This window comes from Phragmites australis, chromosome 2, assembly GCF_958298935.1.
Source record: "Phragmites australis chromosome 2, lpPhrAust1.1, whole genome shotgun sequence".
Classification (NCBI taxonomy): Eukaryota; Viridiplantae; Streptophyta; class Magnoliopsida; order Poales; family Poaceae; genus Phragmites; species Phragmites australis.
In genome coordinates, this window is record NC_084922.1 from 3278914 (window position 1) to 3347013 (window position 68100).

At 44.7% G+C, this 68100-nt stretch overlaps 7 protein-coding genes and 2 pseudogenes across 15 annotated transcripts; 6 read left to right on the forward strand and 3 right to left on the reverse strand.

The window, feature by feature from the left end:
* Nucleotides 1-123: 123 nt before the first annotated feature.
* LOC133894499 (sugar transporter ERD6-like 5) lies at nt 124-4091 on the forward strand. 4 transcript variants are annotated; one of them, XM_062334865.1, is made up of 18 exons: nt 124-395; nt 619-681; nt 779-868; nt 1025-1084; nt 1205-1270; nt 1344-1409; nt 1495-1570; nt 1736-1800; nt 2180-2272; nt 2365-2445; nt 2514-2610; nt 2726-2772; nt 2842-2904; nt 2975-3034; nt 3127-3180; nt 3285-3344; nt 3460-3574; nt 3709-4091. In XM_062334865.1, exons 1-18 carry the CDS (start codon nt 225-227, stop codon nt 3843-3845), a joined length of 1464 nt encoding a protein of 487 aa, XP_062190849.1. In that variant the 5' UTR covers nt 124-224; the 3' UTR covers nt 3846-4091. The 4 variants fall into 4 exon arrangements, with proteins under 4 accessions (XP_062190849.1, XP_062190851.1, XP_062190850.1 ...); XM_062334866.1 differs by having other exon boundaries at nt 125-395; nt 2526-2610; nt 3709-3880; XM_062334868.1 differs by having other exon boundaries at nt 329-395; nt 619-692; nt 3709-3880.
* A 104-nt stretch (nt 4092-4195) lies between these two features.
* On the forward strand, nt 4196-5740 carry LOC133894546 (amidase 1-like). Of its 2 annotated transcripts, none has more exons than XM_062334870.1 (5): nt 4196-4337; nt 4434-4582; nt 4703-4831; nt 5201-5355; nt 5466-5740. In XM_062334870.1, exons 1-4 carry the CDS (start codon nt 4261-4263, stop codon nt 5215-5217), a joined length of 372 nt encoding a protein of 123 aa, XP_062190854.1. In that variant the 5' UTR covers nt 4196-4260; the 3' UTR covers nt 5218-5355; nt 5466-5740. The 2 variants fall into 2 exon arrangements, with proteins under 2 accessions (XP_062190854.1, XP_062190853.1); XM_062334869.1 differs by having other exon boundaries at nt 5201-5351; nt 5466-5739.
* Nucleotides 5741-10030: 4290 nt separating this feature from the next.
* Nucleotides 10031-13205, forward strand: LOC133894572 (RAP domain-containing protein, chloroplastic). Its single transcript, XM_062334871.1, has 3 exons — nt 10031-11920; nt 12037-12119; nt 12734-13205. The coding sequence occupies exons 1-3, from the start codon at nt 10153-10155 to the stop codon at nt 12803-12805; spliced, it is 1923 nt and encodes a 640-aa protein (XP_062190855.1). The 5' UTR covers nt 10031-10152; the 3' UTR covers nt 12806-13205.
* Nucleotides 13206-13736: 531 nt separating this feature from the next.
* LOC133894588 (probable uridine nucleosidase 2) lies at nt 13737-18129 on the reverse strand. Its single transcript, XM_062334873.1, has 9 exons — nt 17959-18129; nt 17745-17860; nt 17598-17657; nt 17206-17391; nt 16998-17102; nt 16632-16728; nt 14633-14740; nt 14382-14517; nt 13737-14172 (listed from the first exon to the last, which is right to left on the reverse strand). The coding sequence occupies exons 1-9, from the start codon at nt 18023-18025 to the stop codon at nt 14061-14063; spliced, it is 987 nt and encodes a 328-aa protein (XP_062190857.1). The 5' UTR covers nt 18026-18129; the 3' UTR covers nt 13737-14060.
* Nucleotides 18130-35941: 17812 nt separating this feature from the next.
* Nucleotides 35942-37411, forward strand: LOC133894604 (2-alkenal reductase (NADP(+)-dependent)-like). Its single transcript, XM_062334874.1, has one exon. The coding sequence runs from the start codon at nt 36012-36014 to the stop codon at nt 37101-37103; it is 1092 nt and encodes a 363-aa protein (XP_062190858.1). The 5' UTR covers nt 35942-36011; the 3' UTR covers nt 37104-37411.
* A 6396-nt stretch (nt 37412-43807) lies between these two features.
* On the forward strand, nt 43808-55028 carry LOC133894620 (GTPase-activating protein GYP1-like). 5 transcript variants are annotated; one of them, XM_062334875.1, is made up of 12 exons: nt 43808-44092; nt 44185-44511; nt 45321-45419; nt 45624-45727; nt 46458-47269; nt 47363-47485; nt 47570-47658; nt 47750-47950; nt 53509-53916; nt 54012-54095; nt 54205-54398; nt 54488-55028. In XM_062334875.1, the coding sequence occupies exons 2-11, from the start codon at nt 44359-44361 to the stop codon at nt 54262-54264; spliced, it is 2133 nt and encodes a 710-aa protein (XP_062190859.1). In that variant the 5' UTR covers nt 43808-44092; nt 44185-44358; the 3' UTR covers nt 54265-54398; nt 54488-55028. The 5 variants fall into 5 exon arrangements, with proteins under 5 accessions (XP_062190859.1, XP_062190861.1, XP_062190860.1 ...); XM_062334877.1 differs by having other exon boundaries at nt 44185-44505; XM_062334876.1 differs by having other exon boundaries at nt 43808-44088.
* Nucleotides 55029-59857: 4829 nt separating this feature from the next.
* LOC133894693 (uncharacterized) lies at nt 59858-64301 on the forward strand. Its single transcript, XM_062334880.1, has 12 exons — nt 59858-60016; nt 60362-60517; nt 60634-60708; nt 60833-60943; nt 61032-61071; nt 61161-61224; nt 62543-62645; nt 62741-62836; nt 62929-62958; nt 63221-63320; nt 63859-63943; nt 64042-64301. The coding sequence occupies exons 2-12, from the start codon at nt 60461-60463 to the stop codon at nt 64163-64165; spliced, it is 885 nt and encodes a 294-aa protein (XP_062190864.1). The 5' UTR covers nt 59858-60016; nt 60362-60460; the 3' UTR covers nt 64166-64301.
* On the reverse strand, nt 64267-65354 carry LOC133894676 (cytochrome P450 CYP72A616-like; annotated as a pseudogene).
* A 9-nt stretch (nt 65355-65363) lies between these two features.
* Nucleotides 65364-66246, reverse strand: LOC133910303 (cytochrome P450 CYP72A616-like; annotated as a pseudogene).
* Nucleotides 66247-68100: the final 1854 nt, after the last annotated feature.

A 68100-nucleotide genomic window follows, 5' to 3' on the forward strand; every position in this document is an offset into this window, starting at 1 on the left:
TGGTTCTCTTTAGGAAAAAATTATTACCTATTCTCTTCATCCATCCGAGTCTTTTAATTTATAATTTTTTTAAAAAAAATTGTTAGAGATAAAGAAAAATAAAGTCAATGGGATTAGCGAGGAGATTCAGCAAGGAAGAAACTAGCGAATATGGTTAGAGATAACTCCGAAGTCGGACAAGCCAGCGACAGACGGACTGAGAGGGAGAAACCATCGCCGGCCCTATGGAGCGAGAGGATCAAGAAGCCCAGAAGCCTCTCCTGGTAACGGTGGCCGGGAGCAGCGGTGATGGCCGTCAGGGAGCTGCGTCTGCCTTCTCCTCTTCCTCTTCGATTGCCGTGGTGGTCGCCAGCACCGCCGTCGCCGTCGCCGGGTCCTTCGAGTTCGGCATCTCGGTAATCGAGGCCTGCGCCCCTGCCTGTGTAGAGTACGCAACTAAGCTAGTCGATAATCGAGATCCATGATCAGTAATCTCAAGATGAAAGACAAAAATCCACTGATATGTGTGCTACTGCTACCTACTGAGTTATGCTAGTAGTACTAGTATTGTGGTTGTCGTATGACATAGTGGTAATCAAGGACCGGGAGAAATTAATTTCGATTTCCTGCGCGCTGCAGGTGGGCTACTCTTCGCCATCTCAGCCGGGCATCATGCGTGATCTTCACCTCTCCTTAGCTGAGGTTACCCTCATGTAAAAGATTGTTCATCTTGTTGACACAACTGGACATAACAGGGTGCTGCTCATCTGCAACTGAATCTTATCATGCTTACCTGCAGTACTCTGTCTTTGGCTCAATACTAACCATTGGAGCAATGCTAGGAGCAATTGTCAGTGGTACCGTAGCAGACCGAGTTGGTCGAAGATGCGTAAGTACTAACCCCAATTCCCATATGCTGCACCGGCGCGTTTCATATGTACCAAAGCCAAACAGCCAGCAGAGAAATCATTCATATGATCTCCAGTTCTCCATTGGTTCTGACCGACAAACTTGTGCTTAATTTCTTATATATTGCGGTGTGCAGGCAATGGGGACGTCAGATGTTCTTTGCATTCTTGGATATCTCTTGATAACCTTTTCCCAGGTTTTTCCCCACAGCTATGCATTTCTAATTTAGTGGGCACTTTGATGCCCACTACAACTTTTGAGTAGCGCTTTCTTCTGAGTTCATCTTATAGCGTGATTTTCGTGTATTGCCCTGTAGAATTGTTGGTGGCTTGACATTGGAAGGCTCTCAATTGGATGTGGAATTGGCCTTCTTTCATATGTGGTGATTACAATAAGCTACACCATCTTGTTACCTTTTCGAATGAATTCAGTTTGATTTTGTAGTATCTGAACAGGTTCCAGTCTATATATCAGAGATAACGCCAAAGAACCTTAGAGGAGGATTCGCAACTGTAAACCAGGTTTGTACTGTACTCAATCAAGGGAGAGTTCATCACTGATTGCTCAGAGCTTTATCTTAAGAAAACAGATCCACCATTTATGCAGTTTATGATATGTTGTGGAGCATCGCTTTCGTATGTTCTGGGGACCTTTATCACCTGGCGTACCTTGGCAATCATCGGTAAAATAGTTTGTTTGAGTGTACCTTTCTACTAGTCCTATAAAAATTAGAATAGGTATGCTTGTATGAGGAGCCAATATTGAACCAATTTTGACTGTCCTTTGTTTTTTGGCTGACCATATCTGCTTCAAAATTGATGCGTAAATGTTAGCTTTTCCCTTGTAGGAGTGGTACCATGCTTACTGCAGTTGGTTGGCCTTCTTGTGATTCCTGAATCCCCCAGATGGCTGGTAAGTAGCTTTACTTGAACTACTAATATTTTATTAATCCATTTCCATTCCCAATTCAAGTTGAAAACACTCTCTTATTAGAAGAGACAGGTTTTGTGGCATTGACAAACTTAAGATGGTCATTTCTTAACATTGATCATGGAGATACACTCATTTTAACACCACTTGAGGATCTTATGCAAGGAAACAGATGTCAAACTTTCAATTAACAGCATATAAATTTTCAGCTTCTGGACTAGATTCAGAAGCAGTTATGATAAGATTTGCAGATAGGCCAACCAAAAACAGTGTAAAATTGTCACCTCTTATGATCATAGTTGTTCCAAGATCCGTATTCATTAGCTAAAGTCTACTAGTTATGGAAAATCATTTATTTCAGGCTAGGACCGGACATCAAGGTGCATTTGAGTTAGCATTACAGAGGCTAAGGGGTAAAGGAACTGATATCTTTGAAGAGGCAGCAGAAATCAAAGTATGGAACGCTTGAGAATGAAAAAGAAAACCTCTCCAACTTGGTCATGCACTACTCTAAACTCCTGTTAATTATATAATCTATTTATTCAGGATTTCACAGAAAAGCTTCAGGGCCTACCAAAGTCGAAGATGTTGGACTTGTTTCAGAAGGATTATATTCATGCTGTTACAGTGAGTATCGTAAATATGTTTTTCTACGTATAAAGAACATGCTTCTGTTGTTTTCTAAAAAAAATCAGTTCCATGGTCAGGTTGGAGTTGGGCTAATGGTCCTTCAACAGTTTGGGGGAGTAAATGCCATTTGCTTCTACGCTAGTGAAATATTTGTTTCGGCGGGTAATGAATAACAACTTATTGACTTAACTCAGCTACGCTAGCTATGGTCATCAGAAGAAAAAAAAAACCACAATCACCTAGGAGTACTATACTAACTATTCATGACCCGAATCAGGTTTCTCATCAGGAAACACAGGAATGCTCGCTATGGTTGCTGTCCAGGTATCTTCATCAAGCCCCTAGCCAGCTCTGTGCTTTTAACTCAATTTAGGTAGAGCTTTGCATCTGCAGGTTCCGATGACAGGATTAGGGGTGCTTCTGATGGACAAGGCCGGAAGGAGGCCACTTTTAATGGTAAAGAAAAGGTATACTTAGACTTAATAGGATTGATGGGTACAGTAATATTTATGCTGCAATATTCCAGGTCTCTGCAGCTGGAACATGCTTGGGTTGCCTACTAGTTGGTCTCTCATTCTTATCTAAGGTTTGGATTTTCTTATAGCGATTGTGTCCTTGTAATAAGGTCGGCAAATTGCCATTTTTTCTCAACTAGTTGTGTTACTCTTCTTGGAACAGGAACAACACTGGGAAAAGGACCTGAACGTAGTGTTGGCTTTGGCAGGCATTCTGGTACATACTGCTTATTGACTAGTTTTTGTGTTACTTGCAGAGTGTCTCTCTCACAGACACACACAGAACTGTTGTTCTAAAGGTTTTTGTTGTTTCCAAACCAGATTTTCACTGGATCTTTCTCACTGGGTATGGGGGGAATACCTTGGGTTATAATGTCAGAGGTATCTTTCCTGCCCTTAACTAAGGATACATGAGATTACTGACTTCAGAACCAGCAAACTGAAAGTACGCCTGCAATAGCGATGAATTTGACTACGTTCATGACTGGACATGCAGATCTTCCCCATAAACATGAAAGGATCAGCAGGAAGCCTTGTGACCTTGGTAAGCTGGCTCGGCTCATGGATCGTCTCGTACACCTTCAACTTTCTCCTGATGTGGAACTCTTACGGTAAATTAAGGCAGCAATTTGAAGAAAATTTCGTCAAATAGCCTCGCTGAATTGTAGCGTCAGTGTACGTATTGATGCCAACAATTCCTTTCCCCAGCAATTTTGCTGATCTGTATAATTTGGACGGAATGCAGGCACATTCTTCATCTTTGCAAGCATATGTGGGCTCACAATTGTATTTGTGGAGCGATTAGTGCCAGAAACTAAAGGGAGGACCCTAGAAGAGATTCAAGCCTCCATGAACTTGTCCTTGACGCCCTTTCACAAATAATTTGCTTGTCTAATTCCAATAGCCGGTTCCCTGGATACTAAGTATGTTAGGCTTCAGTGGCTGTCTGGGAGACCATTGATCGTACACATGGAGGTTTGTATATGACATTTTCCCAAAAATGTACTCCATTTGTTCTCAAATAGATGTTTAAAATTAGAAACTTTGACCATAAATATGCACAAAAGTATATAAGATATATATTGGTAGATTTTTCATAAAAATACTTTCAAATGATTATGTTTTCAATTACTTTCAATAAGAAATGCTTAGAAAAAACAGTAGTAAAGGCATATATATTCCGAGACCCTATCATTCTGCTTGCTTGGTTCTGAGAGGGGCCGAGACCGAGAGATTGAGGGACAGGCATGGAGATGGGAATGGAAGGTGGTTAGGTGGAGGAGATTACGGCGCCTTCATGGAGAAATTCGAGCTGCTGCCTCAATACCAGCAGCAGTTCCCTCTGCACGGCCTCACCTTCGCTGTCAAGGACATGTGAGCAAGTATCCCCATCTTCGATCAATCTCCGTTTCGTGGTTCATCGAATCCTCAAGCGCTTCAAGAGGCATGCATATCGCTCTCTTGTTCCAGCTTCGACATCAGCGGCCGTGTCACCGGGTTCGGCAACCCGGACTGGGCGACGACGCATGCCCCCGCCGCGGCCACCTCCCCGGTCGTCTTGGCCACACTGGCCGCCGGCGCCACCCGCATCGGCAAGACCGTCATGGATGAGATGGCCTACAGCTGATGCCACGTTCCCTCCTGAAACCGGAATCCTTTTCTTGCGGCCACAGTACTGGGACTGGAATCTTGACTGGAATTCTGTCAGGCTGAGGCCATTGAAATTCAGCTCGATTTTCACAGCATAAATGGGGAGAACGCGCATTACGGCACGCCGACTAATCCGTGCGCCCCCGATAGAGTTCCCGGAGGATCCTCTAGTGGATCGGCCGTCGCGGTTGCCGCAAATCTTGTCAACTTCGCTCTGGGTATGCCCCTGCCCTCCCCATTTGCTCTCTTACTTAGGGTTTAGTTAGAGAGCGAGGTAAGATAGAATGATTTTATTTATCAATTTAAGGATATGATGGTTTTATTTATATTTAGATACTGGTTTAGTAGGTGAGTTGGAACGAGTATATTTTAGTATCTCGGGTTTATCGTTTTCGAAATAGGATAACTATGTTCCATCGTTTTTTTAATAACTACATCTGAATCTTTAAAGAATATTCTCTGATTTTAAACTATTTCATCTTATTGCTCTTCATTCAAACAGTTAAAAACAAAATAAATCCGCTTCATCTCATCCTGTCCTACGAACCAAATACTATATTAGTTTCTCAGTTCTTGGTTATTTGCAGACTCAGCAGGAAATTAATGTGCCTACCTTCCCCCTTGGGGGAAGTGTTAGGGTACCTGCTGCCTATTGTGGCATATTTGGGCTCCGGCCTTCCCATGGACTGGTTTCGACTAGAAATGCCATTACAATGGCGCAAATGCTTGATACTGTTGGTAGGTAAATGCTACTCAACTTGCCCTGAGAGATCGTATCTTTCATGTCCTCTTGATGCTTATGCTTTCCTCTTTCTCAAATTTTGGTTATCTACATTATGTTGGTCAAATTAGACATATAGGAGGAGGTAGGCCATGTCGTTGCCATAGCGCAAGACGAAGAGAGAGGTGTTGGAGTTGGAGCAGTTGATGACAAAGCCCATGGACTTGATGAAGGTGGTGAAGCACATGTACCACGCACACGGTGCTAGTTTAAGCTCGTACGGAGATCGGGATAGCAGGCACATGGCATCCGGGCATGAAGGATCTGTAAATCCGGCTGGCTGTGTACAATATACATGTTTGATAAGTTGTTCGTGGAGGAAAGCATTGGAAACATCAAGTTGAAAGCACTGGATAATTCGTCTTTTGCTCATGCCATCATTGCAGTATGTTGAAATTTTCTTGTTCATGACTGATAATGTCGTTGTCGATGAAGGTAATTAGCTCCCCTCTGGATCTTGGAATTCTAGCACTCGTAGCCGTAGACGATCGTGACGAAGATTCTGAACTTCTTGATGAAGAACCTCTATCAAATATTTTTCCCACGTTGTTGTCTTCTTACTGGTTGTGGGTGCTAGTGGAGGTTGTTGCAAGCAAACTCCGGCATACTTTTTTTTCATATTTACTATAAATATTGAATAAATTAGAATGAACATTAGTATAATAAGTAGAATAATTATGGCTAAGAGCATCATTAGAATTGTGAGAACTCTATAAAACCCTGTGATTTTAGCTCTAGGATCTAAAATAAAGGATAATGCATACAATAAAGGAATTTCTTTTTAATATTATAAATATTTAGATTTCATAGAAACTACACAATCTCTTAGAAGATTGTCATATTCATACATGTTTAAATGAGTAGAATTTTCAACAGTATTATGCACTACTAAACAACATGTCGAATAATAAACTCTCGATAAACTTCCAGTTGAATCATAAAAAAATTCAAAAAACTCTAGTATCCTTTTAGCAACATACCAATGTGCTTCCGTGAGTAAAGTTTGACCATATGCTAATGATAGTGTATATGACTACACCAAATAGTTTCTTATATGGCACAATATTTTTGAGCATCATGAAAGTAGAGTTCCATCTTACCGGTATTTCCACAGCAAACTTACGTGGACGCACACCCATTGCAACACAATATTGCTTATATGCTGTAATTCGTTAGTTAGAGGAGTTTACAAAAGATATTGTGGTACAAAAATCATCTAGGTATTACGACAACCTCTTCAAACCAGATTTTACTATAAGATTGATAATATGACAAGCACATCGTTGATGTAACAAGAAAGATTCAGCATATGTACTAAACAACGGAGTAAGAATATCCATGACTCTAGAGTTTGCACCGGTATTATCTAAAGTGATAGAAAATATTTTATTTGTGAGATCAAAATCTTCAACTACTTGAGATATTTTTTCAGCAATATTTTCACTGGTATACGCGTTGTTAATCAACTTGAAACCTATTATTCTCTATGCTAATTTCCAATCATTATTAACAAAATGAGCAACAACACTAAGATAATCTTGTCTAGCCCTACCTACCCAGATGTCCGAGGTCAAAGCAACTAAAAATGTACATGTTTGCAATATTTCTTTAAGCTTGCTATGACGTATATTATAGTATTTTACCATATCCCTACTAGTTGTCTGCCTATAAACATGCGTGAACCTAGGATTATGAGCTTGATTAATGTAATCTTCTAATGCAGGAGACTCACCGATGTTGAGTGGTAGATCCGCTCTTGCAATGAAGCAGTATAACTCTTTTCGACCATGAAAAAGTCATACTCCCAATGACGAACAGAGCCATCAGGGTTGTACTGCAGCACCGTCTGCTTCATGGATGCTCCACTCTTTCGCTTGCAAGTTGCGACATGCCTCTTCAAATGTCCCGTTCCACTTGAGGGCTTTGCAGATAATTCATGTTTGCAAATATAACACCTAGCATACCTGACACTTACCCCATCTTCCTCTCTGTAGAACCTTTCAAAAGTCTTGCCAAACTTCGAAAGTACTGGTTCTTGATCTTTTAGAGCTGATGCTTGCTGATACGTGTACACTTGTAAAGCCTGACGATATAGGTGCTGCTGCATCACCTGCATGTGAAACAGCCAGAGGTTTACTGTCGGGTTCGTCATCACCTGCAGCATTGGTATCAAAGGGGTCGTAATTCCCTGTGAGTCCTTGGAGAAAAAAAAATCATGATCAATAGATGTATTATGATCACGATCACCGGTATTCATGATCAATGTTGAATGGTACTAAAAAATACAAATATTCAGAGTTATAAATAATCAATTAATAAAACTAATAATAAAACACGAATGAACAACGATGCAAAAAAAATCACCAAGATTTCTTCAACGTCAAGACAGCAGGATGACAATTTTGGAATTCCTCGGATTTTTAGTAACAATTCAAACTGCCAAATTATCGCTAATTCTCAAGAACTTTGAGACAAGAATGGGAGAAGAAAACAAGAGAGCAAATGATGTTGCTGGTGTGTAATAGAAGGGCAAGGTGATCCTCTATTGATATGTGAAAAAATAGTGATTTTTGCATTTTTGTTTTAATTTTTGTGAGCTCAAACGGTCACAAAACGGCTATAAATTCAAAATTACTGGGTCCAGGCCCATTTAACCCGTTAAACCCGCGTGCCCACGCGTGTCGTCCGTGCCCCCACATGTCTCTGCGTGTCGGGCCCATGCACAACAGCTATAGCCGGCCCAGGCGTGCCTGCTGGGCCGTGCCGCCTGGGCTGGCTGTAGCCGCGTCGGGCCGGCCGAACCGGCTGTGCTGCCTAGGCCACAACGTGCCATGCTAGGCTGGTCGTGCCTCCCGGTCTGCCACATGCTCGGGCCGATTTGGGTCATGCTCGTGCCTGCCTGGGCTGGGCCATGCCCGTGTCAGCCCAAAAAATATGGGTCGGGTAGGGCCAACCCGTCGTGTCACGCACTCGGCCCAGGCACGACCCGTGACCTCGTGCCATGCCGGTCCGGCCCATCTAGCCTCGTGCTGGGTCATGCTTGGGCCGTGCCTGCAGTGTCGTGCTTCGGACCGGTCCAATAGACACGACCCATTTAGACATCTTTAAGTCACTTGAATATCAAGCACTTCAGATATGGTGTTTACGGCGATAATATATAGAACAACACTTACCTGCTAATTGTATAAGCTATTCTCTTCGGTTACAAATATGTATCATTTGGGACTACGTACAATCAATATTTCTAAACTTTAGCTACAAATTATTTTTTATGTATTGAGTTTGGATATTTGAAATATATATATATATATATATATATATATATATATATATATATCTCAAAAACTAGTCTTATAATAGTATAATTTTGTTATATTATATAAATATATTACACAAAAAATAGTAGTCAAAGATATGTTTTAGTAACCATGTCGATATCCAAAACAACATTTATTTGTGACTGAAGGGAAACCAAACTATGTTTCCGGAAAGGGAAAAATGGTGACAATGACACAAAATAGATTGAGCAAAAGACGCAAACCCCACCCCACTAAAATCGCTTGCATGGTTGTCGTCGTCACCTGCTGGTGATGGTGGCAATGACGGCGATAGCGACAGCTAGCAACGGCGCCAAGAAGCATTCGCGTGCAATCGATAGTGTTGTGTGTGACGGTGGTGCTGGCCGAATCCACCCAGTGGAGCCCAGATCTAGGCGGTGGGGGGTGGATCTCCACGATGGCCGCTGGTCCTACATTGGAGAGTTCCCAGGGTGGTCCGGCGGATGGCTCACAAATGCTAGGGGTTGGGTTGACGTTGTGGGCTACTCATGACCACAAAGGGCTAGGGTGGCACATGTGCGTGCTTGTTCTGTAGACGTCAATCTTTTTCTCTTGGGCTCGTCCACATCATGGTCTCTTGTTGCTGCATGACCAGATCTGGCCTATAGGGAGCTTTGTGATATGGATGACAATGCGTGCGTGAGGAGTCAACGACGGAGTCATGGATGGCATGGTATCGACGGCTGTGGTCTATGTGCATGCGCTTCAGTCGTGTGGGGGCACCCTGTTGTGCCGATGGTGGGGTGCAAGGGCTCTAGACAAAAGCCTTGCTCAACTTTCTACCGGTGTTGGCGATGGCGGCACCCTCGAGCACTGCTTCCTTTCTTGGAGGCGGCGTTGTGGTGTTTCCCCCGTTCTGACTTTCCGAACAAGCGACGGCGACGCCTTCGACCTCGTGTCCTTGAAAGTGTGGCCTTAGAGGGCCTTCTCGTGCTCGGGTGTCCACCGAATGAAGTCCGGTGTTGGTCAAATCTACTACAACTTTAACCATTTTAGACCTAGTTTATCTAAGTGGTTGATCAGGTGTCCGTTATACTGTGCTTGGAACCTACTTTAGTTAGGTTGTTTGCTTGTAATGCTAGTGATTTTAGCTCGGTTTTCGCTAATTAATTGAGTGTTGCATGGTTTAGTCTCGTTTCTTCTAATACGAGATAACTGCTTAAAACGAAACGGCCGTGCTTAAAAAAATTGATGGTAAATTGGTAATTCATCCAACGAAGATCCAGAAAAGAAAGAAAGGGTGCACGTCTCACATCTGCCATCGCAAATAAGCGGACCATCCTTTTTCTGGATTAAGAGCGTATAAATCCGATTCTTATCCGCAGTATTTGCATCCACCGTCGCGTCCGGCCGTCCGTACGTCCCGTTCTTTGGCAGGCAGACGCGGCAAGCTTGCGGCCGCCGCCGACGGGGAGGAGGAATGGAAGCTGCCCTCCCTCTCCGCCTCGCCCTTCCCCGTAGCAGCGGCAGCTTCTCTCCGCTGTTGAAGACATACCCCAAGCCCACGGGCGCCGCCCAACTCCACTCCAGCAGCTTCGGCAGGGTCCCCCGAAAGCTCGCGCTTTTCCCTCCTCGCGCCGTCTCCGAGGACCGCGCCGAGGCCGACCACGCCACGCCGCAGTGGCAGCTCGACTTCCTGGGGTCGGACGCGGGGACCCCCGAGCCGCCCGAGGAGGAAGATGACGAGCTCCTCCCCGTCGAGACCACCGACTGGTGCGTCCGCGCGCGCCGCGCCGCTCTGCGCTCCATCGAGGCGCGGGGCCTCGCGCCCTCGCTCCAGCGGATGGTGTCCACGCCCAAGAAAAAGAAGAAGAAGAAGACCAGCAGCAAGAAAGATCTCAAGAAGGCGTCTGCCGAGCTCAAGCGTCGCAAGAAGCAGATGGATGCTGAGGAGGAAGACGACGACGACGACGTCATCGATGATCTGCAGGCCATGGGCGACTTGGAGCTCCGGGTCGAGCAGTTCGCGGACGGCATGTTCGACGAAAAGCGCCAGAGGAACAGGGAGGCGTTCGTCGAGACGCTCTCCAGGTTCTCTGCCGCGCCGTCCAACCGGAACAAGGAGGTGTCTTTGAACCGCTCCATCGTCCAGGCTCAGACAGCTAATGAGGTGCTGGCCCTCACGGCGGAGGTGATCGCAGATGTTGCCAAGGGTCTCAGCCCCTCACCGCTCACGCCGCTCAACATTGCCACCGCGCTCCACCGCATTGCCAAGAACATGGAGGTGGTGTCCATGACGCAGACGCACCGACTCGCCTTTGCCCGCCAGAGGGACATGTCCATGCTCGTGGGACTGGCAATGGTGGCCTTGCCGGAATGCTCGCCGCAGGGTGTTTCCAACATCGCCTGGGCCTTGTCCAAGATCGGTGGTGACCTGCTCTACCTGCCGGAGATGGACAGGATCGCCGATGTGGCCATCACTAAGGTTCAAGACTTCAATGCACAGAATGTAGCTAATGTCGCTGGAGCATTCGCTACCATGCGTCAATCAGCACCTGGCCTTTTCTCGGCTCTGGCCCAGAGAGCAGCGCAGATACTGCAAACCTTCAAGGAGCAAGAGCTTGCTCAGTTCTTGTGGGGATGTGCTTCTCTGAATGAGTGCCCCCGTCCTTTGCTCGATGCACTAGATTCTGCTTTTCAGGATGATGCCAGGTTCCGATGCCATTTATCTGATGTAACGTCTGACGTGCCGTGGAGCTCAGCAGAAGAGGCTTCTAGAGGAGAAAAAGGTGAGGGTGTCCATCCTCTCAACTTCAGCCGAGATCAGATTGGGAATATTGCTTGGTCCTATGCTGTTCTTGGACAAATGGACTGTCAATTCTTCTTACATATCTGGAAAACTCTGAGTCAGTTCGAAGAGCAGCGGCTGTCAGATCAGTATAGAGAAGACATGATGTTTGCTTCACAAGTTTATCTTGCAAACCAGTCTTTGAAGCTTGAATACCCACATCTTGAAATGTGCTTAAGAGGTGATCTTGAAGACAAAATAACAAGAGCTGGAAAGAGCAAACGGTTCAATCAGAAGACAACTTCTTCATTTCAAAAGGAGGTCGGGCGCCTTCTGTATAGTACAGGGCATGAATGGGTTAGAGAATATGCAATCGATGGTTATACTGTTGATGCGGTGTTAGTTGATGAGAAGCTTGCATTTGAGATAGATGGGCCAACGCATTTCACAAGGAATTTAGGTATGCTTGTCTTGCTTTTCTGTGCCGTTTCTGATGGAGCTGCAGGCTGACCATTTTTCCTGCTACCCTACCGAAGTCTCGAAGAAGAAACTAATTGATGTGTGCTTATTTTGCAGGTACACCATTAGGCCACACAGCACTTAAACGACGCTACATAACTGCGGCGGGCTGGAAGTTAGTTTCCCTGTCTATGCAAGAGGTTAGTCATTGCCATTTCCGACAGTACTTAGTAGTCATTCTGATAGTAGTTAGTACTATAATCTGGTGATGATTCACGATTTTTCTTAGTGCACTTAACAATACCATACGGAACTTTCAAACCAGAGTTCCATTCCAATGTCTGAAACTGACCTATGCCCATCTGAATTAGAAATTGCCAAGTTGGTACTGTAGTTGTTTTCTGAAATTAGGTACCATAAGTTCATATTTCTGTGTGTAGTTATTCTATTATTATTTTTTATGCTCCTTTTCTTTTAAAGATTCACCAAATGCTGACTCGTATTAATAGTTGGTAGAAAACAGGTTACAAGAGGGGGGATACAAAAAACACAAAAAGGAATGAACTAGGAACTAAGTTTGTGCTCCCTTATGAACTTTCAAAAAATCATGCACCTGTTCTGCACTGTGTTACAAATACACATTGAAGTATCAACTCTTAAGACAGAATTTGTTAGCCAAGGAGTAACCTACCCCAGGTTGGATTTCATTAGTATATTTTCTGAGTCCATGGGAAACCTGAAAGATTTTGTTTTTTGTTCCGAGACTTACCATATTGTAAATCCTAAGTGGTTTGTTTTCCCTTAATAATTACAGTGGGAGGAGCTCCAAGGTGAGTTTGAGCAATTGGAGTACTTGAGGAGAATATTAGGATTAGATGCGGAATAAGTGCGGCAACTGGGCAATATAGATCGAGCAAGGCACGAGGACTGGACAACCACATTGACCTCCCTAAGAGTCCATGGTATTTTCCGTGCAATTTTTGTGAACCGGTCATTGAGCTTTGGGAAGTTCGAGTAAGCTGATAACTAATATGAGCCATTGTGCTTTGGGGAAGTTCAAGTTAGCTGAAAATTAAGATGTTATTTCAAGTCAACAGCTGTAGAAATAGTCAAATTAAAAGGCACTGTGAAGTAATATGTATCATTGTTTTCAGGGGCTACTTTGTACTGAAAGATAAGATTGAGAGCGGTGCAATACTCTGTTATAAATGGAAATTCTTGAAAAATGATGGAATCTCTATCATACTATGTGCAATGCAATGAACTGTAAACTCGCTATTGAGGTATCTGTATGCTGCACATTGCAACAAACTGTTTCTAGTTGGTGCTTTGCGAGTTTGATTATAGCCTGTCAGGACTTATGAGGGAGCAGTGCAGAATGATGAACCAGACAGGTCCCCCAGGACGAACACTGCAACGCTACATCGAAGTACACATGGTGTATGTACCCAACCTTGCGACGCTCATGGCAACTTACCGTATAAATGGCAGGTAAATACACATAATCTCCCCTTGGTGTCACGGCTATGATATGTTCTCTCCATAGGCCGATATGTATACACTCGAGCAACAAGAGTTAGCTCCAATACTGTCTATAACAATCTGTTTTTAAAATTCGCTTACAACCCAACCCATATATAGGATGAGTCTGCATACGAATAGTACATCTCTTGTATTTTTATCCTTATTTCTTGCAAAAAAAAAGATTAACCTGAAGATATTATAATTGGAACACATAGACTTATAAACTAGCCTCGATCCATCTAAGCTACCAAAATAATACTAAACTCATCACATCTGAACGTTTAGACCACACAAGCTGAAAACAAAAGCATTAATGGAACGAGTATTACACGCGTCGTCCCTAAAGGTAGCAAGTGCGAATGCTTTCTTTAGCATTGCGCAATGCCACATCAATTTCATTCAGGACTGTTCTTGGGTCTTTCTTTCTTACACTGTAAACTTTCAACAAAACAAAACGTGTATCACCCCAAACCGTAGCAAGTGCGAAGTGCTTTGTTTTTTAGCACTGCAAGACGCGACATCAACTTCATTCAGGACTGTTCTTGGGTCGCCCTCTGATGCATTGCAAACAGAATGATTGTCCAGTGATCGGAGGTGCTTGTCTGCTGCCGCTACCGCTAATCGTCCGTCATCAGCCTCTGCATTATCAGCTCTACCACGGCGGCGGCATCAACGGTGACAGCAACCTTCACCGTAGGCATGCCACTCCAGGCAGTTATCTCCGCATACCTGCAAAGTCGCTCAGAATGTTCAGTACATCAAACTGAATTCTCTCTCATTGTAGATCTACTCATACATCATGTGAACGTGAACTCAACAAGCATTAGGAATGAATCAATTGACAAGTCCATTATAGCAATATGGGACACTGCATGCTTAAATATTCTGCTTCAGTTCAGCGCATTTGAATTTGTACGAGAGAAAGAGGGTGGCCTGACCTTTTCTTGGTGTTATCGAAAACTGTAAGGCCCTTTGTGATTCCAACCGTCTGCACCCTCACAACGCCTTCTGTGTAAGTCATCAGCGATGGATTTACTGCAGCAAGAAGTGTTGTTGGATCATGAAGATACACTCCTGCAAGCATTTCAATGTAAAGTCAAGTCACAAAATCGCACAGCTTCTGATCTGTCCTCTTTACAAGTACTTTGAACCATTTTGACTTCATTGCATGGTACTGATATATGCAGACCTTTTATGAAGTAAGCATCCATGTGATAATCAAAATAAATGCTCATTATCTTGGATAAGTAGCGAGCATATTTGCTATCAGACTGTTCAATCTTCTCCCGGTCAGCGTCTGCAATAAAAGGGATGTGTCAATGTGTTATTGAGTTAAAATATCAAAAGCATTTGTGTTCTAACAAATGGCAAGTTCACCACTGCCAATTAGCCTATACTTCCAATCATTTGGAATATGGTTACTAATCATTGGGCAAAGTTTGATCAAATCAACTAGCCAAACAACAATTACAATGCTGTCACTTCATACTACAGCTGAAGGTCAAAACGTGAGCACCCTGCCTGCAAAAGGGAGATCTTCTAAGCGGTTAATTGTAAAGGAGCAGTAATGGAATGGCTCCCATGAAATGAATCGTTCGCGCTATATCTTTATCAACACATTGTGATTTAAAACAAGCAAGGGTCAATGAAAAGTAGGTTAGGAAAGATGAATATAACCCGCATATGCAAAATCGCAAACTAGGAATGATATCATGCAATGAGTTGTGTTGTTTTTGGCTTTGATTGCATGATGATTATAGTGAGGAAAAATGAAATTGGAAGATATATCATGCTAGGTCCATTATAGTTGCACTTGTATGCATGGGCGGATCCAGATGATAGTCCGGGTGGGCCTGGGACTACCCTTTGGGACTACTCTGGGATTTGACCCAATTTTGTATAAGTATGTGCGTTTTTGTGTAAGTATGTGCAGAGGCAAGGGAGTATGAGGCAGTGAGCACAAATCACAGTCACTCGGCCAATACAAATATTTGAGGTTCAATGTTGCAATGCCGTGAGTTTCAATTGATCTTGTAATCTTGTAAGTTCAATGTTGATTGCAATTTCAAAATTTGCAATGCCGTTAGCTTCAATTTATCCGGTACAAACAATTGATGATCATTATAAAAGAGAATTGTATCTTGGTGTCATTGATAAAATTTAGCAAGAACTTAACAAGTAATTTACTAATTGTTTTAGACACATGAGGATCCTTAGTTTTGATCCATGTCTAGAAAATCAAGTACTAGCTTTGATCCTAATCTAGAAAAAGAGAAAAGAGAGAGGGAAGCGAAGTGGCTGTGGCACTTGCTAGTAGCTAGAGCAGATGCATTGCACGATAGAGTATCAGTTGTTGTTGTTGGGATTGTTTGATCTTATTATTTGTTTCAATATTTGTTGACAGACATCGATATTATTTTTTTCTTATTATTCAGATTACTCACATGATACTTAATTAGTAAAAATTTAGAAATTAGATTGTGGAGTAAATTTAAAAAATCTACAACTATTTTGACACATGTTGTAAAAAAACTACTTCTAGTGCTCATTTCAAAAACCTATAACTATTTTGATACATGTTGCAAAAAACTACAACTTTCTCATCATGCCTCACCTGTTGATCCTCCTATTACATACTATAGAGGATGTCAGGTGAGTACACGGTAAGAAAGTTATAATTTTTTGTTAACATGTGTCAAAATAGTTTAGGTTTTTTAAATTGGTATCAGAAGTTGTAGTTTTTTGCAACATATGTCAAAATAGTTGTAGATTTTTTAAATTTACTCTAGATTGTGTGATTTGTGACAAACTTTGAACCAATATCTGGCTTAATAACATTTATTGAGTTGGTTATTTTCTCCAAAATAAGTGATGATGATATAATTGAGACTTTCGTAGCCATAAGAAAGCACAAATTGAAGAATCTAGAGTAATATTTTAATCTCCTATTTATGTAAGACCTTATTTCATATTTTAACAATTTATATTGTATTTTGTGCAAATTTTGATCTTATTTGTTAAATTTACGATATTACAAGATATTTTTAATACATTTTCCGTTGGAGTGCCTACCCAACGAAAAAATCCTAACTCCGTCACTGCTTGTATGTTCTGATACTCATTAATCTGAACAGTTCAATGCAGAAGACATCTTGAGTAAAAGGTAAGCGCAAGTGCATCAAGATTACCGGTAAGAACTACTTGGTGTGTTACATTTAGTCCCACAGCCAAAATATCAGCACCACAGGTGAAAACAATATCTGCTGCGTCAGGATCCCCAAATATCTGTTAATAAACATGAACCCATTAGTGAGGGCTCTAGAACAAGAAGGAAAGTGATGCTTTACTTAAGCGTCACCCGATCAGAAGGAAGCTAATTTTTTTCTGAATTCACAAGGGAGCCATGATGCTACAACTCCATTTAACAAATTATTACCGCATATTATCTCAAATTGAGGTAGCTGCCAACTCCAGTTGCAGGGCTCGAGTGAGAACAATGTAATCACATGGTAACTAAGGACTAAGAATGTATCAGAGAAAGAGAGAGCCCTCACATTTGCCTCAGCTGCAGGGTTGACATTTCCGTTAACTGAATATGCACCACCAAGAATAATAATCTGCCCAATCTTGCTTGGGAATGAAGGGTCAAGCTCGACGGCCTGGGACATGAGAGATTGGCATTTCCATTAAAAGAAGCCAGACAATCTAGATCACAAGAATGATATACAGCAGATGCATCTAGTGTAGTAAAGCAGACCAGACCAGAGCAAGGTTGGTAAGCGGACCAAGTGCGACAACTGTAACTTGTCCAGGGTACAGATTTGCCTGCTCAACCAGGAAGGCAGCGGCCGATTGATCTATTGGTTTTGTAGCTGGTGGAGGGAAGTTCTGGTTTCCCAGACCGTCTGAACCGTGAACGAAGCTTGCAATCCTTAGCTTGGTGGCTTTCTGTGTTCCGTGTACAGGAAAAGAAACAGCTTGTTACTAATTAAGATGATACAGTAAACAAACAACCTTCTTGAAAAAAAGAAGTGCTGATCAGCACGATCTTCTTGATGGCGTTCTCTCTACGGATTTTCACTTTGAAAATTGCAATGTTGAATATTGAACACTGATTCACTGTGAAGAGGGAAAGAAAAAGAAACAGTTGTAACCTTGATTGTTACATGGGATCCCTCTGCCACGGGGATGTCGGTCCTTCCAACAGCCTCCAACTGAAATACACATCACATAAAATTGCCAGTTGCAGCCTTGCAGGTGGAGTGGGCGGAATAGGATGGGAAGAGAGAGGAAGGGAGTACCAGGTGGAGCGCGTTGCGCGTGGCGAGGGCGGTGTGTACGTTGCCGAAGGTGGTGGTGAGGCCCAGCACCTCCAGCTCCGGCGATCTCAGCGCCACGAAGATGGCCATCGCGTCATCTGCTCCGCCACCACCAGTCCACCGGTCGGTTGGTCAATTGCAATGCAAACCCAGGAACTAATATCGATCGAGAAATAAGGCGAAGAAGAACACCTACCGATTCCCGGGTCGGTGTCGATGATCACCTTCTTCTTCCCCGCGCCCGCCTTCGCGGAAGCAGCCATCGGCTCGAGATCTCGATCCCACCCGAGCCGAACCCAACCCAACCCAACCCAACAATGTCGAGAACGCGCGCGCGCAGAGAGAGAGGAACGGGATAAGGGTATCCCCAGGAATCAAGAAAGGATCCCTAGTTGAGCACGCGATCTGGAAGAAGACAGGCTGACGGTGACAGGCTGACTAACGCCTGTTTGTTTTTATTTAAGATTATAATAAACTAATTTATTTATTCAAAATTAAATAAACAGCTAAATTATTTGTATAAATTATTATAAGTTAAAGTATAGATTATAACAATCTCACAAGCTATAAAAAAATTTATTTCCGCTTATAATTCGACCTTTTATTATACTACTCGTCGAATTTGTTATTTATTACCCGCAAATGTCATTCCTCCACTGAACGCTAGCCCCTTTCCTGTTCACCCCCTTCTCTCTCTATTCGGCCCCCTCCCGTTCGCCTCCAACCCTAATCTCCCTAAATCCGATGAGCTCGGTGGTGGTCCAGCGAAGATGGAGCCAATCGATGTTGAAGATGCGGAGGAGATCCTCGTCCTTGGCCTCGACTACCGGGATTCGTTGGCCAGGACCGAACGGCGACCACGCACGGTGGCACCTCCTTGCCCGGCATGCATGGATTCTACGACACGAGCGGCCTCCCTGGCGCGTCGGGCATGGTTGTTGCAGGGGCCGTGCCTAGCGCGGCAACCCTGGCTCCCGTGGTCGCATTGGAGGACTCCCCGGCGGCGCTGTGGCGTGCGAGGCACGACGCGGCTGGAACTCATGGCACGGCCGTGGGAAGCTCTCGCGGAACGATGGCCACCCCCGCCGACGTGGATAGCTCCCCAGCTGGGTGCCGAGGGTAACGGCCATACATGCCACCCCGTCCTTCCTCCATAGCTGTTGGCCTTGAGGTCGGCGTTACCCAGGGAGCGGCAGATGGCGAGGATACTGACACGCCTATGCATGTGTCCACCGGCAACATGATGAGCTCGCCCCCTCCATATGCTTGTGTTAACAGACAATGATGCTAATATCCATGTCCATATCCAAGTTGCTAAGGCTAGATTTGTATCCCAATATGCATGTGCACATATCTTCATATCACATTACGATTCTAAATCAATTTTAACTCAGCTGGGCACATATCTTCATATCAGCAGTGCCATAAATGCAAGGTGTGGCCTGGTTGGGAAATTATGGATTAGGCAGGAAAGAGAACACCAGCTCTCAATAGTTCTAGGGTCAATTTATATACACAACGAGCCAAGCATCAGCTATGGTTAAGGGCTTAAGGATCCTAAGTGTTGACACTGAGCGGGAAATCAATTTTTCAGTGAGGCTGTTTGTTTCTGTTATACCCTGGCTATAGAATATTGACTGCAGTGTTTGTCAAACACAGCAGTTCTGTTACTTAAAGTGTCAACATTTGGTACAATATAAATTGAGAAAACCAGCTGTCCTTATGTCACAAACAATTTTGCCATGTTTCTTCATATACATGGGTCAGAGGATTTATGGACTGTAAAAGTTGTACAGGATTTATGAACTGTAAAAGTTGTACAACTTTTTTAGATGATTTGTACAACGTTTTGCTTTCAAATTAATGGTTGCCGATTTTGTAAGTCACTCTTGAGGCCTCAAATCATAATCACATGCTTATCTCAGGATTTTTTTTAAGTTAGTTTTTTTGCTGTGGTTATGAGTTAGTGTTTTCCTTTGTGTATTTGCTTGCTTATGATTCTTCTCATCTGTCACCTATGTATGTAACATCAAGCTATCTATGTTTGTGTTGTATAGAATAGAAGGAGGAGTTTGACAAAGTAGATTAGTCTTCTTCGAACATTAGAACTTTTTGTGAAATATGTATTGAAGAAATACGTGCTGAGAATAGACTTATTGGGGTTATGACTAACAGGGGCTACCAGAACATTACTGTTAAGTACTTGCAAAGGACAGGGTTGCGTCACTCTAGAACACAATTGAAGAACCGATAGGATTTACTCAAATGCATGTATAGTTTTTGGCTAGGCCTTCTCAAAGATACAAGCCTGAGATCGGATGATGCTAAAGGTACGGTGGCAGCAAGCGATGATTATTGGAAAAAAGTCACTAACGTACTTATTACTTGCTCATGTGCATTGTATGTTATATTGATATACTAAATGGAAGAAGAAGAATTAATGAAGGAAATATTCCACATTGTTGCTATTGTTGGTTCTTCTTTTACTATACCAGGTGAGGTTGTTGGAGAAGGAGTTGGCGACACACATATATGACACGGCGCGTTGGAGAGCAATTCAAAGGGTAGCAATCCATTAAAGCGAGGTACAGTAGCACTGCTACTAGCCCACAAAAGATAGTAAAGAACCTCATGGTTAAGGTAATGAAGGGCATTCATACCACTTTGGAGAACAACTGTGCTATTGCCAACAAGGTGATGCAAGGTGAATTTAGGTATAATTCTGTCGGTGAATCAGGAACCGGGGGTCCTCGAATCCCGAGGCTAGGCCAGCAATCCATCACGTGGCGCCATCCTGCGGGGTCGCCTCCGCAAGGCAAAAAAGATTAAGTCCCGGGAGAGGGCGCTCGGGGCCACAGTCAGTGGTCCATGAGTACCCAGGTTTCCCGATGATCTGCGTAGTCTAAGTGCCGGGAAAAAAGTGCTCGGGGAGGTCTACGGTGACCCCCGAGCACCCGAGTCCCCCAACGACTAGGAAAACTAAGTACCGGGAAAAGTGTGCCTGGGGCCGCGAGCGGTGGCCCCCTGGGCACTCAAGTATCCCGAGGACCCACTGAAGGAAGTTCCGGGAGAGAGTGCTCGGGGCTGCGTGCAACGGCCCCCGAGCACTCGGTCCCCCGAGGATCCGTACAAGCATGCCCGGGAGAGAGTGCTCGGGGAGGTGAACAGTGACCCCCCCAAGCACTCGGTTCCCCGACGACCCAGGAAGCCCCTCCGTCCGTGGCCCCCACAGGGGCCCACTGATGAGGTGTCAGCCAGTCAAAGATCTGAGGCCGCATTTAAGAGCGCGCGTGGCCTGTCACCTCCAACTGCTCCCGCCACGCTCGGTGTCAGTTCCTGCCACATTCTGGCAAAGGGGCGTGGGGACATTAAATGCACGGGTCACATCCCGTGCCATCCGGCACGTCTCGGGATGACGTCATGAGGGTCGAGGCGTTCCGTCTGCCGCGCTGCTGATGCAGGAGAACAAGACAGGGCAGGCACGCCGGGCCGCTCTGCGGCTGCCCGCTGGGCCCTCTCCACGGTGTCCGTTGCCAGTGCATTTATGGTGACGGATGACTGGGCGCGGGGCGCATTTTCCACCCCCGGTCACTTCGCACAGAGGCTATGATGACGTCCTTTCCATTTATGGTGCCTTGGAACTCGTGCCCTCCCATTCGGGGCACGCTACTGTCGGCGGGTATTTAAGGCAGCCGGCAGCACGGACAAAGAAGGGAGGTTCTGGCTCAGAAAAAGCTGAAGCAGCTAAGGAAGTAGAGAAGATCGAGAAACCCAAGAGCTCCCAAAGCCAACAGATACACACAGACCGAAGAACAAGGAGCCTGAGGCTCTAGGATAGACAAACATTCTTGTAACCAGCAATATCCTTGAGGGACATTCTAAGGGTATTTATAGTATCTATACAGGAGTAGGGTGTTACGTCTCCGTACGGCCCGAACCTGTCTAAACCCCAGTGCATTTACTTCGTTCCGCACTAGATCATTCCACCCCGCCAGCCATCGCATTTATACCCATTTATTTCTCCGGCAAACATATTCAGGATCATTCCCCGGCCGAATCTCTAAAAAGGATCCCTTAGGATCCCTGCGACAGGAGTATATTACAGACTTTTGCTATTCAAAAACAACAATCCAGACTCCAATAATCCAGAATGTAAAACAACTCATAGCTTATTTCCTTACAACTTATCACAATCCAACTTATTATAATTTACCATCTATAAACTTCTTATTATAATCCTAAGCTAAAATAAATAGAGCTTAAGCCAAATCGAAAACGGTGCAGCTAGAACCGGACGACCATAGTGGTTGGTTTGTTACACTTGCCAATCTTAACAAAATTTGGTAGTTGTTGCACCTGCCAAACTTACAAAAATTTGATAATGCTAAAACGCAATACCAAAACGTGGGTAAAAGAAATATATTTGGATTGTACCCTTACAAATTCGTAGGCAACACCAAAATATAATGGGAAAATGATATTCTGTTATTTGGATTCAAACCATATCCAAACTTTGTTGTGACTATAACGGACATGTGTGACATGCTTGCTATTTAAAAAATTTCTCATCAAAATATAGTCAAGTCAGATCTTATTTTGTAAATTAAGGGATACACGGTTTAAACATCACAAATCGGATGTATGGTTTAGCAAATAAAACCACTTAATCTTATTAGCTCAACCTGCTTGAAAGACGTGCATCCAATAGATTACTGCCACCTCACGGCCACTCCATTGCTCAGCCAGCCAAAACGAGGGCGAGCCAAAACCTCATTCCTGTGCAATCGAGGCAGCCGTTACCAAATTCCCGTTGTCAAGGCAAACTTAGGAGCCGAACCAAATGCTAGCCAAAGTTTGAGGGCATGACAAAATTTGATAGGGCTAAAGTTGGAACCGAATCAAACAACCCTCTACTAATTTGATGGCAGAAGAGAGAATACGAATTATCCTGATGCCTAATAATAAAAGCCAAATGCTTAATCTATACCGTGTGTCTTCATCGCCTAGGCGTAGACAAATCCAAAATTATTCTAAATCTTAATTGGATGCGGAGGTGGACCACCCCCTACGGCTAGTGGGGCAGCTGCTCTAGCTATCCGGTAGCACAACCCTCCCCCCTTCCCCTCTCTCTTACAAGGGTGGCGCACCATGGCTACCTCCAAGTCAAGCGTCGGCTTCTGTGTTTTGTCGATAGTTAGTCAGATTGGAGGAGGAACAAAAGAAGAAAAAAATTAGGTTTATGCCACATGTTCAATTGTTTCGGATTTTGCCATTAATTTTTTAATTATTAAGTGTATGTCACGAGTTCGTAAAAATCATGCTACTAGTTGGTGCGTTTAAACTGAGAAACATGTTTAGCTTATGTCAGTAATTTAGTCTAACTAGTGATATGAAGCTAACAAATTCTAAAATCAATGGATTGAACTCAATAATTACAAGCACGATGGCAAAAGCTGAAAGTACAATTGATATGATATAAATCTTTTTTTTTTCAAAGAAAAGAACGGTTGAAGGAAGAGGTATGGGTCTGTTCGCTTGTGAACGTGGGGGTTAGTAGATGGCCCAAGTAGCAAGTAGAAACCTGTACACAATTCAAGCCTCCAGGGGCCAATTGCCCTGATGAAACACCAAACGGTCCAGCCCTCACGTACCTAGGAATTTTTTATTTTTATATTTCGAAAATGAAAAAATGAAAATAATAGGCTTTCATTTCAAAAAAAAACTTTGCAGAACTAGACTACTGACGTGTCACCCTTCTAAAATGCGATATGTTTAAAAATATAAACATACCTTCCTTTCAGGGAACTACAAGTTAAAAAACATGCTATTTTGATGCTCTCAAAATTTAAAACAATATCGAACTAGTCATAAAAAACTTTAAAAAAATATATGGCATGTAAAAGTAATTGTTTGAGTTGAAATTATTTGGAGATTATAGTATCCTCTAAGTCACCAATTTTTTTTATCATTCTTCATGACTATTTTGATAGTGTTTTGAATTTTGAGAGTAATAGAACAAGAATTTTTATTTTAAATCCGTCGTCCGTTAGAATAGCGATAGTGGTCTGATTCTGCAATTTTTTCAAATAGACTCCTATTTCAAACAGACTCCTATTTTTTCAAATGCCCCCTTCTGCTTGACACGATGATGCCTCGACTACTCGTGTGATGGTGTCGCATCTGTCGCCTGTTCTCTGCTAGTTGCTCATGACCTCGTGTGATCGATGTCGAGCGGCCAAAACAAAACCCTAGCGACGGTGGACTCGCTAAATCTTCAAATACGTAGTTCTTTTTACTGTTTGTACTCTGGATCATGTGATTTCAATATAATAGCATGCATATGTGATCTATTTTTACTATTAGTTAAGTTGGTGGTGCGTGTTCGCCACACCTCTAATTTAGAGCGAGGTCCGTAACTAGCTGGATGTGAAAGATGGAGTTGTTTTGGCAATGAATTCCTTAATTGTAGCTAATTGAAAATTGTAGATCACCAGCTCAAAGCCCCAAAGGGGAAAAAAGAATGTACCTATTCGCACACATCTGAGCTAACTTCTGTTTAATTCTTACTGCAATCAATCGAGCATGGTGTATTCTTGTCCGACATGATGCATGCACTACTGTATAGAGTAGCAGATGACAGTGCAAGCCCGTGAAACTCATGATGGAGTTGGTGGCATGTCAGTCTTGATTTCTCCTTTTGTTTTGGTTTTTCCAGCACATATGGGTGAGTACACGTGAACGGTCGGGCTGGCCATGTGTCTGACTAGGCTTCAAGTAGATAATCGAAACAGACATTAGACTTGGCGTGCACACACGATAACAGAATCACACTGTACTTTTTTTAGAGGAATAATGGAATTAGCTAGCAGCCTTGCAAGTTGCTTATCTGATGCCCAAGCCTGGCCCAAACCAAGGACCAGGCCAGATTTACTCAGATAATCTGCGGTAAAGTACAAAAACGAAAAGAATAATTCAATTCGAAGGTTTTTCAATCAAGGAAAAAATCAAAATGAGATTGCATATGGTTCAGACCAAGTCCTCCCTCTACCCCCAAGCCGACAACTTACCACTCTATCCATAGATAAATATAAGAGTAAATAAATTAAGACCCCCAACCCCAAGATGAACACGTATATGTGAACTGTGGATCGTTCCGTCTCCCGTGCGTGGATCACATGTTGCATGCCAATGCGTGTTACTTTTCATTACACGAAGCGATTCATTTTCTTCTCTAAATTGAGCAGGAGCTGCAGGCAGTAATTCAATTTTAAAACTCACTGAACCGTGCTGTGTTATTAATTTCAGGTTCCGAAGTGTAATTATTAGGGGTGTAAATTAATTAACATAAGAATACATATTGATTATCTTAGTTCAACCAATAATACTAGTTTTTAAAAAAAAATTAATTTGAAAAAATTGTATTATTGGTTAAACTAAAGAGATTCAGTGGGTATCTTATATTAATTAATTTGCATTTATCGAGGGTTAATCTTTGACAATAATTCCAGATTGTATCGGTCAACGGGTGCGTGAACAACGCTTGCGGTGTGCGTGTATTTGTGATGAACTCAAGAATATAGGCATTATCCAAGTTTAGACTTTCCTAAGGATAATAGCCATACAACTTGTGTATTTCTTTATCTGTGTTTGTGAAGTGGTTACAAATGAGTTCCCTTGACCCTTGCCTTTTTTTCCCACTATAAACCGAGTCATCCTGTCTTTATATACCAGAGAAAAGGAGAACTTACAAGTATACTATTTTCTGCTGACACATACCTTAGCTAACTCTTCTACCTCTAGGCTCCTTTAAAATGGGTGGCGCACGTACCCCTTTTTGTTCTTATGAAGTTGTCGATCCCATCCCATCCGCCGCACATCTCCACGTCTACATCACCCCGATCAGCCGATCTGCCCGTCCCATCACCGGTCACGAACGCGCGCTTGTGAAGTAGTCTAAGATGCTTGTGAGCCCATCACGTAACGTTTAATGCTACAGGACGGGGCTTAGCACCATTGCGTCGGCTACGACCTGTCCGCTGCAGAGGAGTGCCTAGGGAAGGAAGACACTTGAGTGGAATGCATTTAATAAGAATAGACTGATTTTATGAGTACATGTTCCACGACCAGCAAATGCTGGTCACAGGAATCTCCTATGTGGTAAGGATTCTAGTCGCGAAAATGCAGACTGGTTGTGGGTGGGACCCTGGTTCAAGAAAGAATCTTCTGCCAACTGGTATTAGTCGGTATGGGCCCTCAGAACAGGGGACCCCCTATTCTATACACCGACAGTAGCTCCAAGCTCCCTTGCGGATGTGGTAGTCTGAGTGGTTCACCACATGGTCGTGGATGGACCTAGTCGCACCACCTGGACCTCAGGTCAACACGAGTTCACCTTGTGAGTGGCCATCAACCCAGTCCACTTTTGTGGTGGGCCCACAAAACCGCATCCCGAGAGGAGGTTTTAAACTTCCAGATAGAGAGAGAAACATCGTGGGAGAGAGACATTGATTTCCAACGGACCTGATGGAATTTCGGACTCCAAAGCGTGGCCTTTCGAATTTTGAGACGACCGAACTCCGTGTGACGGTTGGGATGTCATGCTGGCACTATAAATTGGAAAGCCAGAGCTTACCCATGAATCCTTTCGTCATTCCCCATAGCCTCCCAGCCCTCACACTCAGAGCCCATCGTCTCCATCTCCATTTGTGTTCCTGCAACCACCCCTGCCGCTCCCAATGGTGTCGCGCACCGGTAAAGAACCAGACTTTCCTAAGTCCAAGTGCACTATAGCGAAACTGAAGTAGATATACGACAATCATCTGCTCCCTCGCTGCCTTTCTTCGAGGTACCGCTTGGGGTAGGACATGCCTGCTCCCCGCAAGGGGGAGATTGTGTTGTTTACCTCTTTCTTTTTGGTCGGTATTGTGCCGTACTTTTCTGAATTCTTCACCACCGTCATCTACTTTTATGATATATGTCACCTCCACATCAATCCCAATTCCATCATCATGTTGAACGTCTTTGCTCATATGTGCAAAAACTTTATTGGGGTCGAGCCATGCCTCGATCTCTTCAGGTATTTTTACACACCTAGGTTGCAGATGAAGCTGGCCATCGGGAGCTGCGGATTCCTCCTTCGCGACGGCATCGCGAGCTCCTACATTGAGATGGGCCTTAAGTCATCGTGTTGGGTTAGAGGGAAGAATGGTCCTATCTCAAGACGAAAGATTTCTTGGACAACATCTGCGTGTCGAACAGACCGGCACAGGTCTCTGAGAGTTGGTGGAATTCCCCCGCAACCACTTCGGAGCTATTGAGCCTCGCATTCCGGGTCAAAAACCTCACGAATGCCAGGTTGATGGGATCAGATGTTGCATGTGACTTCATCAAGCGCCGGTTATGCCCTTTGCAAAAAAGAGCACATCTGACATATATATATACATATATATATCGGATATCGAGAGCGATGATGTCACCAGGGAGAGCTCTCTAGGTAACATAGCAACTGCTTCCATGATGCTCTTTTGTTTATTCGTGCAATGTCTTAAGTATCCCTCTTATGCAGATCTCTCTAATTAGTCCGTCAAGTTGTGAGTCAAATTTCTCATGGAGGCAGCCCTGAGAAGGATGGCCCACCGCCAGACGCTCCTCCATTGTGCGACCTGTCTCCGTCAGAGAGGACTCAACTTAGATTGGTATGTTTGACATTTTCTCAGAACTTCCATCTTTAAGTCTTCTCTTCGGTCAGGGTTTCATTCGTCATAGGGTCTTCCTGAGGTTAATGTATTGCGTCCGATAATCGACGAGATCATGCAGACCACCCGAGAAGTTGATCTCGCTGCCAGCATACCTTCTCTGCCGCCCAGCACCGCCCCGTGCGGCCACCCATCTAGTCGTGATGTTGACCCAGCTAGTCGAGAAGGCGACTAGATTGCTCAGAGTCGAGCGCGGTATTTTGAAATGTTTTTACACCCTACAGGGGTACAACTTTACCCACACGACTCGAGGACCATTCGACTTGTGCTACTCGCAGAAGTATACACAAGAGGGTACCCGTGTCAACCTTTCTCATACCCAGAACCACCACTTGCAATGCCCCTATGGCACCGGGGTTACCGCAAGCAAGTTCCGGCCATGCTCCGGCTCCCTGATACCTTGCTTCTTCTTTTCTTTTTCTCTTATGCGTCATAGAGCCGCAAGGCAAGTGTCGGCATGGCATATGATAATCGGCTTACCTTACCATTAGATCAGCATGTGGTGAGTACAGAAAGTGCTGCAGCCAACTGCACAGACGGACGGCCTTAAACGATGCAAAGCGGTCTATGGCATATGCTTTCGGGTCTCGCATGTACTGAATAGACTATTTAGATCCAGCCCTCGAGAGCTGCCCGAGTGGTCGATTTGTAAGGAAAGGATCAGTCTTCCTGTAAACTTTTCATGTGTTCGAGTGGCGAGTAGGTTCGGGGTGCTCGCTATAAAGGTTCCTGGCACTTAGGCTAGCCCTTAGCACGACAAGCCCTTCAAGGGCGACCAACACTCGATCCAATTTAGGACGTGGCCTCGTGGTCGTCATCCCCCAGAGGCCCATACCTTCGACACTGTATGAGTAGCAATTTTGACTCTCACCCTAACAATATGATCGATCGGGTAGAACAAAATCTATACGGTACATAAAAACAAACTATAGATCCTAAAAGCTCTAGCCCCCGACCATCTAGTCGGTCGAAAAAATACCGATCAGGCGATCAAACCTATGAATCAGAAAAACTTACAAGCCATATTCCACGCTCGTTAGGAAGATCATGCAAAATAGAAAAATAGGCACGTCTTCGAGCAGCCTTGCATATAGAAATCGTGTTCCGCGAGTTTGTGTAATTTGCGGCCAGCCTCTGGCCACATCAACCGTGCTAGGTCAGGAAAAGCATACCACTTTGTAGGACCTCTCCCCCTTGGGAAAGAGCTTGTCACGACCTGCCCTATTCCTGGACTCGTCTGAGGTTGAGGTTGCCTACGACCAGTGTCTGCTTCCGTACCCTATGGTTGCAATAACGCCCGAGGCTGTGTTGGTATCTAGATGCCCGAATTTTGAGCACGTTCATGGGACTCTTCGCACAAGTTTGTATTGTCCTCTCGCCGCACTTCCTAGTCGTCGCACGAGTAGTTGGTCGTACAGGGCGATGTGCGTTCTCTGACTGGTGAATTGAGTCCTGTTTATTCGTAATTATGTGGGTTGGATGGCCAAAACGCACTATCACTGCTCGTATGAACTTAATCACTACTGTGGTGGAGAATTCCTGACAGGCTTGACCTCGATCCCCTTAGTGAATTTGCCTACTGCCACGAACAAGAATTCAAAACCGCCTGGGGCTTTTAGGGAACAGTCCTATGATAACGAGCCCCCAGACAGTGAAAGAATAAGAGAGTGATACGGTTTGCTGTGCTCGTGCTGGTAGTTTGGCATATCAGCCATGGTTCTAACATGACCCATATCGTTTCACCGGCTCGCAAGCATCCTGGAGGGTCGTGGGCCAATAGAATCCTTACGGGAATGCTTTCCTGACCTAATTGTTGTATGAAGCATCCCTCTACCTAGGAGTATTTGTGGTCCTGCCACATGACTCTTTCTGCTGACCCATCATCGTTAGGGGCTTGATTTTAAAGGTAGTCCAAGATCTGATCCATCCATATCATACCAGAATCGAACTGGATGACCACATGAATGACATGATGGCCACCCGAGATCGACAACACCGAAGGAGGTATTGCCTCCAAAGGTGTTGCCTCTGGTACTCCATTTTCAAGTAAAGCATCCCTTCTACGTTGGCCCGAGATCGCGGTGGGTGGTCGTGTGAATCTTTTTTCAAAGACTCCAACCGGGGCAAGTGCGCAAGAAGAGACTAGATAGACCAACTCATCAGCTAGGAAGTTGTCCTTGCGATGGACATGCTAGACTTCAAAACCGAAGGAGCGTCGCTGTAAATAACTGTCCAGATAGTATTCTAATTAATCACTAAGTCGATCATTTGCATAATCATGACTACAATGATTAACTAAAATATCACCATAGTAGTCCCAGCACGTGTTTTGTGTCTAAGATCGGAATACATGCCTCTCCAACATATATCATCACAACGCAATTTAAGAAAGAGCAAGTAATTAAAGTTATACTACAAGCTCCTAAGCATTTACCAAGTTATTACAATTTACAACACAAGAGAGCTAGGAGGAGATAAAAACTGACTCAACTCCTAACCAACAAAAGAAACTACACAGCGGAAGACTAAAGACTATACAACAAAAGAAGGATAGAGCCATATGCCCTTAAACTCTATCACAAAAGTACAACCTCCGAGTAGTTGCCTACTCATGCCCGTCACCACCCTCGGCGGGCGTGAAGTAGCCAAAGATCAACTCCTCCTCGCCAATAGCACCTGAAATAGCAGCGTGAGTACGCAGTTACTCGAAAAACTTAATCCATAATAGGCACTTCTAAATAGCCCGACTTTAAGGATTATGCATTAGAATGTTAGGAAAAATATGACCACATGGTTAAGTAAATTCATATACGAAAAAAAAATTGACATAAACATGTGTGAGCATTGACCAAAGTAACAAACTATCCTATAAACATCAACTAAACATAAAGTAAAAGGAACCATGGGAATAATATCTGTAAAACACCATATTAACCCATCAACCACCTAAATCAATATTCGTAACTCTATGACTGCTGCAAATGGACAGAAACATGCTCATGACTGAGAGCGCGGTATTTCAAAATATTTTTACACCATACAGGGGTACAACTTTACCCATAAGATTTGAGGATCATACGGCTTACACGACCACACAGGTCCATACAAGGGGTACTCATGTCAACCTTTCCTAATAAAACCCAACCATTTGAATCTTGCATTGCTCAGTGCGGAGCCTACTTTGGTTAACTCCCGGAGCAACCACAAGTTTCTCTACAAGGCCACCCGCTCACACCGTCGATGTTCAAGCCCAAATGACCAGCTACAGAGGTATGCGGCTTGTCTTACCATTAGATTAACATGTGGTAAGTACGGTAAGTGCTGGAGCCAACTGCAATAACGATCGGTGCTTAAACGACGCAAACGATCTACGGTGTCCAAGTTCCTCTCCCGACCTACCCAGGGGAACTCTACATCCGGATAGGAGAAACACCCCTAACATCGCCCACATCTCATCTTATCCTCACCACTCATCCAACCAACACTATCGATCCATCATCATGATCATTGTACACGTAATTAAAGTTTGTGCTCGTGAAACGATGAAGCATTTCACCGCTCGACTTCTACCAAGGATCTGAGCACTTTCTAAGCATCACGAATAACATTTTAAGTTAGACAACATCATATTAAACCTAAACTACAAGGATACGGATCAACAATTATTCATGACAGGATAATTAGTGCATCAACATAGGTTCTACCCATCATAAACTCGATATCGGCTCGAATGTATGCATAACGTACATAAAGCATATTTATCACATTGGACACATATGATCCAAATTAATGGGACAAGTATGTTTAGATGCTTGCCTTGTTGCTCTGGGATTTGCCTTATGCTACCCGTGCAACACTCGCAAAACTCCGGTAGATTGACGTCGCCTTCAACCGCGGTCACGACATGCTCCGGTTCTTCATTCACTAAAGAAGAACGTGTGTAATAATGAGCATAAATGAAGTACATAATGTATGCTATCATATGTATGACAACAAGTTAAAGGTGTAAGACATACGGAGGAATAATGAAACTTGCGATCTAAACAGCGATCGAAAAGTAACAGGAGGCCGGAAACTCCAGGTTGAACTCGGAGTATCCGGGTTCTGGAACCTCCGGGTGAACCTCCATGTGAGGGATGTTAGTTAGCTATTTTTGAAATAACTTGGAACCTCTAGTTCGAGTCCGAATACTCCAGATTAGACTGGACACTCCGGGTTGAACTTGGAGTATTCGGGTTCCGGAACCTCCAAGTGAACCTCTGGGTGAGGGCTCTCAGCTAAATCTAAATTGAATTTACCTTAACCCTCTTGGTTAATCTGGACTATTCGGGTTCTAGCCGAGTTGAATACTAAAATGTTTTCCCCGATCGATTCAACTCGCATACTAAATCTATGCTACATCAACATGTATATGCCATATCCAAAAGGTTCTAGACTTAAATTGCACCCTAAACCCTAACAATTTTTAAAGACAATTCAACAGGGTTTCTCCAGGTTTACACGAACTAAGCGAGTTAATTCGGATTATCCAGGTTGTCCAGAGAGGTTGCTTCAAGGAGGAAATCTCGGCCGATTTAATTTCCCAGCCTCTCAAACCAAAGGGGGACATGTTTAAGAGAGTTTATAGAGTCTAGAATTCACTCATCAACCTAGCAACTTGATTCCCTAGCTCAAAATAATTTAAATCCCTAAATTGCTCTAAAGCTTAAGAACTCAAGAACTCTGCTCAAACTCGAAATCGACTAACCAAATCACACATTCACGCCAGAGGAAGCCTAAGAGACTTACCCATGGTGCTTGCGGAGGTGGGTGACTGTTGGGAGATGGAGGAAACAGAGGGAACAAGGCTTGGAGAAAAGATGAACAGCTGAAATTTCAGAAAAAACCAGTGTGACGAAATTGCTTTGCAAATCCTTCAAATCTTCGTGCATGTGAGTGATTCTTTGATGGATGGGAAACTAGAGAGGTGGAGAACACTATGACAACACATGCATACCTCTATTCCTTATCTTAAGGTGGAATTTTGGGGAAGAAGGAGAGAGGGAGCTTGAGAGGGAGGGAGAGCTCTTGCTCCTTGGCCGGTTGGTGCACGGGTGAGGGAGAGAGTCAGCTGAGGGAGGGAGAGAGAGAGCGGGTGGGCTGCTACCTATAGAGAGGGAGAGATGGATGGTGGGGCCACATGTAGGGTCTACATGTCAGGAACCGTTCAAACAATATTTTAATTAATCATCAAAATGATCATTATTCATAATCACAATCTCAATGATTAACCAGAATATCATCTCGGCATGTGTTTTATGCCCAAGATCGGAACACATATCTTTCCAACATGTACATCACAACATAGCTTAAGAAAGAGTGAGTAATTAAAGATTATATTACAAATTCTTAAGCATGATCATTTACAACAGTTTGCAATAAAAGAGAAACTATGCAGTAGAAGATTAAACCTTAACAACAACAAAATGAGAGTGGAGTCATATGCCCTTAGGCTCCACCCCAAAAGCTACACCTCACCAGAGTAGAATGCACTACTCTTGCCCACCACCTGAATCGGCGGGCACAAAGTAGACAAACACTGCCTCACCTCACCAGCAGAACCTAAAAGAGCAGCGTGAGTACAACGGTACTCGATATAGGGCACATATAAATAGCCCAAATCCAAGGATCATGCATTTAGCTATTAGCAAGAGTAAGGCCACATGGATATGTAAAATATATGCGGTAAGCAACCTGGACACCTACGTGTGAGCATCTATACTTAAATCGACATACTAGTGTACCCTGCAATACACAACTTGAGCATGTATGTATAGGAACCATAGTATCATCAACAATATCCACCGACCATTTCCATCATACCATATCCTTATTCCACATTCATAAACTCTACAACCGATACAAATAAATAAAAGCGTGCTCATGATCGAGAGCGCGGTATTTTGAAATGTTTTTACACCCTGCAGGGGTGCAACTTTACCCACACGACTCGAGGACCATTCGGCTTGTGCTACTCGCGAAAGTATACACAATAGGGTACCCGTGTCAACCTTTCTCATACCTAGAACCACCACTTGCAATGCCCCTATGGCACCGGGGTTACCGCAAGCAAGTTCCGGCCATACTCCGGCTCCCCGATACCTTGCTTCTTCTTTTCTTTTTTTCTTACGCGTCATAGAGCCGCAAAGCAAGTGTCGGCACGGCATATGATAATCGGCTTACCTTACCATTAGATTAGCATGTGGTGAGTACAGAAAGTGCTACAGCCAACTGCACCGACGGACGACCTTAAACGATGCAAAGCGGTCTATGGCATCCGGGCTCCTCTCCCGAACTAGCCAGAGGACTCCTCCTGGGCAAAAGATGCCCTTAACACCACCCACATCTCGCCTCAATCTCACATCTCAACCTCATTTTTTTATTTGTGAACAGTGATTAAGCCCTAGGCTCGCGAACAAGACTGCCAGTACCGCTCCCGCAACCTGTGGGGGTAGCTGCATATAGGGCAATGACTCCTTATCTGGTTGAGGAGTGGTCATTACAGGAGGAGAAAAATGGTCACCTATTGATATCCTGGAAGATTGCCCTAGTTCCTGGTATCTATTGGAAATGATCGTTCTTTCTAGTAGGAACTTGAAGAGCGAAAGATCCTTTTTCTGTCCTTAAGATGATCCTACCCAAAAGGCCACACACCCGATTAGTTTCAGGTACCTTTTTACCTGTTTTGGGATTTTGCCTAGTTAATGACTCCGGATCACGTTGTAGAGGTCGCGCTGGTGTAGGGAGTCACGTAGGTCTTAAGGTTGGCTGTCCCGATGCGGCGGGGGTCTCCGAGCGCTCCCCGTTATTGAGGGATGACGGGAGCTTTTCGGCCGTGAGGCCTGCCGTGGTTCTTGGAGATCGCGACCATCACCAGTCCTACTGACGGGCGTGGTGCTTGCCGTTGCAGTTTGGCGTCACATCGCGGGAGAGGAGCCCTCAGCATTCGCGCAGTGTAACAGCCCTAGTGATGGTGTTGCCAAAGATCGTGTCCTCTACGGTAGTTCTTTCGGGTGATGCTGTGGTGGTTGGGGCTGTGTCAGAGCGTCCCTGTGTTCGGTGCTAGACTGGTTCCCCTGTGGACATGTGGCCTGGGAATCATTGCCAGCACCCGGAACACGGGAGCCTCTACTGCCTCCTATTGCATAAACTATCATGCAAACTTTCCGTTGAGCCTTGGAGCCTCCGGACTCTGATTCGGTGTCGCATACATGGGGCACAGCAGGTTCATCTGGGTCGTACCCCATGACGAAACTCAGCGGTTGCCGTGGATTCGGCCATGGGTAGCCCAATCTAATTTCCATCGCGTACTGAAATGCAGAAACACGCCCCTACCTAGCGTGCCAATTGTCGAAGGTTAATCCCTGACAATGATTTCGGGGTATACCGATCGACAGACACGTGAATGACACTTGCGGTGTGCATGCGTTTGTGATGAACTCAAGAACACATGGATTATCCAAGTTTAGATCTCCCTAAGGATAACAAACTTACATCCTGTATATTTTATTATCAGTATTTGTGAACTAGTTACAAATGAGTTTTTTCTTATCCCTAGTCTTTTCCCCACTACAAACCAGGTCTTCCTCTCTTTATATACTAGAGAAAAAGAGAACTTACAAGTAGACCATTTTCCATTGACGCATACCTTAGCCAACCTTTCCACCCCTATGTTCCTTTAAAATGGGTGGCGCACGTGCCCCTTTTGATTATAATGAAGCTGCCGAGCACATCCCATCCGCTGGACACCTCCGCGCATACGCACCCCGGTCAGCCGGTCCGCCCTGTCCTGTCACCGGTCACGCGCGCGCACCTGTGAGCAATCTAACACGCTTACGAACTCGTCCTGTAACGTTTAATGCTACGGGACGGGGCATGACACCATTGTGTCAGCCACGACCTATCCGCTAGGAGGAGCGTCTAGCGAAAGAAAATACTTGAATAGAATACATTTAATAAGAATAGACTGATTTGATGAGTATCTGTCTCGTGATCAACCTTATATGATAAAGATACTATTTATAAAGATACAGACTGGTCATATATTGAGAGTTTGATAAAAAAAATCTCCTGCTAATTGGTATTGAACAATGTTGAACTCAGAACAGAAAATCCCTATTTTATACACAGACAGCACGCTAGTAATTATGTTAATAACCTCACACTTTATTATCTAAAACAAGATAAGCATGGGGCGCCCTTTTTTTCCTTTTAAAATGTCAGTGAGATGGAAGCAGAGACGAAGAGAGTCGGCACGTGACTGATTGATACTATCATTGACGCGTTAGTGCCAAGTGGACCACCTGACCCCACCCACCGCGGAGAGGCAGTCTCCTCCATGCGAAAAAAGCAATGAGGATCACGCGGAACCAATTCATTTATTTATAAGTGCAGTGCCAGTCCTACTCTGCTCTGCTCCATAGCAGACCAAGCAGAGAGAGCAGGCTCCGATCCAATGGCGACGACGGCGACGAACCGGCGCGTGATCCTCAAGGAGTACGTGGAGGGGTACCCGCGCGAGGAGCACATGGAACTGCTCCCCGGCGGGGAGGTGCCCCTCCGCCTGAAGGGCGACGAGCCGGCGGGGTCTGTGCTGGTCAAGAACCTCTACCTCTCCTGCGACCCCTACATGCGGCCCAAGATGTCGCGCCCGCTGCGGGAGTCCTACACTGCCGCCTTCGTCCCGGGCTCCGTCATCACCGGCTACGGCGTCGCCCGGGTGCTCGACTCCACGCACCCGGGCCTCGCGGCCGGGGACCTCGTCTGGGGCCTCACCGGCTGGGAGGACTACAGCCTCGTCACGCCGCCGGCCACCAAATTCCTCGTCAAGATCACCCACCACGGCGACCCCGCCGGCGAGGGCCAGCGGCCGGTCCCGCTCTCGTACTACACCGGCATCCTCGGCATGACGGGGCTCACCGCGTACGTGGGGTTCCACGAGATCTGCGAGCCGAAGAAGGGAGAGACCGTCTTCGTCTCCGCGGCCTCCGGCGCGGTCGGGCAGCTGGTGGGCCAGTTCGCGAAGATTGCCGGGTGCTACGTCGTCGGCAGCGCCGGGTCCAAGGAGAAGGTGGAGCTCCTCAAGAACAAGTTCGGCTTCGACGACGCCTTCAACTACAAGGAGGAGCCCGACCTCGCCGCCGCGCTGCGCCGGTGCTTCCCGGAGGGGATCGACATCTACTTCGAGAACGTCGGCGGCGCCATGCTCGACGCCGTGCTGCTCAACATGCGCGTCCACGGCCGGATCGCCGTGTGCGGGCTCATCTCGCAGTACAACCTGGCGGACGGGGAGCGCGACGCCGTGCGCAACCTCGCCGCCGTCATCAGCAAGCGGCTCCGGCTGCAGGGGTTCATCGAGCCCGACCACAAGCACCTGTACCCGCAGTACGAGGCGTGGGTGCTCCCCTACATCAGGGACGGCACGCTCGCCTACGTCGAGGACGTCGCGCACGGGCTCGAGAGCGCGCCCAAGGCGCTCATCGGCCTCTTCCACGGCCGCAACGTCGGCAAGCAGCTCGTCCGCGTCGCCGACGATGAATCCGAGTGAAATCGGCAGCTGAACTGAATCGATCCATCGCCCAATCAATGTATGAGTGTATCATTTCGTTGCATTTATCTACCTGAATGTCGAATTGCTTAGAGATGCGGGAAATCAAGAATAAATTTGTGGAAGCCAATGTTTGATTCAGAACAAGGCCGCCTTCGGGCAAACGGCCAATTTGTTGGCGATAATCGCAGGGAGCCGATAGAAATTCCTTAGGATTTCCGTGGTATTTGGATGGACTAATTTTTACGAATCTTTTTTGTGATCCAAACAGAGCTTTAGCGTGTGAGGTTTCATAGTCTCTTTTTCAAGGCCATGAGAATGTTTGGGTTTACCTCAACTCTCACCATTTAAAACATGTCAAAGAAAGATTCGTGACTTTAAGCTAATTGCTGTATCATCGTGTGAACTACAATCAGATCTCTGCAAATTTGCACTCATTTTGGCAAAAATTATTAGGACTAAATATCAAATTTGCACTCTCTTTTGAAATTCATACGGAATATCTTGTTACATATTTGGTCAAGAAAATATCTACTTAAGAATACAGAATAATCGACAGAGTATAACATCAAGTTCATGGGAAATTCCTTTTGCCTCTTCAAATCGCTGTAATTTTCCTGCGGAGTGGCAATCGTCACTTCTGAACCATTTATTTACGTTAAATAGTAAAAGTAGGTGAATTATTTGAATTTTAGGAGTTTTTAATATGTAGAAGAAGAGTAGAGAGAATAGGTGATGCGAGAATCAACTGGTATTTATATAGTAGAAATTTTATGTTCCTGTAGAATTTCTTTGACATTTACTGCAATTCTATTTTATACATTTCTTGCTCCAAACCGACCCTAAAAGTGATTATAAAAAGGAGACCCTAAAAGTGTCTAAAATGATGGTCATATTCAAAAAGAAAGTATAGCTCTCAATTGGCCCAGACTTTATTGAAGGTCTATGGTCACCGAGAGATATCATCCATGAAATCTTATTTAAGGACAGTTGAATAAATCTATTTATGATTGCACGCACAGATCATGACTTACCAATGATCTGCCCTCCTTTTCCTGCTATCGATCTCCATACAATTTCTGCCACAGCATAGCGGCGTGTTTACCCTGGTTATTATTTAGTTCCACTCCATTTGCAAGTGGGATATTTGGAGAACAAGAGAGACAAAAGGGTGTTGTACTTGTACAAGCATCCTGTCCAAATACAACGAACCTGTATTGCAACCATCCATCAACAACAAAGGGAAAAACAAAACAATAGAGCCAAACAGGCTAAGCATATATGAAGACGAAAGCTGAAAGAAACCCAGAAAGGCACCCTCAAAGTAGAAAATGAAAGGGGTTGGATGAAGCAAAACCAAATCAAATATGATGAAGCGGTTGGGCAACCAGCAAAAAGGTGACATTATTTGCAAAATAAAAAGTAAAGCTCTGTATCAAGGACACTAACTATTTCTCCACGTTAAAAAATATACGATACTCTGTCTGAGTTTGGAACAGTATTCGGAATTGAATAACGGAATTTGGAGTGGAATCCCTTTTATTTTGGCAAATTCTCCAACGAATTTGACTGACAGATAATTAAATCTCCTTTATCTATCCCAAGTGGAATGATGCGCTACTCCAGGGGCTCGACCCCCAAACAAAATGGAAGCCGGTGGGGGTGTAATTCCACTCTCGGATTAATTATATTTTTGCCACTCTATCAGATAATAACTTCTTACATGATGCTTACTTAGCTGTTGTGTCAAAATGCTACCTAAGTCTAAAAAACACTCTCATTTGCGATTTTAAGTCTTTTTTCCACCACCGCTTAATATTTTTTATTTTTTGATACTTATTAATGTGAAATCTCACGGGAAATATTAACTCTATCCTCTGACTTAGCTCGCTTCTCTTCTCTCTTAGCCAATGTGTGATCTCCAACTAGCTCGTGGGGGCTCATCGAGGTTGTCGTCCCCGATGCACAGCAATGCTAACACAGTTGTTGCTCGTGCAGCTACTATTGTTTCTGATAAACCAAGTTGAAATGTGTCTTAGTTTTCTTGTGATGAGTGATTGATATTGTCATTTATTTGGTTTGATGATCTTTAGTTTTGCATGAGCTTTGATGTGATTTGAATTGATTTGAGATTTCATTTGAGCATAATGATTATGGATTAATTGGAATTGGAGTTGAACATATGTGTTTGCTTGTCTCATGGTGTGCAGGTAATGGATGCAACTTGGCGGTTGACGGCGGGATGATCGGGGCCAAGCGAAGTGCTTGGTGCCAAATGATCAAGAAGGCCGGGCGGAGTCAATGGTGATCCTAGCTGAACACGTGGAGGTCAAACAAAGCATTGAAGGCAGATGAAGACGGTGTGTTGACAAAGTCAAGTGAAGGGGATGCGGGTGCAAGTGATAAGGTGGCCCGAGGGATCGGGAGCGGGAGAGACTTGCCGGTAGTCAGGATCGCATGACGGAGTACACACGTCGACATTGAAGCGCTTGCTTAAGGTGTAAGCAAGGCGGTGAGTCATGCTTCAAGAAGCGTGCAGGCGGTTTCACGGTTTGATCTCAAAACCGTGAGAGGACTGGAGGAGTATGTGTCACCATCACAAAGCTTGCATCGAGGCGAAGCTAAGTCGTGAAGGCGCCGCGGCCGTCCGATGAATGAAGAAGAAAATTGACCAAAATACCCTCGGTGGTAGGTAGGAGTGCACTATAAGAGATGGATATTTTGGAGAAAAGCTAGGAAACTTAAGGATCAAGTTTTCTAGTCCTATAAATAGAGGGGTAGAGCTAGAGAGAGCTTTGAACCAGCCAATTAAGCCCCCTTGTGCCACCCATTTGAGAGCTTTAGAGTTAGGGGTTTAGAGGAGATAAAGATGAATGCTTAGCCTATGTAATAGGTGAGAGTTTTAGAAATAAATCTTTGTAATCTGCCTAAAATAGGGTTGATCTCTTTGAATAATTAAGTTTATGTTTTTGCATATGCTTGAATTCCCCTTCTTCTAGTTTCCCTCTATTGGTTCCATGTAAGTTTGCAAGTTTTTCGGTTTTCGTTTTTTATTTTCGTTTTGGTTTTTGGGCTAAAATGTTAGCACATTGTGAGATCATTCTTCTGGTTGCTAGAGGCATAAAAACTCACATACGAGTATATGCTCATGGGTCTTGAGTATCCTTGCATCTAGATCATCAACTTGGAGAGGTTCCTTGCCCAGATCTTTTCTTTGAGCTGCAGTTTTTCACCTTTCTAGGGTTGTTTTTCTTGATGCTAGTGGCTTAAACACTCACATACTCATGTATTTGAGCGGGTCTTGAGTTCACTTGCCACTAGACTATCATCTTGGAGGATAACCTTGTCTGGTGTCCATCTTCTCTAGTTTCTTTGAAAGTTGCGAGTTTTTGTGCATAAAGACACATATGATCTTGAATAGAACCTATGGTTCATATTCCATCTATGGAGTCATTTGCCATGGAACTAGTCTTCTTGTTTTGTCTCTCTAATTCTTTTGCTTCTACTTGAGCGTTTTGAGATGCGTTGGGTGAAAAATAGGAAAATGCCATCTATTTCGAAAGAAATTTGTTGAGGCGCATATTCACTCCCAGTCGACATTCTCGTTCCTACAGTTTTCTCCTTCTACGTCCTCCACAGCCCACGACCGCCATTACCGGAGCAAGAGGGCGCTACATGAGCATGTGAGGAACGGTAACGTTTTAAGAGGGGGTGAATTAAAGCACTTAGAAATTTAAACTAAATTGGCTCTAAAAAATTCACAAGATAAATCTATCTTAATTTCTATCTAAATATACTTTAGGTTTATCTAGTATGTCTACTCTACTGCTCAATAGGATTGCAATCTACTTTAGCAAGGTAAATTGTAAGTATGTAAATATGAAAAGGTAAATAAAGTAGAGAGACAAACTCGACATAATGAATTTTTATCCCGTGGTGTCGATGGTATGAATGCTACCCATAGTCAACGTTGGAGCTCTACCAAGAATATGCTACCGGTCGGTATCCGATCATGACTCTTGAGCCACCAAGCTACTAAAATAAGGTCTCAAGTTGGATGAGCCACCAAACCACCAAAGCAAAATCTCATCACTAGTCTCTCTTCCGGTCACTTGTTGTCGTGATCATTTCGGAGCTTGAGTCACCAAGGTAAGAATCTCCACATCCCCGTACACATATCTTGTCGTCGCTCCATACCAAGACGGAGAGTCAACAAGCTTGAGCCACCAAGGCCTAAAATATCGGTGAGTTACTAAGACTCTAAGGTGCCAATGCACATCTCGGTACAATTTAGGATCACTTTTTGATCATTTCTTCAAGCTGCAGCACCTAGCTACAACTCACTCTAGGCCTATAAGCACTAAACACTCTCTAATCATGTGTTTAATCGCCTTGGATGATCACTTTAAGTACTTTGATGGCTTGGATGTCTTCTCAAGTGTATATGAGATTTCTCTAAACTTCAGCAGCATGCCACACCTTCAAATGACTGAGTGGCGGGGTATTTATAGCCCCAAACCCGCTAACTAGCCATTTTCCCAACGGTTTAGAAAAACTATTAATATAGGATGATCCCGTGAGAACGGTAGTACTAACACCAGATCATCTGTTGAGTACAACCTCAGAAACTAGCCATTAGAACTTCACTCAATACCTCTGTGAACACCGGACACTCTGTTGTGTCTTTAAATCCATCACCGGACATTTCGGTGAGTTATCTTGAACAAAAAGGAGGAGATTGTACAACTTCTTTTCTACAAGAAATGCTTTGGTGCATTGATCTTTACAGCACCGGATCTTCCAGTGGGTTGTTCTTCATTCTTAAACACTTACAGTCACCTAAAAAAATGTTCCAGTGGTATAATCTGGTGTGCACAAAATAAGCACCGGACCATCCGGTGGGTTGATGTTCAGTCTTCTAAACTTGCATTCTTCTACGCATGAAATATTCTGGTGTTATCCAGTGCAGATCACTGGACTATCCGATGAGGTCCTCGGCTTTCTCCCCCTTTGTCAGAAACACTCTGTTGGTCTTATATCCGAAAAAGTAGAAGAAGATTATTCGCTAATTTTTCTTCTAATTTATTTTTATTTTTATTAGTAAAACAGATCTTATATCTGTAGCTGGTAATAAGACAGGAAGGCTGGAAGATGAGATTGAATGGTGAAAGTGGGTAAATTATTCAAATTTAGGGTTTTTTATTATATGAAAGTAGAGCAGAGGAAGATGTGATGTGAGAATCAACTCGTATTTTATATTGAGATTTTTGTGCATAACAGTATTATGCATCTCAAAGTTAAACAAGTGGCAAATGGCTGGAGCAGCATGATGTATCACAGCATTATGCATCTCAAGATCAGCATACGGCAAGCACGATAAAGCGTGTTCCAGATGTCAAAGGCAACAACTATGTGGGCGCTGCCATTTAACTATTGTGCAATCATGCATGCATATCCATTTTGCACTATCTTTCTTCCATGTGATATTGACACCGACGCTGAAGTGCTTTGTCTTCTGTTGGATGATGTAACGGATGCAGAAATTAGTTATTGATGATTTTCCTCCTGCCAGTATTATTTATTTTCACCTGCAGCCATTTCGAGAAACTGACGGATAATGGCCATTTCATGGGCATCCTAGAAAGCTGAGATGCAACACATCTGAAGTCCCCTTTCGTGAGCTTGGAAGTGTGTTCATTCTGGATACTCACGGTGCTTGGAGTTCTGTTACTTTTATCGTATATAAATTTAATAGCTCATGGAATTTTGTTCTGCACATGCATGGGCATGGTATGGGGAAAAACAATTCCGACTACTGGTATCAGCAATTCCATTTCCAGGCTTAACCATTCGTTCAATGCTGCGCCGTGGCTATACTATACTCGCTTTAGATATTTATCTTAAATAGTCACAAATAAGTGGTGTTTTAGATATTAACATATTGTTTAAGACATAACTTTAACTACTATTTTTATTATAATATATTTATAAAATATAGTAAAATGTATTATTGTGAAAATACTTTTTGAGATAAATTTATTTATATCATTTTCAAGTATACAAACTCAATATATAAAAAGTAATTTGTAATTAAAGTTTAGAATGATTGATTGCATACAACCCAAAACGACATTTATTTGTAACTAATGCATCTTATACCTTATGGTTGGGTCTTTGGATGATATTGCTTCATATAATTTGGGAGAGACATGTTCAAGTTCAAAAGAAAGAGTACATTCCAATGTGACAATGTTGGCTTACCAAATGAAAGTTGGACACCTGCATTGTGAAATATACCTGAGGATTTGAATGAAAACTTGTCAATTTAGTTGCCATAAGCATTGCAAAATGTAGCACAGATGTATAACCAACGGGTTAGTGAAAAAAATGTGCAACTCACTGATTACGAATCAAATAGGTACCATAGAAAATATCAAAAGTAGTTTTAAAATGGGTTTTGGCCACCGGCAAATTTGCAAACATCCTTATCTATAGCTGGATGATTTTTTAGATTTTGTAACCAGCGGTATGTAATGGAATATGTTCTACACTAAAAAAACTTCCAAACATCCATGAATTCGGACCAGGTAAAACTGCCAGTGGATCATAGAAAACCGCGAACCGTACGAACCGGAGATTCTATTCAGGACGAGAAACCCCCTACACCCTCCCTACATTTCTTTGTTCTCCAGCCGTGGATCGAGGGGCAGAACCGGCAATCTGCAAATTTGAGGAGACTCCACTCGACTCGGTTTGCGAGGGTTTCCTTTCCTATCCTTCTCTCTAGTCTACCGCCGCCGCAAATTGGTTCCGCCTCAACGACGGCGACCTCACCGCCGTCGCCGGCGACGGGTCACTACAGACAACCCCTCTTACTGCTGAAGTCTTGTCTCGTAGAGAGAGGCCGAGGCCGAGGCCGAGGCCTCGTGTGGTGCCGCCCTCTGGACTGGCGTGGAGTCACCTGGCACGATCCCTTCCTTGTCTTGTCGGTAACTACCCTACAGTTGCTTGAACGGATTGTTCTGGGAGTTGGTTTTGCTCGCAATCTAATCCAGATCTTACTTTCTTCCTCTACGGCCAGGTTGTGGAATTCTGCGTTGCGTGGTGCCATACTGCAATTCAATCCAATCGAATCCATGGTTGGGTTCGATTCGTTTCTTTTTCTTCTTCTTCTTCTTCAGCGCGCAAGAGCGATCTAGCCGAGGTGCGGGCGCAGTTTATTTCCCAAAAGATTTCGGGGTCCAAGTGAACCCCCATGCCTCCCATCAAGCCCGCCGCTGATGGCGCCGCCGCGGATTACATCAAATGGATGTGCGGCGCCGGCGGCGCCATGGCGAACCTCCAGCGCGGCGTTGGCTCCCTCGTCCGTGACATTGGGGACCCCTGCCTCAACCCCTCTCCAGTTAAGGTCGCTTTGCTTCTTAGTTCTTAATCACTCCTGCTGTTATGCACAACTTCATATGGATTGCATGATAGATACTAGTGCCAATGCCAATGTATTTATCGCTCCCTTATCCGTGACATTGGCCTGACCATTGCCGCGCCGTCACTTATGTGTTGGCCATTATTGGCAAGGAATTTATCTGTTGCATTTCCTTAACTAAACTAATCACATGATGTACAGTGATAGCTTGCTTTTACTATGTGGTGATTGATATACGTGGTTTAGATGTGTACTTGAGCTTAAAGCCTTCTTTTGTTGCATTGATGTATGTCATCTATATTTAATGTTTATCCTGTACCATTATAAACGAAAAACAATTTGCCTCTTTTATTTTAGCCTTTGCACATCATATAGGGCCACTAGCCACAGACAAGGTTCAGTGTCGCATAAGCTCCACAGCAGGCTAAAACAATTTCCTTAATGCTTACAGCTGTTTGGGTGCTTTAAGCGTTTTCTCATTCATCGGTTGCCCCAAACAGAGGCTGTTAGGAAACACAGATGCACTCCCGTCATTCTTTGAACTTTGACGCTTATCTTAATATGATTACGATAACATTTTTCAAGGAGGGCGCATCCTGAACACTGTTACTAATTTGGCATCAGAAAGACTGATGTCACACTGTAATTGTTAACCATTCAAGTAAATTGCAACCTGACAAGTTAGCAAATATAATAAAACAACAATACTTCGTATATGACTATTAACTATACTTTGTATTGAAATATTTTCCTGCACTACTTACTAATTTGTTACTTTATCTGCAATCATACAGGGAAGCAAAATGCTCAAACCAGAAAAATGGCACACATGTTTTGACCGTGATGGAAAGGTCATAAGTTTCGGTAAAGCTCTTAAATTCATTGTCGTAGGGGTGAGTTCACTATGTATTTAATGTTTCAGGAACTTCCGTTTCATGTTTGTTTAGTTGTAGAAAGGTGCTTAATGATTCAGTATCAGCTTCCATATACCCAATTTTTCTCATCACCAAATGAATGTCTGCGCAACTGTGGATAATAAAGTGCATCACAGTGGTGATCTATCTCTAACAACTTCTACCTCCATTATTGATGTACAGGGCGTGGATCCCTCTATTCGAGCAGAACTTTGGGAATTTCTTCTTGGCTGCTATGCCTTAAATAGCACCTCGGAATATAGGGGAAAACTAAGAGCTGCTCGAAGGTTTGATCTTCTTTTTTTCTGTCTTTTGTACAGGGATTCTTTTTATTTTACAAACCTAAGTGGCTAAGAGGTTTACATGCTATTTTCAAAAAAGAATGCTGTGGTAGGCATCAGTTTGGTTATTTTGTATTAGTAGACAAACTACTACAGCTAAATTTTCCTACCCTTTCCAGTTTTACCATTATCCTGCATATGACATTAAAATTTTAGTCCCAAACTAGAGTTTCTCTTATAATTATACTGATGTGTAGGACATAGAAAACAATATTGAAAATGTGTCACCATGCTTGCCTGGTGTACCAGCCTGGATCTTTGAATGTATTTCCGAGGTAGCATGTCTTTGTTGCACATATTTATCCTTTCTTCATTATACTACCTTCTATGCACTCGCTAGGGGAAATACTGGTGTTGTCAATGTTTTCTGAAAACTGTAGATTAGGTATTGTTCTTGTCCTGAGGTTCTATGATTCATTTGATGTAACTTCTTTAATAACTGAATTTATTTTCTGTAGTCTATTTCATTTGCAGTTTTGCTATTTTCTAATATTTTTGAGGCTGGAGTTTTTCAGTTTTATTTTCGCCCCTTGTGATTTACTTGCATTTGCAAGTAGCGTGATCAGTATTTGAATAAAATTTGTGAACCTTAGAGACTGTAATATTTTCCTTTTGTAGTTTAATTATTGGAAACTTGGAGGGGATCTAACCTTATGCTCTATTTCTTTCTAAGTAGGGAGAAATATCATTATTTAATTAGACAATGCCAAAGCATGCACGCAAGCATTGGTACAGGTGAGCTGGCCTACACTGTTGGATCGAAGCTGATGGATGTCAGGACTTTTCCCAAAGAAACTGACAGTGGAGAAGAAGTCCACACAAGTCAGCAAGCTTCACAACATGCACCTTGCAGTTTAGCAGAAAATTCCAATTTGAATTATGGGTCTGGTGGCACACACCAGTCTGAAAAATGGAAAAACTGCAGTAATTCAGCTCAACCAGTTGTTTTCAACGTACATAACGGTAGCCCTGATTATGAGTCCAGTTTTATGGTGCCTTCCACAGTGGTGAATAATTGCTCAAGACATTCCGGAGATTACAGTGGCCTTGGTGAACCAAGGTATGACAGTGAGACCTTCACTGATTTTCCTTCCCTACCTGGTACAAACTTGCTCTCAAATGGTGGTGGGGATAGCAATGGAGTTGAGGAAAGCCATTGTAGTTTCTCAGTACCTGAAGATAGGTTAAGGCCCTGTGATGAACGCATGCACAGCTTCCAAATCAATAATAACATAGATCTCATTATAGAGTCAAACTCATTATCCAATGATCTGTTTCGAGTGAGCAACAGTGACTCAGCCGTTTTTCACTCGGATGCATACAAGCAGGATAGATGGTTAGATGATAGTGGCTATAGTAGGGAAATTATAGACTCATTGAGGATATCTGATGCACCAGAAGCAGATTTAGTTGATGGAACCAAATCCAACAGTCTGATTGCCGACAAAGATAGAGTCTCTGAATGGCTTTGGACACTGCATCGAATTGGTATGCTTATTTTCTCGTCGTTCGCATAATTCCGGTGGTCTCTTCTGATTGTATTCCAGATACCAATACTTTAAAAAAAAACACTTGATGCAGTGGTTGATGTGGTGAGAACAGATAGTCACCTTGATTTCTATGGAGAATCAAAGAATATGGCCAGAATGTCGGATATACTTGCAGTTTATGCATGGGTTGATCCCTCCACTGGATACTGTCAAGGTTTGCATATTTTGATGAAGCTTTATTTGCTAGAATTATTTACTTGATGTATCTAAAATTCTAAATTGGATAAGTTGACTATAGGTATGAGTGATCTGCTGTCACCTTTTGTTGTTATATATGAGGAGGATGCGGATGCCTTTTGGTGCTTTGAGATGCTACTGAGAAGGATGGTAATTTGCATCTATCATAAATTTTAGCGGTGCCCTTTAGTTTGGTCTTTTACGTTACTTGATGGTTAATGTACATTGTGCTGCACCTCAGCGTGAAAATTTCCAGATGGAGGGACCAACAGGAGTTATGAAGCAGTTGCAAGCATTGTGGAAGATCATGGAATTGACAGATGTAGAATTGTTTGAACATTTATCGGCAATTGGTGCTGAAAGCCTTCATTTTGCTTTTCGGATGCTGCTAGTGCTTTTTCGTCGAGAGCTATCCTTTGAGGAATCGTTGATCATGTGGGAGGTCTGACGCTCCAGCATACCTGTCTTATTTTGGACCATTCGTAGTTGACTAGTTCTTGCATGAAATTAATATGATAATTCTTTGAAACAGGGATATAGGTAAAATATAGTGAATCTTTAATTTGGATATGAAATCAGGCCAAAATAGTTCATAATAAAGATAGTTAATCTTTGTGACAGCATGGTTAAAATAAATTACTTTGTCATGGTCGGGCGTCAGTATTCTAGGCGCCGCAGGGCCAGAGACGTCCGCCGCGACGCGCAACGCACGGAGTCTGCTCTGGGCGTGCATGCGACCGACCAGGACTCTGCCACCGTATGTGGCTAGGAAGGAAATTAGAAGTAGCCTTCTATTATTAGCTTTCTATTTAAGTCCCTTAATCCTAGGAGTCTTAGAGTTCGGATGGTTCAGGCCTTTGGCCTCATATATATTGTAACCGCACGTTGGTTTTGGAAGATTAAGCAAATACAATATCAATCTAGTCTCTCTCTCTCTCTCTTCTTCAACTAAGCCTGCGGTTTGGGTTAACCTTGCCGGAGAAGACGACGGACCGAGACTACGAGTTACGTAGTCGAGGGCCAGCTACCCGAGGGTTTGACGCCCTTGACAACTTGGTATCAGCTTCCAGACGATCCTCGTCGCACCGCTCTGTCTTGCCACCACCGCGCGCTGCTGCATCGCCACCACACGTTGCTGCGTCGCCCAGTTCCGCGTTGTCGTCCGTAGCATCTTGTCCAGCCGACATGGGTGACAACGGCGATCTCAAGGCCTCCGTCGAAGCCCTCACCAACGCCATGAAGACGATGCAAGCTTCGATCGATGCCAACGCCAAAGTCATCGCCGCGCTCACCGCCAACAAATCGTCCTCTTCGGCCTCCGCGCCCGGCACGGGTGAACATCACAATGACCGGCCGCCCAAGTTTCAGAAGCTGGATTTTCCTCGGTATGATGGCAAGAGTGATCCCCTCATATTCATCAATCGCTGTGAATCCTATTTCCACCAGCAGCGAATCTTGGAGGAAGAGAAGGTCTGGATGGCCTCATATAATTTGGAGGATGGAGCGCAGTTGTGGTACATGCAGGTTCAAACGGATGAAGGTACTCCGTCCTGGCGCCGCTTCACCGAGCTGCTCAATCTGCGCTATGGCCCTCCTCTACGTGCGGCTCCCCTTTTCGAGCTTGCTGATTGCCGCCGCACGGGGACTGTCACGGAGTACGCGGACCGCTTCCAGGCACTTCTTCCCCGAGCAGGATCCCTGGACGATCGCCAGCGCGTGCAGCTGTTCACGGGGGGGCTCCTTCCGCCGCTCAGCCTTCAAGTGCAGGTCCTCAACCCGCAAACTCTGGGGGCGGCTATAAGTCTGGCCCGCCAGCTGGAGCTCCAGGAGCCATACACGCAGCCTGCATCGGTGCCGGCCAAGACCGCAACTCGTGGTCTCCTACCGGCCCCGCCACCGCGTCTGGCCCTTCCGGCTCCGCCGCTGGCTAACCCCGACAAGGCAGTTGTGGTGGCGGACGGTCGGCTGCAGGTGAAACGCCTGTCCGTGCAAGAGCAGGAGGAACGCCGACGGCTGGGGCTCTGTTTCAACTGCAATGAAAAGTACACCAGGGGTCACAACCGGTTCTGTAAACGAATTTTCTTCGTCAACGGCTTCGACATGGCCTCCTCTGCGGATGCCGAGGCTGAAGACGCCCCGGACACCGAGGCTCCGGTATTCTCTCTGCACGCAGTGGCTGGGGTTCCCGTCGGCACCACCATCCAGCTCCGCGTGCTCTTGGCGGCCGCGTCCTTCGTCGCGCTCATCGACACGGGTTCCACTCATAGCTTCATCGGGGAGGCTGCTGCGAGGCGTACTGGGCTGCCGATTGAGCCGCGCCCCAGGCTCACAGCGACAGTCGCCAATGGCGAGCGTGTCGCCTGTCCCGGTGTGATTCGACGCGCTCCACTTTTCCTCGATGGCATGGAGTCCTGCGTCGACCTCTTCGTGATGCCACTTGCAGGCTACAAGGTCGTCCTTGGCACCAACTGGATGGCGACTTTAGGTCCGATCGTCTGGGACCTGGCGGCCGGGACGATGGCGTTCCAAAGGGAGGGGCGCTCCATCTGCTGGCATGGCGTTCCTCCCCCGACCGGGCCGCACCTCCATGCCACCTCGACCGACGCCTCCCTCTTGGACGGGCTCCTGGCTTCCTTCGCCGACGTCTTCGCTGAGCCCCAAGGCCTGCCGCCGGCGCGTTCTCGAGACCACCACATCGTCCTCAAGCCCGATGCGGCCCCAGTGGCGGTGCGACCATATAGGTACCCGGCGGCCCACAAGGACGAGTTGGAGCGGCAGTGTGCCGCTATGATCGCGCAAGGGATTGTACGTCGCAGCGACTCGGCGTTCTCGTCCCCCGTCCTCCTCGTCAAGAAACAGGACGGGTCATGGAGGTTCTGTGTCGACTACAGGGCGCTGAATGCACTCACGGTGAAGGATGCTTTTCCCATTCCGGTCGTCGACGAGTTGCTGGATGAACTCCATGGCGCAAAATTTTTCTCCAAGCTGGACCTGCGATCTGGATATCATCAGGTGCGCATGAGGCCGGAAGATGTTCACAAAACGGCGTTCCGCACACACGACGGCCTCTACGAGTTTTTGGTTATGCCATTTGGGCTCTGCAACGCTCCGGCGACGTTCCAGGCGCTCATGAACGATGTACTCCGTCCTTTTCTTCGTCGCTTTGTACTCGTTTTCTTTGACGACATACTGCTCTACAGCGAGTCCTGGGCGGATCACCTTCGTCACCTGCGTGTCGTCCTCAGCGAGCTGCGCCGCCACACCCTATTCGTCAAGCGCTCCAAGTGCGCGTTCGGCGTCACGACGGTCTCCTACCTCGGCCACATCATCTCAGAGGCTGGCGTAGCCATGGATCCGGCCAAGGTGCAGGCCATCCATGACTGGCCGGTGCCTCGTTCGGCACGAGCGGTGCGTGGCTTCCTCGGGTTGGCCGGCTACTACCGCAAGTTCGTCCATAACTACGGTTCGGTGGCAGCACCGCTAACTGCCCTTCTCAAGAAGGATGGTTTCTCTTGGGGAGCTGTGGCGACAGCAGCTTTCGACGCACTCAAGACGGCGGTCACCTCGGCGCCCATATTGGCCATGCCGGATTTCACAAAGACCTTCGTTGTGGAGTGTGATGCATCGTCCCACGGCTTTGGGGCGGTTCTCATTCAGGAGGGGCACCCGATAGCGTTCTTCAGCAGGCCCATTGCCCCCCGCCATCGCGCCCTGGCTGCATATGAAAGAGAACTCATTGGCTTGGTGCACGCAGTCCGCCATTGGAGGCCCTATTTGTGGGGTCGGCGGTTCATCGTCAAGACGGACCACTATAGCTTGAAGTATCTACTCGACCAGCGTTTGGCTACCATCCCACAACATCATTGGGTGGGCAAGTTGCTGGGCTTCGATTTCGCCGTGGAATACAAGCCAGGCGCGACGAATGCTGTGGCCGATGCGTTGTCCAGAAGGGACACAGAGGAGGGGGCGCTCCTGGCCCTGTCTGCGCCACGTTTCGACTTCATTGATCGACTTCGGCAAGATCAACTCTCTGACCCAGCCATGGTGGCCCTCCGTGATGACATCAGTAAGGGCGAACGCAGGGACCCCTGGTCGGTGGTCGATGGCCTCATTCAGTTTGGCGGCCGTCTCTACGTTCCCGCGGCTTCTCCTTTGATCCAGGAGCTCATGGCGGCAATTCATGAGGAGGGCCACGAAGGGGTCCAACGCACGCTGCATCGGCTGCGGCGCGACTTTCATTTTCCCAACATGAAGAAACTTGTGCAGGACTTCGTTCGGGCGTGCGTCATTTGCCAGCGGTACAAGTCGGAGCATCTCCATCCGGCTGGCCTTCTGCTTTCCCTCCCAGTGCCGCAAGGGGTTTGGACTGATATCGCTCTAGACTTCGTCGAGGCCCTGCCCAAGGTTCGGGGAAAGTCGGTGATTCTCACAGTGGTGGACAGGTTCAGCAAGTACGCGCACTTCATTCCTCTGGCGCATCCGTACTCCGCCGAATCCGTCGCCCAGGCATTCTTCTCCGAGGTTGTACGGCTGCACGGTGTGCCTCAGTCCATGGTCTCGGATCGGGACCCTGTCTTCACGTCGACCTTCTGGAGGGAGTTGATGCGCCTCATGGGCACCAAGCTCCACATGTCTTCGGCTTTCCACCCACAGTCGGACGGTCAATCGGAGGCGGCTAATCGCGTCATCATCATGTACTTGAGGTGCATAACGGGCGATAGACCGCGACAGTGGCTCCGCTGGCTACCCTGGGCCGAGTTCATCTTCAACACGGCCTATCAGACTTCGCTGCGGGACACGCCGTTCCGCATAGTGTATGGCCGGGATCCACCATCCATCAGGTCCTATGAGGACGGCGAGACAAGGGTGGCCGCGGTCGCTAAAAGCATGGAGGAACGCGAGGAATTTCTTGCTGATGTCCGCCACCGGCTTGAACAAGCACAGGCTACGCAGAAGCTCCACTATGATAAGGTGCATCGTCTCGTCGCATACAGTGTGGGCGATTGGGCACTTCTGCGGCTTCGCCAACGTGCAGCTTCGTCACTACCACAGGCTGTCTCCGGCAAGCTCAAGCCACGTTTCTTCGGGCCGTACCGCGTCACCGAGCTCATCAACGACGTTGCTGTCCGTCTCGCCTTACCGCCTCGCGCCCGCATCCACGATGTATTCCATGTGAGTCAGTTGAAGAAGTTCCAAGGGCCAACGCCGGACGCTCCACCGCCACTGCCGGTTCTCCAGCATGGCGCCATTGCCCCCGTGCCTGAGCGCGCTGTGCGTTTACGACTGGCGAGAGGAGTCCAGCAGGTCCTGATTCAGTGGCAGGGTGAGTCTGCAGCGTCGGCTACGTGGGAAGACGTCGAGCCATTTCGTGCCAAATACCCAGAGTTTCAGCTCGAGGACGAGCTGCTTCTCGACGGGGGGAGAGATGTCATGGTCGGGCGTCAGTATTCTAGGCGCCGCAGGGCCAGAGACGTCCGCCGCGACGCGCAACGCACGGAGTCTGCTCTGGGCGTGCATGCGACCGACCAGGACTCTGCCACCGTATGTGGCTAGGAAGGAAATTAGAAGTAGCCTTCTATTATTAGCTTTCTATTTAAGTCCCTTAATCCTAGGAGTCTTAGAGTTCGGATGGTTCAGGCCTTTGGCCTCATATATATTGTAACCGCACGTTGGTTTTGGAAGATTAAGCAAATACAATATCAATCTAGTCTCTCTCTCTCTCTTCTTCAACTAAGCCTGCGGTTTGGGTTAACCTTGCCGGAGAAGACGACGGACCGAGACTACGAGTTACGTAGTCGAGGGCCAGCTACCCGAGGGTTTGACGCCCTTGACATACTTGCACTGCGTAATGCTAAGAGCTTAAACATGGTATTAGTTAATGCACATAACTACACTGAAGTGCCCTTTACATCAGTTCAGGACGGCAAGCGATTATTTTATTTTACGTGCTCTTTACACTATAATCTTGTTCTGTTGATTCAGTGTTTTTCTTGCCTTCAGATGATGTGGGCTGCTGATTTTGATGAAGATGCAATCAGGCATTTAGAAGCAAACTGTCTAGAACCGTTGCTAGTACATCTGAGGAATGATTTATCATGTGAGGTTAAAGAAGTGCATCAGGTGAACAGTTGCACAAGAAGAAAATCTGAAATCAGGAAGTTCCATCGTAGAAATGGTGAAATCTGTGGAGGTTGCCACCCTGGAGCGAAATCCAGTGCAAGAAATCATCTCTGTGGTTTGTCAGGTGCTACTATATGGGCAAGGCATCAGCAGATGCGGCATCTGAGTGCCAATGTGTTAGCAAGGAGTGGAGATGACGAACTACATATATTCTGTGTAGCAGCAATCTTGATTATCAATCGCCACAAGATAATTCGAGGGACTCGCTCAATAGATGACGCGATCAAGGCAAGTTCAGTAACTACTTTCTTTCATGTCGTTTAAACCCTTGTGTCTACGGAATGGTTAGTTATAGTTATTTTCTTCGCAATGGATTTTTTTAGATGTTCAATGATAATATGCTGAAAATCAATGTAAAACGATGCGTACGCTTGGCTATCAAGCTGAGGAGGAAGTACTTGTACAAGGTAAATTCTTATACAATCTTATTGAACACATACATCAAGTGGTTTTCTTTCTTTCGCTTATTTCTTTTAGCTCGACATCAACACCATCCTTTCTATGGTTGTTTTTTAGTGTTCTACTTATATCTTGCAGTCATTGAAAGGGGGCTTGAGTGATGAAAAGGGAAGTTGAAGAGCTTCCATTTCACTTGGACAAAAAGATTAGCTATTTCCCAATTATACATTGATGTGTAGGGGTGATGGGGCGGTATTTACCAGGAGTCTGGTGCATCTCCGAGTTCTTCTGCTGTCACCCAGCATTGCAAGGTATGTATGTGGCGGGTGGGCAGGTGGCCCCCCCAGGTAGTGGCAGATGGCAGATGATTCATGATTGACATATTTTTGCTTTGTTTCAGGAAATCTGTACATACTATTATACTTGAACACAAAAGATGGAGCTGCGGACTTGAATAGAAAAGAATCCCGCCGTGTTGCTGTATTGCCGGTGCTGTCATTGTTTTTGCTGTGCCCATTCGGCAGGGGCCATGCCCATGGCGATTAATTGCGATTAATTGATTGTATTTATCAATCTTGAGGTATTAATTGATTGTTGTGTCCTGTGCTTGGCTGGCAAACCTCACCACACGGAAGGGCAGAAAGAAATATTGACGTGTACAAAGTCTGATCTGAGCAATCAGTTCTTTGAAGCAGTAGTTAGTTCAATTGTTGTACCGTTGTTACGGATGGAGAATTCATATTACCCAGCACGGATGTGTACACTGTACCCCCAGCTCCCTTCCTAGCAAGTTTTCACCGAAATGTACAAAATACCGTACCCAGACTGGTTACCGGAGGAATACTGGCCAAACTTTCCGGAGTTTTGGTTGAGATAAGGTGTGGCCGTGAGAGCAGATATGGCTTCTCGAGAACTTAATGGAGAACAACTTTCTTTGGTCTTTTCGGTGGTGTAGCTCATGTTACGTTGTCACGTAATCTTTTTTCACCTTGAGCACCACATGCAATGTCGACACTCGCGTTGCAATGATGCTGTATGTTTGTCTAAATAAAAATGAGACGTTTCCATTATACATGTTTTTTAGGCAATCAGAGGGGGCGGGGTTAGTTTCGCCACCTGATTTTACTTCGATAAAACACTCGTGACACCGAGTTTTACAAGCACGCCACAACATGGTCGTGCCACTTCGTCGTAAGTTGACGATCGGATCGCTTGGCAAAGCGATGAGCCCAAATGGCTAGGCCATGAGCTATCTCAAAGAGAATAGAGCGTGGGTTTTCACCGATTGTTTTAGTCTGTTTCTGTCAGAAACTTAGAAGCTAAAAGTCTAAATAAACGGATTTGCTGAAAAGTAGTTTTTGAAGAAGCTAGAAGTTTGTTTCTGAGGAAATAAACTAGAAGTTAGGAAGCTAGTTGAGAGTAGCTTTTTTGAGAAGTAATGCGCTGAGAAGTCAGAAAATTATTGTAAAATCTAATAGTCAAATTCTAAAAATAACTTTTCAGAAAAGATAAAAATATAGCTTTTCAAAAAAATCAGAAGTAAAAGTCTAAACAAACAGACCTACTCTACTTAGTCCTAAATTCTCCAAAGGATAACGGGCACCACCGAGTTCCAAACCGTCGTGGCGAGGCTAGGTGGTGTTTCCATCGTCCAGATATCCGGGTCCTCCTCTGGGCAGCCTCGCCCGGACTTGCCGGCCGACCGAGCAATCGAAGAAGAGATGCGAGCGATCTTCGGCCGCCAAAGTGCAGCGTTGGCAAACATCGTTGGGGACAAGCCGTTTTCCGCCGCTGGTTGCACCTCGTGCTGAGACGATCACTGCAGAAGAGCCAAGCAAAAAATACGAACCTTGTTGGGAGAGTCACCTGCAAAAGCTTATCTCACAAAGTAGTTAGTTCACTAGCAGCAACTGCGGTTAATCCGGCGCGCAAGTGCAAGTTCAACTCGTTTTGGAAATTTTTCTTCACTGACAAGTTTGGTTTTGTTGTGTGTGAGAACAGAGCAGGGTAGGTTGTAGCCAAATTATCAGGAAAGAGCCAGCGACCAAGCCAAAAGGAAGTGGAGGCGCCATTTGGAACGATGACAGAAGTTAGAGAGCGATAGGTGTCGAGATCAACATTGATGAGGCGCCAAAGGAAGGAATCAGAAGTTTCAGCATCAGCTAGGTCCTCTGCAATGTCCATCCGGAGCCAAGTTTTCCAAGACGTGCTTGCAGGTTGGTAAAGCTTATCGGTGAATTTCATCAGTAAACATCTGTATTGAGTTTCGAGGTCCTTCATGTATTGCCAAGACCGCCTTCCTGCTTAGAGGCAAGCTTTATCCCAGGATGTAAGGCACTGGCCTCCGTTGCATCTCTCCTATCAGGTTCTACATATCATTCTCATAATAAATAGTATATTATAAAATATACATTTATTCAGTGATAAATAGTAGAATCTCCCCTAAAAGAACACGTGCTTTCACCTTTTGATCGCATGAATAACATCTTTAGGCAGATGTAGACAGGGACGGATCTAGCAAAAAAATAAGTGGATTACTGTTGTATACCAACAGTTGATTAGTGATCATAGTAATAAGATTTCATACCCACGAGGTTTTAAAGTGCTAGAGCTTGCAGAATTCACAAATAAGGGTAGTAAAACCGTTGTGGAATTTGTCAGCCAAATTATTGTGCTATATGGGAAAGCCGGCAATGGTGATGTATTAAAGTTAGGATTATTCCTATTATCATCTTTGTTAGGCATTACATTCATATGGGTTATTTTACTTGTTCTAAACTTGATCTATATTTGGTATCAAATGGGGTGTACCGAGGCTGAAATTTAAAGATACCGATATTAATATGGTAGAAAATAACTATAAGATATCAGACAAGATGAGTACAAGTAAATGTGTAGTCGAGTGGCTTAATATCAAATCTGAATCATTTGTTTGTTTAGCTTTGAAACCATCTCCATAAAGAATCGGCTAAGAAAGAAAAGGTATTTATTTGATTTTACCAAGTGTGATCAGATTTTTTATATTTATTGCAAAAGAAACATATCAGATTATCTGATCATCATATTATACCTTCATGTGAAGAGTTGAAAGGACATTCATATTGTAAATGGCATAATTTGTTTACTTATAGTACAAATGATTGCAATATGTTTCGCCGGCAAATACAATCGGCTATTAATGAAGGTCAATGAAGTCTGCAATTCATCTAGAGACAGGGAGGCGTAGAGTAAAACAATTTCTCCCTGTAAGTATGCTGGATTGTGAAGACAAGCAAGTATGGATTCGGCCAAAACAGGTTGATACAACCTAAGGCAAGAAAGTGGCAATGGCTAGCAAGATTAGTAATGGTAGAACTAGTAAAACTACCAATATTATAGGAAGAATAAGAAGATAGTTTGGGTCCCTAAAGGTAGTTAAAATATTAAAGCTAAGGTTAATGTCCAAGCATCAACTGCTAGAGCTGTACCAAATGTAAAGCCGAATGTGACATTCAAACAACTTCTGGTTAAGTATGAGAAGGAGAAAACCGACCCAAGTACTACAAGTCGGTTTGATAATTTTAAGCAACCGAGATCACCTCTAAAGCATGAGTTTATTGGTCGGGATTGGCAATGAAAAGATTTTCATGCAGCAACGATGTATCCTCCTTTCGGGCCACCAATACACATGCCGTGAATGCCTTTTCCTATGGTATTTCCTCCTTATCCACTGTAGGGCTGGTATGGTCCATGGGCGCCACCACCAATACCCCTTGAGCCATTCCATTTAGTATGGACAACACCTAGGCCGTTGATGTTTGATATGTTATTGTTGGGGGTAAATCCCTGATAATGATTCCTGAGTATGCTAAACAGTAGGTGCGTGATCGGTATTCCGGATGTGCCTATGGAATGTGTGTGTTTGTTGCTCAAGAACACCAGAGTTATCCAGATTCAGGCCCCCATGGGTAATAGCCATACATCATGTGTATTCTTCTTCATCCTCCCTTTTTACAGAAGATATCCCCATTTATATCCTAGAGGGGAGAAGTCTTACAAGTGGGCCCAACAGAAAAACACATGCCTGCCTAGAGAAACGATATAAACAATCATTACAAGTATACATGTGATGTGCCTGCCCTGGGTCCCTGCGGCGCCCGTCCCGTCCATCGGTCGCACCCCCCGTTTGTCGCGCTCGAAGCGCCCGGCTTGCCCTGTCCTGTCACAATCTTCCCACGCGCGCCTGTTGCGCCCCCTGTCACGTCTACGAGCCCGTTCCGCAATAATTAATATTTGCGAGATGAGATAAGGTAACTTTGCACCGACCATACCGCCTCAGCCGGAGTGGACTGTATGGGGAAGGAAAACGGTGTAAGTATAGGCATTAAATGAGGTTTAACTGGCCTAGACAAGTACATGTCCCGCGACCAGTAAGGACTGGTCATGGATAATCCTGCAAAGGCCCTTGCCATGGTCGCACTGACGTCAACTGGTCGCGCGGGGGTCATGGGCCAAAGAACGAAAGTGGATACTGTCTAAAACTGACCGTCGCTGCCCATCTCGGTGGGGGACCCTTATATTCTTTACATCGATAGTTATCTCATCCTATAGAGGACCGATTGGAGCCAAGGAATCGATCAAATAATGGGAGAAGTAGGAAGCCGATTAAAAGGGCTTATCGTGTGAAGGAAAAAGCTAATTTAAGAGAGAATTCAGATGTGAACCCAAAACAAAAGAGACCGAGTATTGAGAAAGAGAAGGAGCAACAACAATCGGCTAATGTTGTTTCTAGTGTTAACCATGAGGGGCATGGTGCAGCAATGAAGGCAGCGGCTATGCATAGTTCAGATGTGGATGGCCTCTCACCTTCACAAAAGAGACAATTGCAAAGGTTGCGTATGAAAGGATTGAAAGAAGCACAGGCGAAGGAGGTGAAAGATCATATTCTTAGTGGAGTCAAGCCAATGCTACATGTCAAGAAGGTACAAAGGGCTAAGAAGATTGAAGAATCAATTGACGATGATGACATGCAAATGGATAATAGTTCTCCATTAATCAGAGATGGTGTTTTGCCTAAAGAAGGTATGAATGTTATTATGGTTTTGACATTACCTTCATAGTTTCGAATGGTTGATGGGTGAATAAGATTTACGTAAAAGGATGTATAGGATGGAAATATTTTTTATTTATAGGATGGAAATACTTTTACAAAATTTCATGTGATATTGTTTTCACCATATAAAATATGGCTGAAAATAATTTTAGAAATTAGTCCATCATATAAAAAGAATATTAGTGAATTTTTTCGGATTTTTAAAAATTTATTTGAGACCCTAACAATTATTAGAATTTATAAAAGTTGTTTTCTTAAGAATTTTAATTTAAATTATACGTGGGATTTTTGGACGAATCCAATTAAAATGGGTTGCACATAGATTATGAAACACATACAAAAAGTTATAGATTTTTTTTAGAGCAACAGATGATAACTATTTTGAATAGAGCATAAGAAACGAAATAAGAGTCGTGAACAGTGATTTCGACGAATACGGTTCATCCGACTGGGTTAACCGCGCTTTGAAGAGTCAGTAATGGCCACCGCACTGCTTGCCGTCCTCTCAGAGGGTGATAAGAGTTTAGTCACCGATGAGATGGCGGTAGGCTATTATTTTTTAAATCTTTCTAGTATTTAATATTTTAAATTAAAAAAATATAAAAATAAAAAACGTCTCCAGCCAGTAGGACCTCATTTGGAAGTCCAATAGCATAAGCCCATTGAGATCCTTAACCCTACTACTACTACACCCAAAGGCCCGCCCGTCACCTGCGTCGCCCCTTTCTCCTCCCGTCACCTGCTCCTTCGCACCTCTGCCGCCGCCGCCAGGAGATCGTGCGAAGCCGCCGACTGCCACTGGAGGTCGCGCCGTCAAAAGGAGGCTTCAACCTTGAGGTGCTGATTCATGAACTGCCGAATCATTTTCTTGCTAGTTTCTTCTTCTGGTAGTTTAGATGCGATTTATAGTGTAGTTCCTTTCGTTGGGCTTGCGTTTTGCTGTAGGGGTGTCAAGTAGAGGCTCACGAACTCTTGATGTGCAAGAAGCTAGTGACGCCAACTGCGCAAGCAGCTAGTAATGCTACCGATGAGCAAAGATTGCGTAGAACTTATCTCTCGAGGCATGTTAAAATACTCGGAACCCCGTTTGTTGGAAAAGGCTGTATCGCGTATCGGTGACACATAGTCCACGGGTTCCCTTTTATCCTCAGTCAAATCCAATTCTTTCTTCTCTCCGTTCAGTTAGTTGCGGTGCGCAAGATCAATCTCGACAGTGCGGCTGCAGTCTATTACCCCAAAATTTTGGGCTTCTACAACTGAAGTAGAAGTATTTTGAATAAGATGAAGCAGCACAGAGAGGAGGATGCCTTGAGAGGTCACGCAGTTAAAAATCAAAAGGTACCTCTCCACCTTCTTCTTTGCTTTGCTTTGCAAACTCAATATCTTGTCACCATCACGTGCTATGTACAATGCTTTCGATGGACTTACCTCTGTCCAATTTCTGCTTCTTGAAGGCGATATGGGACAAGACCCTGGAAATGAGGTTCTTGCTGCAGAAGGCATTTTCCACTTCTAATAAGTTGCCCCAGGTCTCACTCTCTGATTGCTGCAGCAAGCATCTTCTTTGGTTCCTCGTAATTGCCCCCTTTTTGATGCAGAATTGTCGGTAGGTCGAATTCTAAACTCAAATGTATTCTTCTTGTGCTCTTGCAGGAACCCATCAAAACAAGGTTTTGCAATCACGATAAGGCGATAGAGCAAGCGTATGATGATCTGTTGAATTCGTCAAAGGAGACTCTGGGTAGCATGCTGGAGCTGCAGGAGGTTCGATTAGTTGCATATGTTATTTGCCTTTCAATGCTATAGTTCTTAGTCGATAAGATTGATACTAAATCTCTGAAACCACCTATAGGCTTTGCTGGAGAGTAATCAGGCTACAAAGGGTGCCAATGGTATTGCCACTATCCATACTCATTCTTTGTTCCGCCATAAAAACTATGACATGACATCTATATGTTCATAATTCTTGACTTGTTGCCAGAAATGCCTTGTGCCTCAAACGGAGAGAATGATGAGTGGTCAGAAGTACAGAGATTGCAGACAAGGTAAACTTTGCATTAGCAGTAATCAATTAACCATAAGTGCTTGACAAGGATTGCAAGATGTTATGCCTTCAGTTATTTATAATTGCTTGCACCCCTACGGTTTTGAGTAACTTTTTTTAAGAATTGCTTGCATATTAGTGTACCCTTTACTGTTAGAGCTGTCTAATTTTATACTTGTATGCTTATCGGGTCCTGGTAATCGGATTTCTTTTAAGTACTTAAACTCTGCTCTAGCCCCCCGATATAGTTTCCTTTTATCTTTTTTAAACTAGACTCTGATATAACCACAGTGTAGTAAAAGAATTAGTAGCCAACTTACTACAACCCATGCAATAATGAAAAATATAAACTTGTAAATTCATTGTGTAAATCACATGTAAATTCATTGTGATTTGACGATAGATTGGGTTCTGTCCTGGGTCTCAGCTGGTGTTTCCTGTAGCCTCTAGGTCGTTATGTGAGTCTCAGCCTAATTGCAGTGCCAGTTGCGAGGTATCCAGTTTCATTTGAAGTTCCTGGCTGTCCAACGAGCTAATTTATTTTATTTGTGCTGTAAGTTCTACAATCGAGTCAATAGATTGCAGCCTAGTTGTAATTGATAGCATACCTTTCTTTGCCAAGCCTGGTAGTAGGAAAGGCATGCAACAAAGGCCTTGCTTGAAAACTAGAGTCTAAATTAACTTAGTGAAAAGGAAAATAGTTTATCAATTCTATCTTTACCTTGCTTAGCCCTCTTTGTTTTAAGGAGGCTGGTTATTCACAGTTAAGTAATGCTAATAGAGTAATTTGACATCTTTTACTAAGGTGTTAGAGTTATTAATTGGTTGATTTCTTTCATACAGTTTCTCTTGATTTTATTCTGCAAGGACCGTTTATTGTTATTGTTATTGTTATTGTTATTGCTATTGCGTGGATTGCTACTGGCCGGCAATCAGTATATTAATTTTGTTTTGTGCACCAATATATATGGATGTTCTAGATAGGATAATGGTTTTGCGATCAGTATGGCCGTCCCATATTTGAATTTTGCATTGTGCTAACATCCTCCAAGAAAGTATATTGGTTCCACAACATTGGATTTAATGATTTGCAAACTACGAGACAACAGTACAACACGCATGAAGAGAAGTACAATAGAAGTTCTTAATGATACATGCCATAACTTGAGGCTCTGAGTGGGAAATAAAAGCCCCAAAAGTTATATGGATGTTCTAGAACTTCTCACCTTGCATTTGCACATATGTTGCTTGCGTTTAGCTACCTGGATTTATGTGCTGATACAAAATGAAACTGAGTTTGAGGAAACTTTTGTATACAGGATAACCTTGTTCAGAAATACTGAGATAGATAAATGGCAGAGGAAAATACAGGTGACAACGGGTGCTGCTGCGCTGAAAGGAAAGCTACACGCATTTAATCAGGTTGCCTGAATGCTTATTTAGCTACTTTGAGTAATTTGTTACTGTTGAACAACCTAAACCTAAAGCATCCATCTTTTCCCGTTGTTTGAGAACAGAACATAAGTGACCAAGTTGTTGGTTATATGAGAGACCCAAGCCGGATGATTAACAGGATGTACTTGACCAAATCCGCTGTTGGTGTATTCGGGGAGGTATTTCAGATGCATCTATTTTGAAGGATCACCAATCATGTTTGTCCACCTGGTTAACTATTAGCATGTAACTCTTGTCATTCATTTTTCAGGATGCGAGAGAACCTGGAACTGCTGAGGAGGTGCATTACTACATTCTTCCCTTGAAATTATTTCAAATAACTGCCTCTTCTTCCAACTACTGAAATTTTATAGTTTGTAGCTTGCTGAAGCTCATTTCTTCCATTAAGATGAAGATTCTTGTTTTTTCATTGTAGCCTTAGTTATGTATCTGACATATTAACCTTGATTGATATCAGAATGTTTTTGTCCTTTATACAATTAGAGGATGTGCATGTGGCCTGCACTTCCTGGCCTCATTTGTTCTCCTTGCTGCAATTTTAGGGGCACAGTATGGAAGGTGATCATGAACTTATTGACGATTCTGAGTTTTATCACCAACTTCTCAAGGAGTTTCTGGACTCATGTGATAGAGGAGCATCAGGTTTGTTGATTTTCAGCTATACAGTTCTTATTGCAGTACATGTCTTTACACACATAGGCGTGCCCAGGCAATAAATTCTGGATGCTTACTGCTGGTAACCAGAAATATTGGTTACCCAGCAGACCAATAAGAAATTCTGATGCAATTTGAATTTGGCTTATTTTTTTCCATGTGGGCTCACATTTGAATTTGTAACTTTTTTTTGGAAAATACGCTAAATGTATCTACAATTTTATATATATTTCGAAGTATATACCAAAATCAAGTTCATCGCACAAACAATGTGTTTTTTATCTGAAATTTTTAAATTACATTCAAATGTTATTTATGGCCTCTCTGATTTTTTCTTGAATATGGTATTATTGGGCATGCCCATGCGCGTTAAAATTGACAAATTGTGAGTAACCTTGGAACTCATGGACCATCTCTTGTTGATGGCTTTAACAGAGTTAACTACTATGTTATAAGTTCTGTAAGGAATTTAATATGCTTTTGGTTCGTCCTTGAGCAACCATTACATACTCTTTAATATATGCAGAGTCAGCATTTTATGCTATAAGAAAGCAGCAGCTTAAAAAGAGAAAGCTTGTTGATCGCCGTGCTTCAAAGAGCAGAAAGATAAGGTGTGGTTTCTCTCGGGAGGGAAGCCTCTTTGTTGGTTTATTGGTTTTCTTTCCAACTTGTTTAACTTATGGTATTTGCTCATATGGTATTTGTTCAGGTATCATGTCCATGAGAAGGTTACAAATTTCATGGCCCCTGTACCCATGGTTCTTCCTCCTATGGCTCCGAAGTTGTTTGAGAATTTATTCGGAACAGTCAACCAGAAATCCACCACAGCTTAAATCCGAATTTCACATTATATGTAGCTTTAAATTGTACTGTTTATGATGTTACTACTAGACTTGAAAATGTGGATCGAATTCAAATCGTTATGATGGCCTCATCAGTTTCGTGTGTCAATAATTAATTACTTTGGTATGGACCTAAGGACTGCAATGGGCTAGCGGCCTGGTATTGCACGACGGGGAACGGCGCGTGCGAGTAATATGGCGATAGCTCCGGCACGAAGCTCCACAGGATCATGGCGAGCCCCATCTTGACCTCCGGCAGCGCCAAGTTCTGGCCGATGCAGGTCCGCGACCCCCAGCCGAAGGGGAAGAACGCCGGCGCGTCCCTGGGCGCCTTGGCAATCCGTTCCGCGAACCTCTCCGGCCTGAACTCGTCCGCGTCCTGGCCCCACGCGTCATTGTCGTGGTGGACGCACGGCAGCGGCAGCGGCACGCCAGCCGGGTACCTGACGCCGCCGAGCTCCATCGGCTTGTACGTCCGGCGGTGTACAGCCGCAGCACCTCGTACAGCACCATGGTCACCTGCAATGCAACTGCGATTACAATAACAAGACGCGGCCTCAAGATCCAGAGCCTGCCTGCCGATGAAACGAAGCTGCACTGCTTACGATTTTCAGGCGCGGTTGATGCTGCCGTAATCCGGCGTTCTGGTGCCGCCGAAGACATGACGCACCTCCTCCCTCGCGCGTTCCTGCCACTCCGGGCGCATGCAGAGCACCACCACTGTCCACGTGAGCAGCACCGACGTGGTCTCCATGCCGGCGAAGTAGAACATCTTGCACTCCCCGATCACGTCGTCGGTGGACATGCCGGGTTTCGAGCCGCCGCCGAACTGCTCCATGTTCGACTCCAGCAGCAGACCAAGAATATCGTCGGCCGTCGCATTGGCGGTCCTCAGGGCGTTCTCTTTCTTCGCGATGATGCCTTTCAGGATACCTTCGATCTCGGCAGCGATCTGCTTCATCCTCCGGTTGATTCACGAGCAGCATTGCAAAAATGGGAGCTGATTAGAGAGAAGAACTCACAAGTATCCAGGGATATGTATCTTGTTGGCGACCAGCATGGCGAGCTGAACCTGCTCCCCCTGGAGCTGGAAGATCCTCCTGCCTTCGAGGTAGCTGCTGCCGAACGCGGCGCGGGAGATGACATCCCCTGTCAGCCTCTGCATCTCCGGCCAAACGTCTACCTCGCGTGGCCGGTGGCTCGTCACCAGCTGCAACCAAACCCTCCTCTCATCTGCTCACCAGATCCGCGCGGCAAGCGGCGAAGGCCGGCAACATGCGCTGAAAATTGGAGACGGACTATGTTACATACACCATGTACTCGTCGTCGGAGCTCAGCTGGTCCAGCATTGCATTGTCGTGTTCATGTGATCGATGTCACCTTGGGCCTCTCCAGATGGAAGGCAGGGTTGATGATCCTCCTGTGCTTGGCCAATTTCTCGCCCTCGTGGCTCCCCACGCCGTTGCGCAGCAGCCGCTGGAGCTGGCCGAAGCCGACCTTCTCAAAGTGGCCGAACTTGTTCGACATGACCTGGCGCACCAGCTCCGGCTCGGTGACGGTCACACTCGAAAAAAAATTATATGAGATTCTCTGCAGAAAGGTCTCCGTGAGATCCTGATCTACACCGTTCGTTCTGGATCCAACGGTCTGATTGAATATATGTGAGAGAAGTACAGGATACGTGTCACGCAGAGATGAGAGTCTTTCTGTGAGACCGGGTCTCACAGAATTTCCTTCCGTCACACTCGGCACATCCATGGCATGGTGGAGCAGCGGCATGGCCCTGGGCACGACGTCGTGGCAGCCCAGCGGCATGGGCGACCGGACCTGGCCTTCCGGCCGAGGTGCTCGGCCAGCGGCGCGTCGCCAGCCGGGGAGCGGTACGCCGTGCCGCGGTGGCCCTGCGGCCGCAGCGCCCGACCCAGGCGTCGCGGCCTCAGCCACGCTCACTCCAGCGCGCGCGCGAGCGGCGCACCACGCGAGGACCGCGCACACCACCACCACCAGCTGCTGCGCCTTCTACGGGAAGAAGGAGCCTCGCCGAGCGATGATCCTGTCACGCTCGTCGCCATGGCTGGCCGGCGGGTGAAAGTGAAGCCTGTGGCTTTCTTCCGGGCGCAGAAGCCAGCCCGCGTGCACTGATTTCGTCTGCAGTGCAGCGGGACGGAAATGGCGCGGTGCTGCTCACACAAGAACATGAAAATAAGAGAGGAGCTATGCAATTTATTTTTCGAAGTTCGGACATATTTTTTTAAAGGTTTCTACGTTTTTATTGAGAGGCTTGATCATACTTAAACTATATCTCTCTCAATCTTTTTTCTCATCAAGCTCGATCACATTTGAGTTTGAGTTTTCACTATTGATTTCTTTCTTTTCAAAGGCGAAATTGAAATATTTACAAACTTTTCATAGCACACTACAACCTTGGGTGCTTGCCGGCGACGGCTAGCCACTTATGAGCTTCAAACTCTAACAGTAACAAACGCTTTGTGAACTTTTTACCGATAAACTCGAGTGCTCAAGAATGGATTTTAGCTCATTTGCACCCAATTTTTTAATCTCTCAATCTAACTCACTTTTATTCTTAAATCTCTCACTAAAATGGAGTGGGAAGGAATTTTTTTTTCTCTAAAGATGTTCTTTTTCGTGCTCTTGCAGCAGTAACAAAGAATTAGAGTTAGAGGGTATATATACCTAAACACTAAAAACTAGTTGTTACACACCTTTTTTATTGACCCAGAGTGTCCGGATCAATCCGGAGACTCCAAATTGACACTAAAATATATAACCGAGAGCCCTGGACATAGTAAAACTTGGAGGGTCCGGAACTCAGAGTCTTCGGATCAATCCAGAGTATCCGGATGAAATACTTAGGCCCTAACAGACCACTCGGCTAGGAACTTTACTCGTAGTCTGGATAACCCGAAGTATTCGAGTTCAACACAGTTGGCTCTCTGAAAAACGATGATAAATTTTGATCCAAAATCTGATTTCAACGATTCTGAACTTTATAGAAAGCTTATTCAGAGAGCTATATATCTCAACTGAATTCATGACCTTAAATACATTAGATCAAACTAGGAACACTCCAAAACCAAATTTGGATACTTCCATATTTTTCGCACCGGACTCCTTAAGCTAACTCTCACTTTTGGTTGGTTAGAAAAAACTCTTTAGCACTGAGACACGACAAATAGGTCATGTTGCATATCTCTTAATAGTGTGGTATACATATACTCAATTTCAAAGATAAAATATGTTTGAATTACATTGAGCCTTTGAATACCTTCAAGTACATTCTTTTCTTCAAACTTAGAGAGTTGCCAACTTTTATATTATCATCACTTTGTCTCTTCTTGATTTTTTATATAATTGATGTGAATCACCGGTAGCTTCACATTACCTTGCACAGTATAGGCGCAAAGCCTTCACTCGCTCTTCATCACCGCCTTAGTCCTTCGACGCTAAACCATTTGCTTGCCCTTCACTACTAGATGGCTCATCATAGCCGAGTCTTATTTGCCTTTCACCGTCTTGCCACAGTAAACCACTTTGTATTTAAAATCTTTAATAAATTCACTTTATCATATATATGGTCCAATTCTGTTCTTCACTCTTGACATATAGAATATCTCAACTCAATGCATGCCTTCTTATGGATCCTAGTCCCAACTCACTATCAAGCGCAAAACACATAGGGTAGTCCATAAAATTCAATTGATAACTTTTATACCTTAAGTTACTTGATCTCCACAAGTAACTTACTAGTCTTTATACATATTATCAATCTTATTGAGCTTCTCATTCTCCTTATGAGCATCACCTAGCATCACTAAGAGCTCATTCATCTTGATGCACTTTCAATTTCTCAATTTACTTAAAGCTCATGCATATTTCTCCTCTATGCATCACTTATGGAACAATCT

Excerpts from the sequence above, each read along its gene's own strand:
- LOC133894572 (XM_062334871.1), top strand. The coding sequence starts at position 10,153 with ATGGAAGCTGCCCTCCCTCTCCGCCTCGCCCTTCCCCGTAGCAGCGGC. Across the intron at positions 11,921-12,036 it reads GCATTTCACAAGGAATTTAG|GTACACCATTAGGCCACACA; the intron begins GTATGCTTGTCT and ends CTTATTTTGCAG. Across the intron at positions 12,120-12,733 it reads TTTCCCTGTCTATGCAAGAG|TGGGAGGAGCTCCAAGGTGA; the intron begins GTTAGTCATTGC and ends TAATAATTACAG.
- LOC133894546 (XM_062334870.1), top strand. The coding sequence starts at position 4,261 with ATGGAGAAATTCGAGCTGCTGCCTCAATACCAGCAGCAGTTCCCTCTG. Across the intron at positions 4,338-4,433 it reads ACCTTCGCTGTCAAGGACAT|CTTCGACATCAGCGGCCGTG; the intron begins GTGAGCAAGTAT and ends CTCTTGTTCCAG. Across the intron at positions 4,583-4,702 it reads CGTCATGGATGAGATGGCCT|ACAGCATAAATGGGGAGAAC; the intron begins ACAGCTGATGCC and ends AGCTCGATTTTC.
- LOC133894588 (XM_062334873.1), bottom strand. The coding sequence starts at position 18,025 with ATGGCTGCTTCCGCGAAGGCGGGCGCGGGGAAGAAGAAGGTGATCATC. Across the intron at positions 17,861-17,958 it reads CGACACCGACCCGGGAATCG|ATGACGCGATGGCCATCTTC; the intron begins GTAGGTGTTCTT and ends GTGGCGGAGCAG. Across the intron at positions 17,392-17,597 it reads GATCCCATGTAACAATCAAG|AAAGCCACCAAGCTAAGGAT; the intron begins GTTACAACTGTT and ends CACGGAACACAG.
- LOC133894693 (XM_062334880.1), top strand. The coding sequence starts at position 60,461 with ATGAAGCAGCACAGAGAGGAGGATGCCTTGAGAGGTCACGCAGTTAAA. Across the intron at positions 60,709-60,832 it reads CTTCTAATAAGTTGCCCCAG|GAACCCATCAAAACAAGGTT; the intron begins GTCTCACTCTCT and ends GTGCTCTTGCAG. Across the intron at positions 62,646-62,740 it reads AGCTACACGCATTTAATCAG|AACATAAGTGACCAAGTTGT; the intron begins GTTGCCTGAATG and ends GTTTGAGAACAG.
- LOC133894499 (XM_062334865.1), top strand. The coding sequence starts at position 225 with ATGGAGCGAGAGGATCAAGAAGCCCAGAAGCCTCTCCTGGTAACGGTG. Across the intron at positions 682-778 it reads TTCACCTCTCCTTAGCTGAG|TACTCTGTCTTTGGCTCAAT; the intron begins GTTACCCTCATG and ends GCTTACCTGCAG. Across the intron at positions 1,571-1,735 it reads GCGTACCTTGGCAATCATCG|GAGTGGTACCATGCTTACTG; the intron begins GTAAAATAGTTT and ends TTTCCCTTGTAG.
- LOC133894604 (XM_062334874.1), top strand. The coding sequence starts at position 36,012 with ATGGCGACGACGGCGACGAACCGGCGCGTGATCCTCAAGGAGTACGTG.
- LOC133894620 (XM_062334875.1), top strand. The coding sequence starts at position 44,359 with ATGCCTCCCATCAAGCCCGCCGCTGATGGCGCCGCCGCGGATTACATC. Across the intron at positions 47,486-47,569 it reads CTCCACTGGATACTGTCAAG|GTATGAGTGATCTGCTGTCA; the intron begins GTTTGCATATTT and ends AGTTGACTATAG. Across the intron at positions 47,659-47,749 it reads AGATGCTACTGAGAAGGATG|CGTGAAAATTTCCAGATGGA; the intron begins GTAATTTGCATC and ends GCTGCACCTCAG.